Genomic DNA, 72,089 nt, shown 5'->3' on the forward strand with positions numbered 1-72,089 from the left:
AGTTAAATATATCTATAGATCCCAAAGTCTTTATTACTAGTCAAAATAAGAAATTTAGAGTTCACCTAACAGCTAAGAAAATCTCTTGCTTTTTCCATTTATATTTCTGTTCAGGAAATACCACACTTACTTTTATAACCCACTTGCATTCAATTTCTGTAGAAATTACAAGGCAATAAAAGAAGAAGGTGTGATATCCTTCTACTGTAGTATTTGTAGGCAGTTGCTTAAAATAAATAATTATTCTATTTTACCTGTGGTTTACCTGTGCATCCTTTTTTTCATAAAGCAGCACAGAAGAGGTCTTCACAGTTTCCAAAGAAAGTTAGAAAGCTTTTGTGAAAATGCAGTGGACTTTTTTTCCTAAGAGTCTGTCTGCTGAGTGAAACTCCTGGAATGCTAGCACATTATTAAAAGGCAGCAAGAGAAGCATACCAGCTAATTGTTGCAGTAGGACTTGTTGAAGTTCAGGAACACCAGGGAAAAATGAATATTGTTCCTGCTGTGCTTGATCGTAATTGTTCAGATTTACCACCAATATACCAGGTCAATTGATCAAGTCAAAATATGTAAATATAAGGGAGTAAAAAAAACACCAAAACTTTGAGCACTTTGTAAATGAGAGATAAAAATCAGATGTAGAAGGGAATGATTAGAGAAGATGTTACAGATATAGTGGCAGAATATGCAAGATATAAACTGCTCTAAGATTTGGGATACATAGCCTAAGATGAATAATATAACTTCAGTAACATAAAAAAATCAAATAGCTGTATTTGTACTATGACAGAAGAGACATATATTTCATTCTTATAAAAAAGGATGTGGTAGATTATGTGGAAAGTTGTAAATGTCTGCAACTCAGCAGACCTTGCCCATGGTAACAGCTTCATAGTATACAGCCATAGGTAGGCTTAAAAACTGGCACAGCCAGTGCTAGCATATGCAGTCAATGTTACCAAAACTTTGAGTGTCTGCGAAGTCCAAAATATAAAACCAAATTAGAAGAGGCTTTTCTTACAGTGATGTTGTCAACTGAGCATCTAGGTGCTGTAACCTTGCAAGCCCACAAAAAACCAGAGATGATAGAAGCAAATCAGAGCTTGGAATCAACCTGAGCCTTTCAGGAGGCAGTCTCATTCTAAACTCTAAATTATTAAGAAAGAATGAGACCCTAAGGTTGTAATTAGACATTGTTCAAATGGATTTGGAGTTGCCCCTGCTTATAGCTGAGAACTCACAGGCTTGGGACTCACAGACCATAATATCAATTTAACAATGTGCTTTTGTGTAAACCACAGGAAAAAAAATAACACAGAGTAGTAGAGACATATTATAGGATAAGATTTTTTACAGGTAAAAATAATTCCACCCGCCACAGTCACACACAGAAGCTACAAATCTGTTATAAGGAAGTCTATTTTCTTTGAACAAGCACTGTTGAAGTCTCTTTAATTTCAAATGGAGACTTGGGTGAGCAAACTTTGCATATTGGTAGAAGTCTGAGTTCTTTAAATGGAACTATAGTTTTAATATGAAACTTTAATAAACATCAGAAGAACCATACTGGTCTATGAATGTTGGCCAAGGTAAAACAGACTGATCTTCTCATTAATTAATCTTGTTATTAAATGAATAGCACTGGTGGTGGAGTTAGAGAGTTCACCCTAAAGAAATCATAACATGGAAACAGCAAGTGAATGATGATCCTTCTCTCTTTCGCATCAGTATACTGCCTATGAAAGGCAAATATAATTTCAGTACAGAATTTATCAGTATTATTCAGTACAGAATCACAAGAGTGTTGGGAGTATACATAACTCAGAAAAGAAAGATTGGAAGAGAACAGGGATTTTCCCCTAAATTCAAAGCTATTTCTCCTGAGTACAGTCATCTGAATATGATATGACTTCTCAAAAAGAATTCTCTGTATATTGTTTTTACCTGTTTCATTTCCTGTGAGGCGATATACAGTAGAAATATGGGAAAAGGTAGTGCTGGCTAACAAAATTAATATTCTACCAGTATTTGAAATGTTACTAGGATTGCTCATAGTCAGTAAAAGTCCGTAAATAACTCATTTAGAGGGTAGGAAATAATGGCGTGCCTCTAAGAAATGTTTTTATTAAAGAGAATGTAAAAGCCCTGGAAAATTTTGCTGACATATGCTTTCAGGAATTAACTTTATTTTATTTAACAGCTATCTTGGCAGAAGGAAGAAAATGTTTAAGTCTGTCAAGCCAAATGACCTATGTGCCTACTTGATGCTCCTCTCTTACCAACCTCCCTGAAGCTGTTCCACTTTTCTCTAAAAGCAAGCCCTAATTATTATAAATTGTTCTATTAGGTATTGGAATTTATGGCTAATTGTATTCAAAGTTGAGATGCAGCAGACTGACACACTATGTGGACAGACAGGTTTTTCTGGGGCTCCTTGGCAGGATGTTACCAGGAGTAAGGAGCAAGGGGTACAGTCACACAGAGAGAAATGTTCCTGGGCAAATAACAGAAGTTCATTTTGCCTGGGGAAAGAGGAGGGGAAAGCCACGCCTTTACTACATGAGGTTGTGTGAAGCAGACATCTGCAGAAGCTCTCCTCATTTTTGCATTGAGTAGCAGAGCTCACACAGACTTCAATAGTTCAATTGTTGGATTTGGGTGGAATTCCCAATGTCAGCCTTGCTACTTTACTTTCAGATTTTAGGGTGAATGATGTGGCATTTCAAATGTCATCAAGTTTTTAAACATGAGGAAAAAACTCCACAAAATTAGAAAGAATGAAAAAAAAATCCCTTTATTTGCACATGGAAAAGTTTTTAATTAAGCAGTCCAGTAGAAGAAATTACAATTGGCCTTTGTACTTCAACAGGCCTTTGTACTTCAGTATTCAATAATGTGAAATAAATTAAAAGGGATTTTGAAAAGGACTAATGGGTAAGTGACTGATTAGGTGGAATTTTATTAATACTATAGGGAAGATAAAATATACTCTATATACCTCGGGTGATTATAAGTTTGTTGCTTTTTCCTTGATTTTTTAAAAATTTTTATTCTTTTTTGTTTTATAAAAGTCCAGGAGGCAAGCATACACTGAAAAGAGGGGGTAATTTTCTGAAGTCTCTGCAAGAATTAGAAAGGTCATGGTTTTCTTTATTTTTGCCCTGGAATTATTGAAAGGTTCACAGAAAATTAGGCATATTTTCAAGGGCTTTGTGACCTTTCTTGAAACAATGCCAAATAAGTAGCAATACAATATTTCCATAGAACTACCTTCCTTACTATTTTAAGATTCTGTTTTTCTCCAAGTCCCTTTTTGTTTCCACTGGTGGTGACAGCAAGAGATCCATAGCATTGGAATAAATATTACATAAGATCCTTGCAAAACAGATGCCTCTAGAAATTCTCTTCCATCCTCTCATTATCATGGAAAACAGTCTTTCAACCATCTTTGAAATGCCTCCCAAAAATGCGCTCTAAGCTCATCTACTCGTGTCTGTGAGCCACCTGCATACACATCTGTACAGGAAATGCTGGTCATATTGGCCATAATTACCAATTGTTCTTCTGTTTTTCATTTCCAAGGACTTAATATAGAACTATTTATTTTTCTGTTTACATGGCATGCAAATATTTTGCTTGGTAATGCTAAAGTGAGCAGTGAATACCATTCCATATGATTAGTGTTGTTCCACATGGTAGCTGGAATCTATTCAATTTAATGACCTTAACTGGTTTTTCAAGTGGGATTTTTTATTTTTTTATTTTTTTTAGTCAGGCTGCCTAATTAGATTTCTGGATTAACATTAGAAATGCCCTTCAGGATGATAGCTGAGGGATTTTTAGTACTGCATTTTGTCTCTGACCTTGGCCACTCTCAATGTGTTTGCATTTTAAATTACCATGCCTGAATATGGGTGGGTTAACAGAAGATCCTGAGCAGCTTTAAGCAGTATTGCACTATATTGAGTAACCCTATATAATATGTACACTGTGTAATATAGTATTACACTATATCACACTATACACTGTTTTGCCTCATATTGTTCTCTACCATGGCTAGATTTGACATTGCCTGTAAATGTTTAGGTAGCTGGTGGATCTAATTTTCATAGCTATTAAGGTTCTCAGGATAGAAAGAAATGAAATGGGCTTTACTGCCTCTAAATGAAAGAGAAGGAAGTGATGACATGGCTGTGAAAACACCGTTATAAATCTGTTATCAGCAAGACTTTTGATTTTTCTGCAGCCTTTCAGGTTTTGAATGTCTTTTGTGGTTTCCTAGCACTTTTTTTTTTTTTTTTCTGTTCTGTTTAAGGAATAGGTACTTGGGAGGAAAAATTCCTATTGTTACCTCAAGTATTTTACCTCTTACAGTGGATTCAGATCTTTCTTCATTTTGTCTCACAGTCCTTTGTGTATAGAGCACATGGAGAGGGAAACCAAAATCAAACAATGTGCTAAAGGTCGAAATATCCTTGATAGGATTATAGAATGTGTTGCACACTGTGTCTGAACAAAACAGGATCACAGAAAAGAAGACAGGTCAACTTGTTGCTTGCTGCAGAAAATTTAGAGGCAATGGAAAAATGTCTATGCATGTAAGAGAAAGCAAGGGACTCAGATTAAGAAGCTGGCAGAATCAGCAGTGAAAGAAGCCAAGAAAAACAGATGCCAGATCTAAATACCAATTCTGTAAGGACTGAATCACTTATTCAGCAGCCATACATTGACTGCCTACAATAATTGACACGGGTACAATGCTGTTGTCTGCTTGGGGAAGAGTTTTTGCATAGTCAGATTGAAATTATTCAGAGAGGTCAAAAATGGCTGTGAAATCATCTCTCTATTTTTTGTTCATACAGATACTATAATGATCCAGATGTCTGCCCTTCTACAAATCATTGAGCAACTCTCAGGGCTGTAAACATAGTGTTCAAAACATATTTCACAATTTAGATTACACTTTGCTGTCTGATACTTTTAATGTATGCGTGTGTCGAAATACTTTCAAATGTATTTGCAATATCTATTAAATTCATGCATTTGTCAACTTATGGTCTAATAATAAAAGATATTACAGACAGTAAAAACATGGATTAAAAGATCAATGTTGTGTTGCTTAATCCTGCATTATTTAGAGCTTAATGAAAAAGCTGTTGTTGATATGACAAGGCAATTGCTCATGCTCAAAAATGTGAAAGTCTTCTTTCACTTTTGAGTTTGTGGCTAAATTTTGTAAAAACCTAGCACTTAAGATGTAGGGACCTTGAGGGCCACCAATTTCATTTCACTGCTCCCATACAGGACAAATTGTACAACAAAATTTCTCATCACTGTTTGTCTAAACTGTTTCTTAAAGCCTCTAATGAAAGAGACTTTCTAGCCACATTCAATAAATCAGTGATAAAAAAAAGAACACTGTGGAAAATATGCTTTGAACTATCCAAGTTCTGCAGGTAAATAATTACTTAGAGAAGAATTCACTGTACACTGCACACTCTTTTCACTGAACCATGTCTAGTCTTGCTTTACATAGACACAGTATAGAAAAAATACATTTAAAGGACTCAATGGAAACATGCTATTAAACCATAGTATTTCACAAATTAGGAAGTAGAAATAAACTATAATTGTAATATTTCTGGATTATGGTTTTTGAAATAAAGTTTTTTTTCCTCTTAGAGTTTGACATATTGAATAATTTTAATAAATACTCCAATGTTTAAGTTTATTTTATGCAAAAGCTTGTCTTTTTTTAGGATGGAAGAGCAAATTGTTATAGCTGGTTTTCCATGTGATAAACTTCATTGATTTTTATTAACTGTATGCTGGTATAACAACTTAATTTGGATACTTCAGCATTTAGAAGTAAGCAAGGAAGCAGGCAGCTCTGATTTTCCACAATATATATGGTTGGTTCCTGTCAGTGAAGAGGATGTTGTTTCATACTGTAAAAAGCAAGTGCTGTATAAAGCAAGGCTATAGTTTATTTACTAATTTAATATTAAAGAAATATCCCGCCATTTTGATCTTAGAATTTGGGAGACACAAATAGAAACAAGTCTTGCCTGCCACTTCAATGCTTAATGTTGAAAGCTGGGTTTGTTTTGAAACTGGCGGTGCAGTAGCAGTGTTAGCAGAATGAGTAAGTATTTTCAGTTACCATAAGGCAGCATCTTAATACCATCATAATTCTCCAACATGGAAGAAGGAAATAAGTATGATGTCTTATAAATGAGTGGTAAATATTTGCTCTTAAAAAATGACTTGTTTACTGAATGTTAAGTGATAAAAGTAAAATGCCAAATAATATTAAGGCTTCTGCTTATTATAGATTATTAATTTTTTCTTGGTGCTCTCCTTAAGTGTAAAGATAGTATACTGATCATTACACTAATTTAATTACTTAGTTTGTGTATATTTGAAAACTTATCCTTGCATTTTCATCTTTATTTGTTGATCTCTTTTGCTGTAAAGGTGTTGCAGAATGTTTCTAGACAGTTATGCTTCAGCTGAGATGTGAATAAAATTCAGTGTCGGATAAAGTGCTTCTGATGTAGAATTTATAAAGTACATTAGGACTACATAAGAGAAAGAACTGGCAAGACAGCTTGATGTGTACGCCCAGCAAGAGATAAATTCTTAACTATCATTGTCTAAACAAGCCAGGTACAGTAGAGTGCTTCCTGTTGGGAGATAAAACTATGGAAATAAATTTTTTGTTATAAAAGTTAGAATTTTATTTACAAAATTTTACTGTCAGAACTTTTCAGGGGCCATCAAATCTTTAAAATATTTCTCTAATATTTGTAGAGATGGACAAGATTCTCCTTTTAGTTACCTATCTAAAATTTATTTTACATAATGCAGGGGACAGGATTAAAAAGAGAATTTGAATCCAAGAATAACTGTTCACAAATTAAAGCTGATACCTGACAGGAAAAGTGCTGCCAACTTTCAGATTACAGGTAGTAGGAAAAAAAAAAAAAAAACAAAAACAAAAACAGAGTGTTATTTCAGCTCAGTTGTAAAACTCAATGCATGTAGATCAGGAACTCTTAGAAAATGGAAGTTTAGGAAAAATAGAAAGGGAAAACTTTGTCAGAAGAAACAGTGGGAGGAAATACGGTCACAAAAGAGTTTGTGGATAGTACACACAAAATGCAATAAATAAACAAATATCGAGTAGGAATATAAGTAAAGCTTGCAGGTTATTAAAAGGGTTTTAAGAATTCATAGATTAGTTATTTAGACTACAGTACATTCGTGGAGTCAAATAAATTTGAAGACACATTTACAGTTTCACTTGAAGACATCAGTGAGTGACAGCAGTTATAGAACCGAACACACTTTTAACAGCTGTAGTGGCTCAAAGCAAAGGCTGAGTTGTGTTCTGTATCCCTCAACATCCACAAGTGAATGGCTTGAAAAAGGAAGAGCCAGACAAGGTTATAAAATTACACTTCTGTGTAATGCTAATTTCATGCTCCAGCTATTTTCACATTGAAAATCTCCTGAGTCTATGTGGCCCTATTAATTTGCAACCCACCACAAATTTCTCTTCCATAAACCTTTCCAGTCTCCCAATCAACCAACCTACATGAACTTCTTGGATCCACATTATTTTTTACAAGGTCTTTTGCACCTACTTTTTTCTGTCCTGAAATGTATTCCTACTGGCTCACTTTGACACTTCCTCTTTCCTGCACTGGAAAAGAAAATGAACAATTTCTGCCCATCTTACTTTATGCCACTTGTAGTTTTATTATCCTCTATAATTTCTCCTTTCATTTTTTTCTTTTCCACTAGGAAAAGTGACCAGTCACTTCATAGGTCAGTACACAGAAATCACTGAGACATTTTCTAATGAAATAAAAACGTATCTATAAAGTGCAGAAGTTTTCCAATGTGTGGGAAAACTTAAAATATAATTAATTTTATGGTGTGATTACCAATTTAGCATTCATCAAATAGAATAATAGAGAGATGTGATATATTCACAGAGATTTAGCTGGATCAATATACTTCTATTGATTTTATTAGTTGTGTGTAGAGTTTTATGTGATAATTTCTGTTCCTTTACCATGCAGAATTGAGCAAGTGATGAAGAGTGCTTTCTCTATCTCTCTTTTCCTTTGTTGTTACAAAGCTTAACCAGTGCCACAGAACACAGGCAGTTGATTGTTGAGCTATTCAAATTTCTCATTAGATAAACTGGAATATTTTGTGTTCATTATTTGTGCTCTTCTAAATCATTTGTAATAGGTTTGTTGTTATCAGAACTTTCTCTATTTTCTTCTTTTTGTCTCTTCACTGCAGACCAGTCTTTTTTTTTTCCCTGTTTCACAGAGTCTCAACTCCTTCATTTCATGTATTTTCACCCTTGTTGGTCTGAGGCTGTTTCAGTGATTTCCCTCTATGCTATTTAAGACCATCATTATCACTGCTCAGAATGACTCTGAAGAAAAGTTGAACCTCCTGTTAAAGCATTATGGGAGGCAATTTACAAAACCTCTCATTTATCACTACAAAATCAGCTTTAGAACAAATTCTAAAGGAAGAATTTGACACTGAAAAACCTCCTACCATCTAAAAACTTTTATCACTACTGAAGTCCCTTAGCTACCTGAGGAAAAACTGTACCACAAGTAGTCATTCAAAGACATGAGAATATGTGTTTCAAGACCAAATTCTAAATATATTCAGTTTCCTGTTTCTTCTGAAAGCCCTTTCTTGACTAGTGATATTTTTGGGCTTCAGTAACTATTATTTTTAAGAATAGAAACATAATTCTTCTTTCTCATATCTTTCCTCTTCTCATGAAATCTAATTCAGGTCTTGATTTTTATTGACAACATGCCCTCGTTAATAAAAAGCTCCAGCCTCTATCTGGCTTTGGAGCTCTCTGCTCGCCAAATCTTAGTCCTTGAGAGGTTTCTTTGATCCTACTACACTCTCATTTTTGAAAGACAGTGTTCTAAAGAAAAACAGCCTTAATTTTTCCCTCTGGCCTGGCACTGAATGTTTTCTAACCCCAGCTACCCATGCAAAGAGCCTTACTCATTTCCATCTGGGTACAAATATTTCTAGTCAAGAGGTCTAGAAATCAAAACTTCTTCTTCCTTTTCCTTGTCTTCCTTCCTACAAGAGACATAAAGAACTGCAATGAAAAATAAATGCATTAATAAATAAGCATTCAGAGGATCCAGTAACAAATCACCCAGAAGGAAAGCAATGCAGAGAAGGAAGCTGAAAGAACCATCAGGTTTACTAGCAGGCAGTGATCATGGAAAAAAAAAAATAATTACTTATTTGAGGTAGTCACCCTGGCAAGTACATGGCAAGGACATCTGGAGAAACATTGTTAGTTTACTTTTGTGATGATTCCTTATAAAGTCTGAGTTTCACAGATGACCTGTTTGTTAACTGTCATTCTACACCTTCTGATATTTAACCTTGCACATTTTGACACCAGTAATTTAAATTTGAGAAATTATAGAGATTTTGTAGGAGGATGAAAATAACTATCTTTTCCCCCTCCACCAACCTCAAGCTGTTGTAACAGAATGTAAGGAAACAAGAACCCAGAACATGAGACATCTTCACTTTCTGTGGTCTAGAGCCGAGTGCTCTAAACCTCTGACACTGATGGAGAAGGTTGCTCTTTTTGTTGCCGACAGAATGAGAATTAGCTTAGTCTGAGATTGCATCTGAATGTAAATTCCAGAATTGCTTAAACAATTCCTACATTTTCCTGGAATGAATCAGGCAGGGAGACATAGCTTATGAAGTGTCTTATACATGCCTTTGAGTCACTTGCCTCCAATGACCAACAATCCACTCCAGAAGATTAGAAACAACCAGCAAGGAGTTGTTGAAATTAAAGAAAAATCAGGTACATTATCCTATGCAGTCTGCAACTAATAATATGTGAGAAGACTTTAATTTTTTTCTTTTCTATTTCCATTCTTCTTTTCCGGAAAAAGGAAAGGTAGGTCCCAGCTGGTAGGCAATCTCACACTCAGCTACTCCCTCACTCACCATCCTCAGTACGACAGGGGAAGACATGAAAAAAATAGGAATGAGAAACTTTTTGGATCAATATGGAGTCAGAAAGATCACTTAATAATCATCATTGTCAGCAAAACAGACTTTATTTGAGATGAATAAATTTATTGTCAAGGAAAATAAATATGGAATTACTTATTTGGGCATCGGAAGGAAAAGGAAAATAAACCAAACATTTACATACTTAGAAAAAACACCTTTCCTGCCCTTTTTTCCACACTCAGCTTCACTCCAAATTCCTGTTTCCCTCTTATTGTTGCCATAGATTACACTCATCCCTACAGAGAAGCAATGCACCATGAAAGGCTGAGGAAGTGTGTGTGTGTCTATGTGAGAGTTACAGTCAGTACATAGCAGTTTCCTCCAGCTACTCCTTACTTTTCATTTTCTCTGCTCCTATTAGATTCTTTGTACCACTGCAGCAAAGTACCTGAGTTTGGATTGAGTTAGCTTGACTTATTCAATTTTATTTTTTTTTAAGTGAATATGTCTTACAGTATGAGAACACTTATAATTCCAGCGTGGTACTTCTGTGATAAAAATCAACAGGATGTGGTTCACATAGGAACCAGCTATTTTTAGGTAAAATTCCTGAAGTGGGATATAATTTTAAATCTTCTCTGCATTTTTATTTCTGAAACTGCTTGCCAGACTTGAATGATACATGATTAATAATTGAGCACATCTTATTTATACATTCTTTTACAATAGATGCATGAGAAGAAACCAGAAAATTAAGGGGGTAAGGGAGGAAAAGGCAAAAATATGTTTCTATGGTAGATCCTGCCAGAAAGACATGAGCCAGTAGTGATGGTAAATTTTATGCCAATCTACATGTGTTTAACTTTCTGCATTACTTTCTACACTCCTTCGTTTTCATACATGTCCCATTCACTCTTGCTCAAATGAATCAGTAGAAAGATTGTTGTAACTGCATTAGGATTGAGGCTAGACTCTCCCAAAATACATGCTGGTTAATGGGGATACAAGTCAGTTTAAAAATCAATACAAGGTACGTTTCTCCTAAATAGGATTCTATGTAGTCAGCAGAATTACCCAATAACTTCGGCTAAGTTGATACTTTTTCTTGACATGTAACAATTATCTGCCTGTACTTCCAACTGGAGCAAAATAATATTGTCAATTAACTTCATTACAAAATCTCATGAATATTGAAATTAGAGTGTCAGTTAGTCTGCCTTAAAGAGATAGTACTAATGCTCTACTTGTAATACATTGAAGTAACTACCATATCTACCTTCCTTCCCACTAAGAATTGCTGGCAGTAAATGGATCATAAGCCACCAGTGTCTTCCTTTTGAAGATTAAAAACTTCTACAGAGAAGACAATGAAAAAGCATATTGTTTTCCCCATTCCATTCAAAGGAAATAGGAAATACAGTGAAAAAAAAAAAAAAAAAAAAAAAAAAAAAAAAGAAGAAAATTTTGAAACAGGACTTTGTTGGAAGAGTAGTTTAAAAAGGCATAGTACAGCATTACAGACTTAGCAATTGCCATGGTCCTTCCCATGTTCCCAGTCAGAAAAATCTCTGAAATCTTTGCACTGTCCAGTTTTGCAGAATGTAATGAGGTCTACCTTATTCAGTATCAGTGGTAGCTGTATCTATGTGTTTCACAGAGATAAGCAGAACTATTCTCCTGGAATAATTTGTACATGAAATTATATGTCTAAGGGTTATTTCATTTCCCACCAGCAGTAGATGTTTGTTAATTTCAGTTTTTAAACATGAAGATTTATATACACAGAGTCACAGAATATTTAGTTTGGAAAGTCCAACCATTAACCTAACAAGTCAAATCTCCTACTAAATCATATCCTTACAAGATAAATCTAAATGTCTTTTAAATACCTCTAGGGATGGTTACTCAACCATTTCTAAGTGCAGCCTGTTCCAGTGTTTGACAACCCTTTTGGTGAGATAATTTTTCCCAATATCCAAACTAAACCTCCTCCAGCATAAATTGAGGTAATTTCCTCTTATCTTGTTGCTTGTTACTTATTAGAAGAGCCTGGCCCCCATCTTACTGCAGCCTTATTTCAGGTTCTTGTAGAGAGCAATCAGGTCCTCCCTAAGCCTCCTTTCCTCCAGGCTAAACAACCACCACTCCTTCAGCAGTTCCTCATCAGACTTATGCCCCAGACCCTTGACTGGCTTTGTTGCCCTTCCCTGGACATGTTCCAGCCCGTCAGTATCTTTCTTGTAGTGAAGTGTCCAAAACTGAACAGAGAGATTTGAGGTGTGGCTTCACCAGTGCCAAGTATAGGGGGATGAAATGTTCCTTGGTCCTGCTTGCTACAAAAGCTTTTTTAAAAACTCTTCTACTAGATTTGTAGGTTTTATTATTATCTTAAGTGTCCAGTTTCACTTAGAATTTTACTATTTACTTGTATAGTTAGTTCTTGGTATACAGTGGTTTCAGCCATCACAGCTTCATTTTGAATTAAATCTTTATCTCACTGCCACATTCTGGTATCAGTGTTGTCAGGCATAATGAGTTTAAACCTGCAGGTAGTTTTCTTCAGCAGCATACAACACAAACATATGTCATGTCATTTTATTACTTTCAGAGTTTATTACGTGGCTTGTTTCATACATGTCATAATATATTTTCTGCTTATTTTCCCATTAACCACTACAATGGTGTTTTCATTGATTCTGACATATTGAGCACATTTATCTTTTTCTGGAATATCTACAGTTAGCAGAGAAACAAATTATTCCAATGTTAGGAACTTTGTATGCTGGTTCATTAGCAGATCTTGTGTCACCTTCCTGAATGGTGCTCTTTTGAAATTCCCCCCTGACAGCTACGACTGTTTTAAAACATTTCTGCCATGCCACTTGCTTGTTACCATTTTACAGCTGGGCAGTCAGAGCCTTCAAAGATGATCTGGTGAAACAAATTTTACAAGTGTTTCTCATCTACTTCAGCAAGGTTGTACAACTTAATATCCTAAACTGCTGAAACAGAACACGGACTACAATAGAGCTATCCACAAGAAAATGGGGACAAATAGAATATTTTAGAATTTTGCAACAGGATGTTTTCAAGTAGATCCTTCTTTTTGACATATGTAAGGGCGAATCTTTCTGAACAGTGTCTCAAATATTAATTTTATATTAAAAAATCATCTTACAGTACAATACTTTTTCTTTCTTTTCCTAAGGAAAACCTGACTGTATTTGTCTGGTGAATATACTCAAAGGCCCACATACTTCTATACAACTGCCGCAGTTATATTCTGTGTTACATATTTCCAAAAACTACCAAAAGCCTAGTCTGATGAAAAAAAAATGAGGCTAATAGGAAAAAAAAATCACTGCATACATATTTCCAGAACAGAATTGACATTATTGCTGACAACTACAGATCAGTAGGAAAAGTGTGAAGAAAACACAGGTCTTCCATCTGCTTCATCCATCTGCTGAGAAAAGGAGCTGTGTTACCATTAGCAGGTCGGTCTCTGCAATACTGTGTCTTCTATGTACATTTTCATGACAAAAGGCTTAAACATCTACATTGTTTACCTCTATAGGTAAATGTACTAAATAGCATTAAATTTTGCAAACAGCTCTAAGTTTGATATTTTTTGAAACAAAATGCATAATAGAGCATAATTCCCAAATTTCTCCTTAAATTTCCTGACTTCAAATCAGTGATTCTTTAAAGTGTCTAATAAAAGAGTTTAGTTCAATATTAGATATACTGGATAAATCACATTTAATATTTTTTGACTGAGGATTTTGGCAGTGTGTCATTTGGCTATTTTCTATTTGCCTATATCCTATTTCAATGTTGATATCCTTTTCAAAATTGAAAGAAATGAAGTGGGAATGTAAACTTCAGGTCAAATAGTATTCTCCAAGTCCATCTGTGGAGGTTATTGTTGAGGAGATCAGTTTTGTTGGACTTCTACATTAGAAGTGTCAATCACAAACACAGAGAGTAAGGCAGATTCCTGAGGAATTCTGTTCAATATTCATTATTTTTCAATATTCTATATTCTTTTGTCCTATGGGTTGGGAGCTTTAGAAAGGAAACCAATTTTCCAGTTACACAAATCCTGTCCAGAGGTGGCAGTAGCTTGTATCTAGCAGCTCCAGGCATTAAGATTTCCACAATCCAGACAAGGCCAGGTATTCTGCCCTTGAGAACAGCATTCATGTGTAAACTCAGTAGGCCCTGTGGTTCACAAAATAATGACAGCAGCATTGCATTCATTATTTCTGCTGCTGCACGGGCATCCTAAGTTCTTTCAAAATTTACTCCCTTGCTAAGTTGAGAAAGTATACTGGAATGGTTAAAGTTCAGATCACTATCTCCGGAATCACTCCAAGAGCTTTTCTGGTCTCCTCCTTTCCTCAGCATTTTCATTCCTAATTAAAATGAACTCCAGATGAGGAAGTTTTTTGTTTGTGATTTTTTGGGTTTTTTAATGGTTTGGGTTTGTTTGTTTTTTTTCATTAATGCAAGTAGCTCTGACAGATAAACAGCTTTAGAATACTCCTGGGAGACTTTTTAAACCTGTTCTGTTATCTTGAATGCTGGGAACTATTTAGAAATAAAACTCCAACAAACTATGTACAATGCTTATGAATTACATAAACACGGCCTTGATTTTTAAAATAAAGTTAACTGAGACAAAAAGATTTTTCTGTTAAAAATAGAAAAAAAAAGTGTAAGTATAAAAAAGTTTAAAAAAAAAGTGTAAGTATAGAAGGTTATTATTCTGTAATATATATTCATCTTCTGAGTGCCCTCATGATTAATAATCATACGTAGGACAGAACTGGTGAAAGGGAGACAGCTGAGTCTCTTTGGGGCTGCCACTGGGCAGCTGCAAGAGGCAGACAAATACTTTGCCTGTTCAAAGCCCTGATTGCAAGACCTTCTTTCATATTGGTGGGGAGAGTAATAGTTTTGGAAGAAAAAGCTTTGCATTTTGCTAAAGAAATTGCACTCAATTCTGTTGTTTTTCACCTTGTTGCAAAGTTGAACTACTACTGTTATTTGTTAGAGCAGTGATTTGTTTTGTTAGTCCCTGTGAAGGTCCTTTGGTTTTGGCTGTTGTAGGGAAACACAAAGAGTCGCACCTCTGTTTTCTCTCTTACACAGCATTTCAACTAGTAGTTGGAACAACTAGGAACCATCTTCCTCTGTGTTTTTTTCAGCGCTTATCCCCATTGAGCAGATTAAATATATGAACAAAACATATATTGTGCATGAATCACCAAAGAAAAAGACATTGAGGTGGTTTTGTAAACATGTTGGTATTTATTTTTAATAAAGTATGGATTACTTCTTTTCTATTATGATGAAAAAACAACATTTTTAAAACCTGAACCAGTGCTGGTTAATATGCAGAAACTAAAGTGTATTGTACATGATCAGAGAAATTGGAATTTTTTTTTGTTTTTTTCAAAGTATGGTTGCCAGTAATTTAAAGGGTCTTTTAAATCATTTGGTATTGAAGACAATCAGCAGCAATGAACATAATCTTCTACCAGAAGCAGCAAAAGAAGTTATTAACTCCTTCCTTCCAAATTTTATGTACAAAGATATATTATATGTAACTTTTCTTAAAAATCTAAGCCCCATACAGTTTAAAAGGTTATAGTTATACAAGGCATTTTAATAAGGAATTTGTTTCTTCAAAGATTTGAATGAAATGGTTTATTTTAAGCAGCTAGTTGTCAGATGCAATCTCCTCTCTTGTTTTTCAAGTTCATGGCATATAAAAACAAGAAAGGAATTAATAGTCTATTATGTATGTTTTGGCTTCCTTATGAGCTGTCACTCATTAAATAATCTCATATCCACATAAGAACTCTGTCTGTGCTGTAATATCAGTGTAAAGGAGCATTTCAATAAGTGAAAAATTCATTTGCTCTCATCTGAAGACCATCTCTATTATCAGCATGATAGAGTTGGAAATCAAATTATATATATCTGTATCTATATATATCTACCTCTCTTTCTCTCTCTCCCTCTCTCTATATATATTAATATATCTCAAGATATTTTGAGATGATAGGATACTGTAACAGTGAGAGTTTAAAATGTTGTTAAATGAAAAAAAATTGTTCTTCCCTCCTAGATTTTTCATAACAAAGGTGACATTATTTTGTCCTGTCACCATTTAAGGAGTAATGAGATATATAGTATTGTTTTAGAAGTTGATTCAAATGTTGGAAAAAAAAGAATGGCACAAAAAGGAGAATTTAAGTAATGAATTGCAATTAAACTTGACTCTCAAGAAAGCACACATTTGTTTCTTTGCAAGTAATTTCACCAATTGATTGTAATTCATTGTTACAGACAAATTTACCTTCTTACATTTCTTTGGATGAATATCAGTAGAAAAAATATAATCTTTCAGCTATGTCAATGTATGTGCAAACTTTATGACTGTGAAATGAAATAAATCAATATTTAGGAAGCTCAGAACAGAAGACTGAAGGCATTTATAGTGAGTTGCATTAATCAATTTACTGTGTGCTTAGCATTGTTTAGCTGAGCTAATCATGGAAGATTAACCTTTAAAAATTTATATTAGAAAGTATGATGATCCCAATCTTGGTTCCTAATGCTTTTAGCTCTATAAACAACGTTTGACATTTACCAACAGTAATGTCATGGAAAAATGTTCCCATACCCTGTAAATGACAAAGGTTTGAATTTTTTTTTAATATATATATATATATATTTTTAAGGAGGGAATTTAAGATTTTCAGTTGTGCCAGTTTTAGTTTTTTGGGGGGAGGGGGATCTTGTTTTTTTTTTTAATGATGACTTAAATGATGACATCACTTAGGATTGTTAGAAGATAAGATCATTAGAAATCAAAGATCATTGGAAGTTAACTGTTTAACACTGAAAAGTATCAGGCAAGCATTCAGATTTTTTGTGCTGGTCACTGTTTCCTCACTTTATTTGAACAAAGTGATAGCACTTTAAAGACTGAATGTGAAAAAGACTGGTTTTAGCACATGTTATGGTCTTCAATCACAGTAGCACTGAATTAGATGAAAATGTATGAACTTCCAAAGAGTCCTATCGTTTTTGCCATGGTGTCTCATGTTTATACCTACTTCTGATCTTTGCCTTCGGGTTGTGCTGTAATATAAATATTCAATATTGAGAATGAAAAAGAAATAACAATTACTTCTGATAGATTCTGTGTTTACCATTCAAATTTTCTAGTAGCTTTCTTAATAGGAGCTCTGAGGAACCATCGATCTTAAGTTAGTCTGCCAAGATTTTTTAAACCCATGGTCTGAGCCCTCCTCATGCTCCACAAATTTCTTTGCTAAGTTTACCAAATACAATTAAGAAAGAGACATTCAAATATTTTATGAAGCAATTTCTATGTACACGGTTCCAGAGCTTAAAATAATATTTAATAATCATTGAAAAGGAGAAATTTTAAGACAGGCTCTGTTGCAGTACAAATCCTTGGTAGCAGTACCAAAATGCCATGGATCTTTTTTCCATGTAATACAAAGGCTGTCATTGACACCTCACTGGACTGGAACATGTTTCTTTTAGTATCTGATGATACATCAGATCTCAAAGTGTGTGAGTGTAGATAGCATATACCTTAAATACAAAAGTGTTTCATACTCACCCATGTTTATTCTTCTATGAAAAGCAAAACCTGTTGGAAAGACCTGAAGAACATCACCATATGCAGTGAGGCTTTGGGGACACAAATTGAGAAGCATGAGTCATGTAAAAGTCCCTCTCAAAACTGGACTCATTTTGTAAAAGGGATAAGGACATTGAGTTGAAAGATGTTACAACTGCTAGATGCAAACTTCCCTTCTAAATACCCTACTCAATAGGGAGATTTTCAGGATTTAATTAAGCCACTTTTTAAAAAACTATTTGTGTTAAATCCAAACGAGAACTGCACCTGGCAGAAAATTGTAGTAGCTTCATTCCTGCGCCAAATATTATTCATAACAGAATTCCTAGAAACAAGGGTGTCTACTGTATCTTAACTTCCATTTTGAGAAATTCTTAATTTGAAGAATAGCTGTTATGACACAGTTTAAAATTTAGAAATGTAATACCTGCTCCTGTTGCTGCTGCATCCACACAGATTGGCAGGAAGTAAAGCTGTTCTCTAGATCTGCAACCAGAAGGGCTCAATCAGCCTCATCTGAAGAATTTGGGTATGTTGTTTCAAGAGGGAAAGGAGGACAATTTCTGTGTCCTCTTAGCATCTAATGGAAAATTTAAAGGCTTTTCAAACTCCTACAGATTTGTCTTTTTTTTTTTTTTTTTTTTTTTTTTTTTTTTTTTTTTTTTTTTTTTTTTGCTGGCACAGTTGTACAATAGCAGATCCCAACATGGCAATATCTTCAGGCTTGCATCACACTAATCCAAGTGGTCTAGAATTCTGCTTTTAATTTCAGCTTGTTCTTTAATCTGAATTCCTAGTACATGGTGGTTCATATCCAAGCAGCTAACAGCATAAAGCAAAACACAGTACCAGTTTAACACAGTAACAACTTAAGCAATGTGAGGCTAAACTGTGCTGTCAAATTCCATATGCCATGATGGGTAGTCTCTATGTGCATACATGGAATATTCATACAAGATATATGGATACAGTAAACAATACAGTAATGTGACATTAAGCATTTGGTTCCAGTTAAGACCAATGGAAACTGAAGTTTTTGAGCTCCAAGCAGGAGATTCTCACATCATCCAGTCACAGATATCTGTTTCAGAAAGAAAATGGAGATTTTTCTCCAGAACTCTCAAAGTCTGGTTCCACAGGTGTGTACAGAAAGTGAGACTTCATAAAAGCTCTGACCCTTGACTTTTTCTTTCCTCTTCCTGTCCTCTCTGATCCACAATATTGGCTTGGATTCAGAACATTTTAATAGGGACAGTTTTTGTCAGTAGCCTGATAAACTGTTATAACTATGAAGAAAAACTTTCTCAATATACAACACTCTAAGTGGGTCATAAATTTTATGTTGAAATAAAAGAAATTTTATTTCTCCTGATGGTTACACCTGATTTGTTTGTATTATGCCGAACTTCCGCTCACTTTATTACTGCTAAGACTTGTCTAAAACTGAAGAAAGACTGGCTATTCCCAGTCAAGCTTATACTACAGAATTTATGGAAAATTAGATCTGCGCAAATATGTTATCATGTTCCAAAGCATTAGGTTAACAAAATATTGATTCTATGCCTTTATTTGTTCTTTATCCTTTGAAAGTAATGGGGGAAGGCATCGGACTTATGAGCATTTTGAAACAAAATGTTAGGCCTGTACACCACAGACTGGGGAGATAATAAACATACTTTTAAAATTTCTTCTGCAGTACTTACGAAGTGAGGAGAAATCACACAGCTGACCACACTGCAGCTACTTAATGCTGCTATAAATAGATCATAATAAGCATGTGGTGTATGTGATTGTCTGTGCTGACAAATGAAAGGGTGTGAATTTTTCAGCATCAGTGGAAAGATGGGAAAAAGCAAAAAACCTTCCTGATTGCAGCTGCAAATGGTAGCAATTTTTGCTTCCTGCATTAATGAGTGTAATTCATGTAACACATATTACATCATTCAACAGCAAAATTCTCACATTCAGTTCACAGACAAAAAGTATTTTAATTAAGAATATCAATGAGTAATGACAATCCACTTTCAGAAAAAGCAAAAAAAGACATTTCTTTGGCCATGTAGAAGGAGCTGTGATGCAAATATATTTTATCAGTGTAATAAATTCACTCTCCTAAAACTCTTTACTAAAAGAACATCCTTAAAGACATGTTCTGGTTTATTTGTCTGTTTTCTGTTTCTAACCTTCCTTTATGTGCAGTATTTGACTGCAAACCTGCATTTTACAGTCTCTAGTGATTGAATCACTTCATCTTCTATAAACATCACAAGTTCAAAGAGCTTTCAGCATCTGAACTCCAACACAACATACAAACTAAAATAATTCATTGTCTAGAGACCATAACAAATTTTAATGTGCATTTACAGAGTAAACAGAGGGCTGAAGGGGATCAAACCATTCAAAGTGAAGGTATGCATTACAAAATCCACACATTACGGAATTAAAAACTAAAAAGTGGTGTTTTTGTTCAAAAAAGGAAATAAAGATGTTTCTTGGTGGCACGACATATAGATAATATTAAAAACTGGCTTGCATGAGGACCAAAGTATGTCTACTCTGAAGTTATATCACACAGACTGTAAGCAATTTACAGAATTGAAGTTGGTTTTGCATATACAGGAGTTGCAAAATTAGAGAAAACACACTGAAATATAGAACGCACACACACAAAAAAAAGGATGTATATATATAAACCTCCACATAGTCATCAGGGGTTGGCCTAAGTTGGTACTTGCCATCACTGAACAAGAAACAAATAGAAAGACAGGGGGAAAAAGCCAAAGAGGGAAAAGAATAGTATATAGAAAAGCAAAAAAAAAACCAAAAAAAAAAAAACCCAAAAAACTCAAAAGAAAAATATCCTCATATGTTTTTCAGAAGCAACATCCCCTAGTTTGCTGAGCTGCTTAGTAGAATATTCCTATTCCTCATGGGGAAAAAAAAAAAAAAAAACAAAAAAAAAAAACACCAAAAAGAAAAGAAAAGCAAGACTTTTTTGTAAAGTTTGTGTGTATTCTATTTATGTTACATCACTATAGTTTGTTTCATTATTTGGCCTCTTTTTGCTTCCAGGCTGGAACAATTCTTTCAGTGTAGGAAACCAAATGTCATCCATGGTTAATTCTGTAATACTGAGGACTCGCAGGCCAACCCCTGAGAAGTCAAGGATGAGGCTTCTCCTTGCCGAAAGAAAAGGAAACTAGGTCTTGCTGTTACAAAACGTTTGATTACATCACACCAGTTCTCTTCAAATAAAATATCAGTGATACGCCAAAGAAAATAAGATATATCAAGAAAACATCTGGTATCCTCTTCTTTTTATAATATTTATTTTATTTTATTTTATTTATTTAGTAATTTTGTTTGTACTTCCTGAAGAAGGTGCTCCTTGTGTAGAGATTTAGAGTACATTGGGTGCAGAGTGGTGGTTGGAGGTTAGGGTCAACTTTGCTGTCCGCTCCGTGGATTTTACAGGCGATTTGCTCTTTGCTTTAAGAAGAGAAAGTGATATTGGAAAAAGTCAGCACTTTTAGATTAAAGCAAAGCACCCTTCACAAAGCCACAAACAAGAAGCAGGACAGAAAGTCCATGGCTTGTAGCTATCCTCGCACCTGCGGAAGAAGTTATAAGATATTCGCTCATCTTGCAGATTTCCAATGCTCCTTATAAGGCTGTTTTAAACATATACATTTATTTATTTAATTAGCTCGCCAGGTTGGCTCTGGTGCCCATGAATGTCTTGGCATGCACTGCAAACAACAACACATACAAAGTATTTCAGTCCCAGGGAGGGTTTTTTTTGGTTTTGATTTGCTTCTTTTTTTTTTCTTGTCTGTCTTTTTAAACAATATTACCCAATGAAACCATAAACCAAGAGGAACAAAACCAAACACCTTCCACGTCAGAGTGTTCTTTACAAAATAATTTCCAGCATCACATCATTGGCTACTAACAAAAAAGTCATCTAGTGGCTAAAGTGTGTTTTCTTGTAAACCAGAGTAGGTAGACACAGGCAAATAACTGCTATTTACAAGGGGGAAACAGACTGCCAAAAGGTTTGGACTATTTATTTTTTGAGAAGTTATACTATCTCAGACTTTGTTTTCTTTTAAAAAAGCTATGAAAACAATGGTCTGTATAATTATTTCTAAACCCACAATTTCAGTATGGTAGCAGAATAAAACCATTCAGGGCTAGACTGATTAAACTGAAATGTTCACACACCAAGGGCATGAGTATTTAGTTGTCTTACATGCCAAGTCTCAGTGCTTGATAACTCCCTGTATCATTTGGAATTACATTCAGAATTTGAAACTAATTACTTGAAGTCAAAACTATAAATGTAATTTGGTAGCACTGTAAGTAGAAGTTCAGCTTATAACAGGTTGATGCTCGATTAATAGATTTTATATCTGTGTCATGTATTTGAAAAGAATAATTATTATTGATGGTTAGAGGCATCAGTCCTATACAGGGTAGCAATGGTGTTATAAGAAATCCATAATGATGGACTTGTAATACATTGTTAGGGCTTTTAAATCTATTAATCATGTATAAGATATTTTTGTAAAGAACTTAATATTAAACTAAATTATGGATTTCATTGCAGCCCCCAAAAGCACATTTATCTTATCATAAAGAATATACAGAATGAAAGCAAAAAGAAATCCAGGCAAGTGCTCATTTTTTTAAAGTTTTCAGATGTAACACTGTTTTTTGTATCTGCAAACTATAAGTGAAGCAAGAAGTATTTCTGCTCCTGTCTTTAGGAATTTTTTCCTTTTTGAAATGGGGTTTAAACTAAATCACAGATTTTAGATAAACACTGCTTGCTTTGCTAAATATATGTTGTGAGATGTTACATATATAGCAGTTTCTATAAAACACTCCTAGTTCTCTGTCACATACACAAGAACTTGTAAGCAATAGTGATATTTCAATTATACATGTGCGAACTGAATTGCTAAATAAATATTAACTTTTAAATGAAAACTTGTCTCAAAGACATTAATAACACTTTTCCAAGAGAAGTCCAAGGGAACTTTGAGCTTAGTTTCTACTGAAAGAACACATGAGTGGGAAGCCCTGCTGTTCTCTTGCCCATCTGATAATGATGGGCCGTAGTTTGCTGCACTGCCGTAGTTTGCTGCACTTCCCAGGACACTTGTTCTGCATTACAAACAAGCAGATGCACAAGCAAATTTAATGCAACTTTTTCCTGTGTGTTGTTCTCACACTGATAATATTTATGATCTTGAACCCAAGAGCTCAATTTCTGGTTTTGGTTTTACTGCAGCATGACTTTGTTCTTTCTCTCTGCAAAAGCTAGCAGTTGACAGATTTTTATGAAAGCATTTCTTTCCCTAACAAGGTTAGCAAAACTGAGTTAGAATCTTTGCTAGTATTAGGTCATTTCTTGATGTATTGAATTATTTTTACTTGTTTTATTTTATTCAATATTTTTTCTTTTTGATTGAACTAAGGAAATATGTCTCAATACAACTCTAAAGAGGTCTTTAGAGATACATTTTGTCTGCACAAAATACATATAATGGAACTTGGAACAACCTCATTAATGTATTTTAAAAGAGTTTTTTATAGCAAGTAATGATGTTAGTATTTAAGAATTTTAAAGCTATGCAGAAGAGAAAAAGTATAAGTTTAACTTACAATATGTCACAGTAGGAAAAGCAGCACCATATGTGCAGACCAAATAGTCTCTGATTTTTGTTTTCATTTTGCTTTTTTCAATAAGACAATGTGTAGATCCCCAAATTAGGGGGTAATATACAATGCATACACACAACCTTTTTATTTAAAATGGTCAGTTTCTGACTAAATCATGACATCCCTCCAATTAATTTCACATGTTCTACATCCATTTTCTTCTCTAAACAGCAAGTTTGTTTATTTTGCAGGGAATTTAGACTAGAGTACATGTAGTCAGTGCAAGCTAAAGCAGTTCTAAACTTATTGGAAAAAAAATAGGGGAAATAACAACTAAAACAATTTCAGTTTCTATGTGAAAAGGGGACTATTAGGATTATTAGGAAAAAAAAAACTGTAATAGACTGTATCCTCTGCAAGGTTTTAGGAACTGGTTATTATATCACAATCTGATTTAATAGTTTCCAAAATGCTGTTTAATCCAAACAGAGAAATTTTTGGTCATATATCAGCCCACACAAAATTGACTTGAAATATACAATGACATATATGGCTATTAGGTGTGCTCTCACCTTTTTAGTGATGCTTTATGAAATAAAACTGAAGTTTAAGTATACTCAGATTTCATTTTTCTTTTCCAGAGAAGAATTGTGTTTTTTCTTTCATGAACCTAAATATTTGTTTATATTTTGCAAGAGTCAAAGCTGCAAAGGCAGAACAAGAACATAGCAAAACTGAAAGCAGCTTTTTTTTTTTTTCCTTTTCCTGTTCTATCATTTTTGCTCATATTTTATTACTTTGTTTTTCATCTTGAAAAAAAAAGTAACACAAATTATTCATAAATTTCTGTTTTGACTTAGAATTTGGAAGTCATATTGTGCTTAAATCCAAGGCTCAATTCCACAGTATCCAAATTCAGGCTTCCATGCAGGTGTGTATTTAGTCTGCTATTCTAACTAGGAATTGAACAGTATCACCTGAACTGTGAGCATGTTGATGTAAGTTAAAGCTGTCTATCTGACTGTGGATTTGATAAACAGATTACTCATTATCCCACCATTTCAAGCATTATTTTCTAATTAACAAAATGACAGCTAAAAGAAATTTTATTGCGGGTCAACAACATTGGGTAAAGCTGAACTGCAATTATGTAATCCTCAAAGACATTCACTCGGAAGAACTGTCAAGTAATGTATATGTGTATTATTTCTGCATTATTAGTTAAACTACACCTGATGTGTGGGTCAGACATTCTCACTGCTCTCACAATTTCACCCGTCAGCCATGGGGACCCAGTTAAATTCTTCTTGTGATACGTAAATCCCCATTAGTTGTCTTTTATTTCCTGCTCCTAATATATATCTAAAAGGGCAAATGTCCCTGAAATAGCTTTCTCCTGTAAACAAATGCTATATTGCCAAAGGCATGTGATAATGAGTTTTTGTGCAACAGCATGAGATTAGTTCATGACATTAAAGTGTTTGAAACTGTGTTTTACTCGAATTTATTATTTACTTAAATGTTAAGAACACAAAGAAAAAAAAAATAGTGATAAATAATTGTGACCCTAGTGTTCAAAATGAAAAAAGTTTCTGTCACAAATGCTTGCATTTTAAGGCTCATGGTGTATGAACCCCACAGCTAAACATCAGTTTTGCTGTGTTAATTAAATGAATTTTAGAGCACCTAATTATAAAATAAAGCCACCAGAAGTTATAAATTCTTAGTAAAATGCAACTGGTAAAAATGTTAGTTACTCATTCCATGCCTGAATGCAAACAGGCAGGACCCCTTGCCTTCACTAAGATATTGATCATACAAAATTTGTGTATGATACTTGGGATTTGGGGATGCAAGCAGGGATGGTTGAATAACTTTGCCCATTTATTTTCACAACTGGGTGAAACACTGACTTGAGAACAAAGCAACTGCCTCAGGAACTAAAATTTCAGCATCCTCTATTTCTAAGAATACCTTACGTGGTAAACCACCCTGGGTCTCAAAGAGTTTGCATCTGCCAAAATTGAAGTTTAGTAAGTTTGACATTCCTTGTGCTTTGTAAGGTTTAGGATTTCTCAGGGATGTAGTAGCATCCAGCATTCTGAGTCTCAACAGCTGTCAGAGCCTCTGAAAATTGTCTCCTTACACTTGTCCGTACAATGCACAGTGTATTCTCATACAAATAACAGAAGGAATCTGAAAATTCAACAGTATTTCTTTAGTATTTTACTAAACAGATACTTTAGGTAGGGTATCATTGAGTTTCCTTTAAGTAGTAACCAACTGATCACAGGAAAGAGTAATGCCTTAGTAGAGTCCTGGCTTCGTGCTGACCAGTGCAGGAGAAATACAGCCAGTCACAAAAAGTTCATCCCAGATTCTCTGTACAGATTACATTAGGCCAAAATATCAACACATATATTTCAGAGACATAGATTTGGGCTCTGCTGGGTATGAGTTAATTTTGTTGTTCTGCTGATTTCTGAAATCACAGAGCTGTTGAAACCTTGGAAGTTTCATTTTTCAGGAATTTGCGCTGAGGTTTTCCATCTTCAAATGCCTGGTTTTGTAACATTTATCTTTGCTTTACACTGTTAGATTTGAAATACTCTCCTTGTCAGCCCCAGTTGAACCCAGACAAAATAATAATTTTGTATTATTTCCAGGTAAAGTAAGTAAAAGTTCATGCGATACCTGCCTTAATTTTACTGGGGACATAAATTAATCATAAGATTACTTGGAGGATATTTGCAGTTTTATTTCCATAACTACAGGTAAAACCAAGTATGACTGATTTTATTTGAAGTTTTGTTTGAACATGTCTCACACAGGTTTTCAATAAATAGATTCCTCCCCTCTGGCCTTTGCTATCATTCTTATTCCTCTGAATTGCATAAATCGCAATAGTGTATATCTCTTCTATAGTGATGGGATAAATATGCCCACATTCAGGAAGAAATTTTCTTATCCACAAACCTAAAATCCCCTTTCCTTCTTTGGGGGAATGACTTCTGAACTGTGTTTTAGGGTTCAGTCATCTGTGTTTAATTCTGGGAAACTGAATGACTGAATGAAGATGAGCAGTAAGTATCACTCATATTCAATGGAGACCCCTTTTTTTAGGCTTTTACTCCATCTTTCTCCATTGGCCACAAAGTAATCAGCTTAAAATAATGTGATTTGTTCATCACACACTGCAGAGGACAAATGACTTTGTCTCACACACCAGAAGAAACTTAGAATAGGTTATGTATTGAATTTCCCTGAAGTCTACTTAAGACTTTGCATTCAGCATGTAACTCTGTTTATCTGATGTCTATTCCTTTTCTGTTAGTGATACCCAGAAGAGAAGATGGGAAAGAAAAACGGGATTCTAGATGGATGCTTAATCCTTAGCTTTTACTAGATAAGGCAGCCAGAGGTGTTCAGTCTTGTAATGAGGCAAAAAATATTTACAACTTTCCAACCCTAGAGGAGAGAGTTCTTCCAGAAATCTGAGCCACAATAACTTCTGGAGCCCTTGGTGAGCAAAGGGAGGTCACAGCCTTTACCTTGCTGCCAGCTACACCTCAGGTCATGTTCTATGCAAACTTGAGATGGAAATACTTGGAAGAGAAAAACTAGAGGAGACTTAAAATATTGGTAGCTTGCAGGAAATACTATACTTGGCTTCCAACAGCAGTCCAGAAGAAGCCATAGCAAAACTAAAAAAGGACAACAGATAGCAGTATGAAAGGAGAACGAAAAGGAGTGGGACTTTGAATGACTTCTTCATTTTCACAATGCCAAGATGGACAGAAGTAGAATTAAGGGTATACTGGTGTAAAATAAACTGGAATTTTACATTCAGATCACTTTCTACATCATTCCTGACATTAACTCCTACCTAGAGAAATATTTAATTCTTGTCATTTTTGTCTTTCTACTAGAACATATCTGAGAGTCATCATTCCCTGTTTAATTCTTAAATAAGTTCTCTTGTTCACATCTCATTTTTAAGCCTCATGAGTAGACCCAGGCTTCCTAATTGGGCCATCATGCATATGAAGAAGCTAAGAGAATCTCTAATGCCTTTCTCAAAGATGAAAATGAGATCACCAAAATGATTCAACCCTGTTATCCTTTTGCCTTGAACAGAACAGCGGGAGGTGTAAGATCCTTAAACATATAATTAAAATGGGCTGTTCATCAACATTTATAGATGTTTGTACTTTTCTGATGAAAAGAGCCAAAAGTGACTGTCGAGTTTGAACACAGTTTCTCAGAAAGATTAAATGGATAGTGTACTTGACTTAGCCAATTTCTCCATCTTCCTTGACTTTCTCAGTACAATGGCATTCTGCCTGCAGTCACAAAAGTCCAAATATCAGCCATTTGTAGCAGACATCATACTTCTCTTCTATGCTTTAGCTGGTGTTTGGACTTGCAAAATTTTAAAATCTTTTCACATGTGTAAGTAAAGCATTGACTTCAGCTCTTTCTATTTCAGTGAGGGAGTACTTTTTGAGAAAACGGTTGCTGAAAGAGGTGTTTGCATACAGTCTGTGAAATATCAGTGTTAGCTATTTAAATAAAACTTGCGTGAGAAGCAGTCCAGGCAACAATGCCTGTTGCACTCCTTCAAAGCTTAGGGGGAGGGTTGCAAGCCTAACCAAATGCAATTGATAATCATTATTGTTTCAGAAAAACTGGCAGTAGGTTTTTTGACTGCTCTTATGAGCACCGGGCACTTTTCCCTCTCATTCTTTCCTTCCATCCTATCTCTCAAAACCATGGAAAAAATACCTTAGACCTTTTTTTATGTGTGACAGAAAAAATATATACTGGTGCATTTGTATTTATCTGTATGAAATGGCCTTTTCTAAAGCAAATGCAATTTTTTTTCTTTCTGTTCTGTGGTAACTCATCCTCATACTTTTATATCATTACTTTACTCTCATATTGTTATGCCCTCTACTGAATAAAGGTGGAATTTAGCCTGTTAACAAAAATGCTTGAATTGACTCATTTTTTTAGTAGCCAGCTTGTGCTGTTGCAACTGAACATGCCTCCAACACAAACTGCTCAGCATTTTTGTAACGTGTATATAAATTTGTGCCTATTTGATATACACCACATTTAATTAAACAGTAAATTGAGCCATTCTTGAAAGATAAATTTACAACAGGACTTTTATTTGAAGAAAAAGTAAACTTGTCCTTTTTCCCCTTTGCTTTTTGTATCTTGTTAATTTTTTCATCTACTGGAAAGAAAATTTAGGTGGGTATTACTAAATATTACACTATAATCCTCAACATCACTGTTATGAAAAACACATGCAAAGAAGGTATTATAACAGAGACAGAATAAAAAATCTGATTTTTTGTCAATATTTCAATATGCGACATGCAGTTCCCCTTTTATCATTTTTCACACTTGGCACTTAGGCTTATGTTTGACATACAGTCAACCCAGCTTTCTTCTGTTTATATCATTTATATAAGAACTATTTTCATTAAATTCAGCTATGTTTCCACTGGATGAGTGTGTTTTTTCTTCTGTCTGATTCCTAGATAGCAAGTGTTTTGAGGCAGGGACCATTCCTCTGATCCTTTGTTTGCCTGGTGAATAATGCAGTTGTTACAGAGATTAGAACAATGTCTCTGACTAACAGAAGGCGCCTCTGTCTAAGAGCTATGACTCACAAGTTTTTAATGGCTTTAGCTGGAGCAGTTTAAGATGATAGTGCCTCCATCTCTCTGCCTCCCCCTCTTATGGAAATTAAATCTCCAATAGTAAAAATCCCCATGCCACCTATTTACTTATCTCAGTTTAAGAGCCCTGCTTTAGTTTATCAGCTGTCATTGATGCCTTTATGACAATATAGAGGCTGGACACTGTCAACTAGGAAAGCTGAGCAGTAGACACTTATTTCCTCTTACCATCCAGCTTTGGGGCAATAACTTTGGATTGGAGCAAGACAAATACTTTGTCGGGCATAATTTTGAACTGCTAGAGATAAATGAGTGTTCATAATCTAAAGCCCTCACCCTTGGTATTTCTGTTTTGCAAGTTAAAAAAAAAAAAAAAAAAAAAAAAAAATGCAAATAATAATTGTAATTAAAAAAAAAAAAATCACCCCTATAGCCACAGTACACCAGTTTGAAAATTGTGGACTGTGAGAATGAAGCTCAAAGTCTTTGGCCAAATACGTCTGAGATGTGGGATCAATTATAACCATGAAATGTCATTAATCAATGTTCAAAGGCTCTTCAGGTAAAAGATGGCCATTGAATAGTAAATATTTAATGTGTGGCAATAATTCAGAAAAGTACAAAATAAGTAATTGACCTGTTATTTTGTCAGCATTTCAGACAGGCACAAACCTATGTAGTTATATTATCTAACATTAGAATTCTCCCCAAGGGCCATGTACCCTCTGAATGTATAGCTCCCTGTGAGACCTACTCCTAGTTCTTGCCTTCATGATTGATTTGTTGTTGTTCCTTGACAAAATATTTTGTCTTTTCAAGTTTTTCTTTCAGTAGCACAGAATGAACTGGAGATGGATACACCATCTTCTGTTGCCTTGTTGAAGTCATTTTTATAATCCTTATTGCCCTGTGGCTGTGATTTGTGGCCAAAATCCTCAGTCAGCGTCACAGGAAACAAAAGCAGCTGTTTTACAGCAGTAAAACTAGCAATAGCAGCAGAAGTAGCATCCAGATTTTTTTCTTTGTATTTTTGTTGGTTGATGAACACACAGATTGACTGTTTGAAGCACTATAAACAGGGCTGTGCAACTAACTTTCACATTTTTATTCACAGAAAATTAGGCAGCTTTTTTCCAAGATAGTAGCATTCGTGAGTAGGTGGGGGATCAAACTTCAGTGAGATGGATCTGACTAGAACACCCACACACAGACAGGATAACAATTTGCACTGCCAAAAAGTACAGTGGCAACTTCCTTATGATACAGTAAAATGGAGTTTGGAGTAGTTTTCTCAAGGAAGGCAGCAAGATCATTAGCTTCTCTTCAAATACTGTCCAGTTTTGTCATCAACAAAGAACTGATTAGTGCTCTAGCATAAATATAGAAACAATCTCTGGAATATCTTTAAACCTTTTAAATTATTTAATAAAATATAAAATTCCTCTCTAGGGAATAAGAAGCTACTGATAATGTTGAGCTTTCTAGCTAGTCTAGGATAAGGTTTGAAAGAGAAACACTAGAAAAAAGTTGACCAAAGTTGAAGAAAAAGCACACAGAAAAAAACTGAAGCAACAAAACCCACCATCAATAATGCTCTCTCCCCCTGAATGTGCAAGCTGAAAAGAGCAGTTTTCAGGTGTTTTCCTTCCCTTCATTCAGTTCCCAGAAACCTTCACTGTCCTAAACTTTATCAGATGGTACCAGCAGAGCAAAGCTTCAATTCTTCTTGTAATTCACTCTCACATTATGAGTAGAGGAGAATTCATCTTCATCCTCATCCTTTAGTCAAATTTTTTGCTATTTTAGATGAATGACATCCTTTAGACTTCAGCAGAGTTGTATCCGTTCCAGCCAGCAGATAATTACACCCATTCTTTTCCATTTTATGTGATGCAAAGGACTTTCATAATGAAGTAGGACACCATAGAAGGGAAACTTCCTGCTTCTCATCTGAAAAAAGCGAAAATATCCTCTGCTTTGCTGTATATCTGTCATGTAACAAATGGGTTGTGTTCTGAAGCAAGGAAATCCCACCAGTTATTTCAAGATCAGGCCCTGTCACATATGCTGCAATCTCTGATGACCCAGTGCAATCTGTCTGATTGTGAAGTAATGAAAACCAATTTGAGTGAGTTGACAAAGAAATCATACACAGCTTCCCCCCCCCCCCTTTTTCCCCTCTTCTTCTTTTATTTTCTTCTCTTTGTTTACTGAATGTGTGCCCACCTGTAATCTTTCTAGTAGTATGTACCAAATAAAGTTGTATCAGGCATGTAGAACAGAACTACTCTGATTCTGCTACCTTGGGAGCTCTTGAGTGGTCTCTTACCAGATCTCTGCATGTGAATTTTGTTTTAAACATGAGATTACTCTGAAAAGCTTATTTTTAAGCAGCTAAAAGAAAGGAAGAGATATGATTAAGTGCATATGTAGCAATCACAGACAGTGATCACACACTGGTAATGTTACTAAAAGAATAGGAAAGATCTCAGTACATGTCCATTATATAAATTACAATGTAGATGGGTGAAGGGCAAAATTATTTTGTTAGACTTTGTACATTTAGTTTCAACTGTGTCTGTTCTCACTGTTTCATGAACAGCTTCATAAGAAAAAAATAATTAATGCAGCATCCAAATACCATCATTTTTACAGAAATACGAGTTACAGTGATGCTGTCATATATTTAACAACAAATCCCAAATATTGTCTCAAGAAATTTCAGAAAACCATTATTTTCTCTTGTGATTCATTATTAGTGTTTAAACATGGGTATAACTAAGGTTGAAAATAACATCTCTGATTTCAGAAAGAATATGTTTGTAATGAAGCATACCCAAGTACTCAGTCTGGTATGGGCACATGGGATTGCACAACTGCGCAATCTTGTAGAACAAGAAAAAGGAACAAATATTAGCTGGTGATTACTTTCTCTTCTTAATTCCCAAACCTGTGTTTTTTATAAAAGGGATAGAAATTAGTAGAAATTTTCAGTAGTATAATATCAGTGACTGGCAAAGGCAATGAGGGATGCTTACAAAAAATAGATAATATGCTTGTATCAGGAGTTAGAACTGCAGATACATCAAGAAGAGTTTGTTTCCGGGTCTAGGTGAACTAAGCACTAGGAAAAGGATTTTAAGTATTTGTATGCATTTTGTTCTATCAATAATCACACATATAAGATATTAAGATGTGGGTTTTTAAAAGAAACTTAAGGCATTATTGAGTTGGTTTTGCACTGGAAAGCCTTAAAAAAACCCCAAAGGGTGGAGGGTTAGCTGCCTTAAAGGTGTTGCTTTGTCAATTAATTTATTCAGAGCACATTAGCACTTCTAAAAGACATTTACAGTTTCAAGGCCAAGAGCTAACTAGTTATTAGGGCTACATCAACTAACATGGCTTGAGTTGATTCTATTATTTTGAGAAGCTAAAAGTAGTAGAGCAGCATCTTTTCATGAAGAGGAAATCAAAGTGTATATTTCAGGTAAAAACAGAGGTTGCAGTGCATAGAGGTGTAAATTGGAATTGTGTTTTTGTAAGCATTTCTTAGAACTGCTGAATAAGGTTCAGAACAAGAAGAACAAAACTGTTATTGGGTTTTTGCTTTCATGAAGTCCAAAGGAAACAGAGACATGACTTTTTGCTATGCCACAATCACAGTAATGGTTGGTGCCTCCCAGACTTATGGGTACTCAGTTTCTAAAACAGTAACTATGAAAGCCAAAGATTCTTTAAGGGAAGAAAGCAATAATGGTGGCTGTCGCCTTGGTGAAGGCTAGAGCAGAAGTGTTGTTCCTTTTCTTTGAGAGGAGATGGAACATAAATTAAAAAGAATTAAAAAACCCCTACATGGAAACTGGTTTATATACTAAAAGATTCCAAACTGGACATAAAATTAGTGCTTAAAATAGGTTGATGACAAAAGTTTCCTAGATTCTCTAGATAAAAGTAGAGACAGGAAGTAATGTCCTCAGGTTATCAGTAAGAACAGACTGAAGAAAAAAAAAATCCTCCTTTTTTTTTGCATTCATCACTGATGATAAGCTTCTCAGGGTGATTTATGATGCCAAGAATCCAGGTCATTCTGCCTAGGTAAGTACCACCTTCTCCTTTGAGTTACTTTTCAAGTCATTTGTTGGAACACTGCCATCACCACAGGAAGTTTTGGTATGTAGATCGCTTAATAGATGAATTTGTTACTTCACGAAAGAACAAAAAGTTGCTAGAAATGTGCAGAGTCTGTATATAAGCAGGCAAAAAATTGACCTAATTGTCACTTCTTCATTTGTAATTCTCTGAGACTGATCCTCTTGAGTTTGAAAAGCAACTAATGGCTTTGAGTTCTTTAACAGAGTATTGGCAGAACAGGAAGAGCTTGGGGGATATACTCATTCTCAGCACAACAAATTCTTCATCTGGTTTTGCTGCTATAAATTTTGAGTGATTTGAATGCAGACAGCAGTTAGTTTCATCCATGAAACAATGACATTTGCTGCAGTTTAGATATTATTTAGCTTCCTTTCACCTGAATTCATTTTAGCTCTTGGACCCCACCTAATTCCTTAGAATTGCAAAGCTTTGTCATACCTCTGTGCTTTTACCTTTGGACTATGATAGATTGTTATGAATAATTCAGGAAAAAATATGTCTGTCACTCCACCTGCATAGGACATTTTTTGGATGTATGCAGATTACTCTGTCAAATTACTCAGATTCCTATTAAGCTGTGATGGGATACTTCATTTGCTGCAGCCCATAATTATGAAATGAAAGGGTCAATCTGTGTTAGCTTTGACTTCTGCTTGCCTAACTTTTTTGACTTTGAGATAGTTATTTAGTGCTTCTTAGTATATTATATGAAGAGTCTGTGGGAGATGTTCTCATTATCTATTTCTTCCTGTATTGAATCTCCATTAAGCTTACTGTAATAAATATTTTTTTTACACTCACATAATATTTTTCACAGCAGTGCAAAATACCAAATGGGCCTCGTAGCACATTAATTTGTCAGCTGTGGCTATATAGTTCTCTGACAGTTATCACTGATATTCTTACTCTTAAACAGAGTAAGAGAATAGCAGAAGTATCTGTTCAGTTGGGAAGTGCTGATGTTTTAAAATGGTAGTGACTGTAAAATGTTTTTACAGAGCTACATAGTAAATATCTATTGTTAAGAAACAAATAAATTCTGCAATGTACTTCAGGATAGAAGAAGTCGAGTAGAGTGTTATCTACCTTTTAAGAATAATTTTTAGGGACAAAATAATCATATAATCAGAGTCAATTTTTTATATATTAGTAGCCAAGTTCTTCAGCAGTAGCTGAATACAGAATTCCCAATGATTTGACAGTGTCATGTTTCCCATTGTAATTGTATTTCACAATAATCTGTGAGCATGGCAGTAAAATTTATTGTTTGTCAATAACTACATACCCGCTCTTTATACTGGAGAATATTTTATAAAATTACCTAGGGTTAGTAGTACTTTTCTCTTCAAGCATTAGTGCTGAAGTCAATGCTTTACTCAACATGAACAAATATCACAACCTGTACATCTTCCAAGTACAAATATGTACTTAATTATGATACATTTGTATTCAAACGTGTTTCAAAGTTCTAGGCTGGAGGAATACATTGCTTACATATAATGTAATCACACAGCAATCTTGTGCACGCATAAATATGGTTAGCATGATGTAAAAGAAGAAGACTCTGATAAAGTGAGGAAGTTGTGTTGATTCTGTATCATAAAAAGATAGACTATCAACACCTATGAAACCTCGTTTTTGCTTTATTTGAGGTCTCATAACTGACATATCCCTTCCCTCAGCTGAAGTTGCTCCTCTAAGTTAGATAAAGCTCAAAACTCCCCACTTCCCTGTGCTCCTGTGGGTATTTCTATTTCTGTAGAACAAAGATAAAATGGAATGAAAATCCAAATCTCACCCCACCTGGAAGATATTCCAGGCCAGGCCAAGATATTATCAAGTAAAGGAAACCAAATCTTGGTTCTCAGCAGTTTAACTGATGTTTAAAATCTGATGTCAAAAATACCACAAATCATTTGTGTAGCAAGTGACCATTAAATTGAAATTAAGCATATGAGTGATTCCTGGTACACTTTTATTTCTTCAGTATATAAGCTATACTTCTGATGAATGTAGCACTTCTCTGTGCTGTGTCATAAAAAAATGAACTAATAAACTAAATTATATTTTATCTGTTCATTTTTAAGTTATTTTTGATTAGGATCGTCTGTACTTGATCTGCATTAATCTTTGCTCAAGTAAAAATTAAAGATTCTTTTTTTCTTTTTTTTTTTCTCTAACAAGGGCCTTTCCATGTAATAACCTACAAGATCTCAAATAAGAAATGTCCAGTAATCAGCCAAGACATTGCTTGGACTAAGGACATACACAATAGTATAGAGAAAATTATATATCCAAAATGATTTAGTGGATTAGCTGTTTTGTGCACACATCAGCCGCAATGCAGTATAGTCCGTTACTACATATTTCATAAATCTCTGACTATTTTAATTCATTTCACATAGGATGAATAGAAAGCAGAATTTTTCCTTTATGGAAAAGTCTGCTGCTTTGAAGTGTAAGAGTCCAATGGAAAATAAGAAGTGTGTACGTTTATCTGAAAGGAAAGCTATGGTAGATTGTGGTTTTAAATCAAGTGAAATATTTATTTTCTTTTTAGAGTTCAGATATTTTTGGAAGAGCTTAAAAATGAAAGTGGCTCCATTTCAGGGAAATAAAACTGAGTGTAAATTAACTTAATTTTTAAAAGTGTATACAGAGGTAAAATATTGATAGTACATGCATCACCTTTTTTAACAGCAGTAAGAATTTTTAAGAATTTATATGAATTATCATACTGTTCCAATCTGTAAGGAAATGCATTTTCCTCACTAAAAGAGTCTTTAACTTTTATTGCCTGTAACTTTTAAGTGATTTCACAAGAGGTGTGCTGTGAAATTTGTTGTAATCACAGTTTTTGACTCAACAACACACTAGCAGAAAAATGATGCATCAGAGTTAGCTTCCATTACATATTCTAAGGTAAGCTGTAATTTTGTGCTTTACATTGGCCCTCAGTTTAAACAGAAGCAACTCAGAAACCCTTAAACTTGAAAAGTTTGTTTTCCAGAGGATATTTAATAATTTACAACATCTCAGTTTTTTTATCTTGTCCATTTCTCTGTTGCCATCATAGAGAACTGCACCTCCTGTATATTCATGTACTTTTGAATAACTGTGAATTTTATGGTATCAATGTAGAAAATTAAGGCTGATATTGATTACAGGTTATTTTTGCAGTGGTGACCAAAATCCCCCCAACAAAATGTATAAAATGTTAATTTCTACATGACAGAAAATGAAAGCACTGCCATTTTAATCCTTGATTCAAAGCCAATGATCAAGCACTTGAAGATGACAAACACACACTCTGTGATACACCCATGGTCTTTCTAAAACCTACACAACAGAGAAACTATCTGATGTCTTTAAGGTCCACTTAGATTTAGAAGTCAAGTTCCTTATGAAAATAGGATTGTCAGTGAAAGTAGATTAATTTTAACACATGTTGAAGATATAAGTTAGGTGACTGGTGTAAAATAACTTAGGAAGAAACACATCTGGATGAGTGTTTTATTTAATTTATCACGCAGAGACATCTTAAAATGAGATGAGTCATTCACTGGCATGCCCCTGTCTCTCCACACACACTACAGGGAAAACTAAGCTTTGATTTGAGAGCTAGCCTTAGGTGGGTAAAACTGGTAGAGATAAAATCCACGTATAGAAGTTTAAGGTTTTTTGCTTCTTCTGCTCAGAAACTTATTTTTTCAGATTTCAGGAAGTAAAGAGATAGCAGGAAGAATAGAACCAGAGAGAAGGAGGAACAAATGAGCACCACACTCTTCCTAGTCACAATTCCTGGTTACCTTGTTGATTTAACCTCCTTTTTACATGCTGGTAAGCAATCAAATGAAAGCTCAAAATGCTTTACCATACCTGATTGTGGACTTTGTTTGGGGATTTTGGCTGCTGCTTCGGGGCTGGAGGTGGCACGTACACGCTGATTGGCAGAATTGTGGATGCTACTTGGGACAGCTGCTGAGATGTTTTTACGAGGTTTCATGTCTTGCAGCCACATTGGGGATGCTTCAAAGGCTTGCATTCGCCGAGAGTGGCTGTTAGCATTGACTTTGAGAAATGCCTGGGCCTTGTATTCCTGAAGGTCTCCATAGTTGGCATCGGTCACCCTGCACTCATACAAGCCTTCATCCTTTTTCCTCACTTTTGATATCTGCAGCTTGTGGGAGATGTCATTCCCTTGTACTTTCACTGTCTGCAAATTTTCCAGGAAAAAAAAAAATAGAGAAACAAACATTGTCATAAATTCTTCTTTCTTAGGAAAAATTCTATGGGCATAGCACCAATTTACTCAATGGTGTGATTGTGCTTACTGCAGGGAAGTTACATCAAAGATGAGTATGGCTAATTGTATCTATAAGGATGCCTTCTTTCCAAATCTGCTTAGATAGTTTGCTCTGAAATTTAATTAGCCTCAGAAAAAAACTCCAAACTACCATGTTCATTCCAATTAATTGCTTAAGATCATGAACATTCTTAATGAGCTTTCTGATGTAAACCTAGTATCTGTGTACTTTATTGGTTAAACCTTTCCAGTTAGTTGGCTTTATTGAATAATTCAGTTTCTGAACTAGTGCATTAACAATTTTGTTGGAGATGAAGATTTAAACTATGTAAAAATAACTATTTATTAGATTAGCTTGTACTCTTCACTATATTGAAACTATATTTTACATTCATTTTGTCTCCTTCAAGTGTGTCAAAATTTTTGATATTTTTTTTTCTGTTAATGATAACAAGAAATATTGTCAGGTTGTTTCTTTTGTCTTGTTTATCTGTGTACTTATTAGAAGAACATGTTCAGAACTTTTTTAAAAGTTGTCAGCTAAAAAAAGACTCCTGATTTATTTTTAATTCATTCTAATATCTGAGGGCAACATAACATATTTTTATTTCTGATAATTAAAACACACATGAGTAAATTATACATCCAGAAATGTGTGATCAGTATTAAGATGCATTGGGAAAAGTTAACACAGTTTCCTTTCTGTATGTTCATCACTTCAGAGAACTTACATTTAATTAATTTTCTATTACTCTCTATCTGAATTAATATCTGTTGCCCCACAGGAAGCCAGTTAAAAGGCATTCCACAGGACATAAGTCTTCAGCTTTGAAGAATTTCTGAACCTGGTTTACTTCCACCATTGCATAAACATGGATGCAAAGGTTGCTTTGTGTTTTATCAGTGACAGCCAATAAGGAGACATCAAGATGATGAATAAATACATGGTAGATCACAAAAATAGAGAACCACTAGACTGAAGCTAGACACATGTTATTGGGGATTGTACAATATATTGTTTCTGACAGTTTGGCCTACTGTAGTAACCAGTGTTGGCAAGGCACCTATTATGCCTTCTTGATAAATTGAAGAGCAATACCCATGAATATGTCATTGCTTTAAGGTACTGGATGGACTTTATTTCCTGATGTGTTGTACCCAGCTCTGAATTTATACTTGGCAAACCGAGCTGAAAGTATAGATTATATACTTACAGGCATAATGTATGCAATATTAATTGCACAGAAAGTGCTGGATAGTTATTTAAATCATATTCAATAACAATATATATCTCTACTGAACAATTCATGTTCAGCAAAAGGATTAAAGAAGATCCGTATGAATGGAAAGAGGATTGGTAGGTCATATTGTTACTTCATTTGTCCCTGTGCAAGAGCCAGAAAATTAACAGTATTGCATAGCCCTGGTGAAAAACAGAATTGTTTTTGACTTTTGCATTTGAAATTTAGAAAATCTTGCAGGCAACACATATGCATGTTTTCAGTTTGTGCTACTTTATAATTTAGAACAGATAGAAATGGTGTATTTCTACCCACATCCAGCATTTTAAAAAATATTTATTAAATGTACTTTAGTTTTCTCTTCATTATGATAATTTACATTAGTACTAATGGAGCTGTGTATGCCTTAAAAAGAAAGGCTACATTTCTAAAAAGTAGATAAAAAGTAGATTTAGACATCTAGATAATGTTGACTATTTTTATTAAAAATATAAAATAAATGTTTTATGCAAGCTTATAGGAGCATTGTACATGCCTTCTTATGAATTACTATTATACATAATGAAAGAGATTTGCAACTTCAAAGATGAGACAAGCTTTACAGTCTATATTGTGTCTCAGTTCTTATGGATTACTTCAGGGGTTTCAAATGACCCAGTATTGATAAGGAATGAATTATCTGCTAGCCATATGTCTAGGAGAATAGTATCCAAGGACCACATGTGAGCCTCATTTGCAAGATAGTCTACAAATGCAACTGAAGATATGGTCCATGACACAAATCCTCTCTAGTCGATGGTGAAAGTATCACAGAAAATGTAAGTATGGCTAGAATATGTACTGTAGGGAACACAAGATACCTGAGTCCTCATTTATAAATGCTCTTCAGCTACACTTAGGTGTACTTTGACCTGATGTATTATCTGGTTTGTTATTTGTAGGCATCAAAAAACAGCAGAGTAAAGGATTTGTCAGAAATTATTCCCCTTTATTTGTTGCTGTTTTAAGCTTTGCTGGTACTTAAAGCCTTGTCTGCAGCTAAAAAACACTTCCAAAGCGATTATGCCAGGGAAAGGGAAAACCCCTCTAGGCTCAAAGGGAATATTCATGCTGCACTATCTGCTAAGTATCTGTGTCTTTCCTCTGCAGTGAGCACCACACCATTATCCACCACCCTACATTTCTTGGGATGCTGAGGGAGGATGATGTGACCTATTCTGAGGTCAGAAGCAGCCTTCTGGCTGTGCCTGACTCAGGACATGAGTCGGCTGTGGAAGGCATTATCTCCCTGCAGAGAACAGCTGCAGGGAGAATAGAGCACCGCTGCTTTTTAATTCTGTTGAGATAAGATTCTGGTATAATCTCCAAGCAGCAGATTGGTAACGGGCGCCAGAATCTCACTTTTGTAAAACTGAGTCTCTGTGGTCAGAAGTTGAGACTGCTCCCAATGGGGAGGTTTTGTGCAAAGCTTTTCTGAATTTTCTTTCTGCCAGCGTGTATGGACCTGAGAAAACACTCGTTCAAGCAGCTGCACACCTCGCTAACGGAAAGTGCAGCATCATGGACACATTTCAGCCTCAAAACCAACTTTGGAGTGCTAAGGCAGACTCAGCAGTTGCCCAAGGTAAATTAAAACAAGAAATGCAACGATGGGTGCAGGCTGAATTTTTCACAGGGTATAAGCAGGGTCTGCCAATAGACTTTGCCTCGGCCATACTGGTCGATGACTCCATGTCCAAGGGTGTGGGGGGCTGCATGGGAAAAGTCTGTCCTGACACCCTCTGCCAGGGCCGTCAAGGAAGTAGGAAGTGGTCACAGAATGACAGAATCAACAATTTAGGTTGGAGAAGACCTCTAGGATCATCGAGTCCAAGCGTTGAGCTGCAGGCTGCCAGCTACCCACAGTCTGCGGCGCGGATGGGGAGGAGATGCGGGGCAGGAACTGGCTCGGCGCTCGGAGGCGGGGTGGACCCTCCCTGGGAAGGGACCCGCCGGCCGGCGGGGACTGCCGCGCCCTGCGGCGACACTTACGCTGATCTTCGTGCCGTCGCTGTCCAGGTCCCGCTCGGGCAGGAGCTCCACCTGCAGGGAAAGGAGCGTCGCCGTGGGTCTCCGGCCCTCGCCCCGCTTCGCGCCCGCTCCCGCTCCCGCCCGGCCGCGGAGCCCTTGGAGCGGCGCGCCGCGCCTGCCACCTGCGGGACGCGCTGGAGACAGCCGGGAACAGCCGGGGAACAGCCCGGGGAACAGCCGGGAACAGCGGGGAATAGCCGGGGACAGCCTGCACGGGCGGCCGAGGAAGGCGGACCCGCGGACCCTCCGCCCTCCCGCCTCGCATGGGCGTCTTTTCCCGCGCCCCGTGAGGAGGTAGGAGTTGGCATAGGGAACAGCGTCCCCGAATGGCAGTGTGAATGGGCATGGCTCTTCCTGCCCCAGTCAGAAGGGTGAAATCACGCTGTTGACTGATTTTGGGTTTTTACTTCTTCAGGGGCATTGGTTCCCCCTGCGTCCCCCGCCCCCTCCTGCGTGTGCCCTCCTGTGGCAGCTGCTTACGAAGTTAGGGCTGCCAGCTCGACTGCGCTAGCTGGAAATTGGAAGGCAGGTGAAGGATCTTGCCACATGGGAAAGAAAAAGATTCTCACGAGGAGCAATCTTTGAACAGCTGCTTTCCAAGGGAAAACGAAATAAGGAAAAGCAATAATAATATTAATAATAATAATACACATAAATAAAAAGGGGGAGAGGGGGGTGTAGGGAAATAGACTTTGGAAAACCTGTATGGTTATGTGAACAGCCCTAGCTGCATAGTGGAAGTGGAAGACACCAAAGGCACCAACGCCTGAGGTGGGCATTTTTCTCTGCAGGTTCCTGCTCTGCCATTTCGTAGTTCAAATTAAGTCCCTTAGGGAGGGAGATACAGAACCTCTCTCTGCTCCTTCCCTCTGCTTTTCCCATCTTTCCTTCTCCCTTTTCCTCCCCATCCTTTCTGTAGCATTCTTCAGATGGTTTTAAGACTCCATGGAAGAGGATCAGTACCTGAGTGCCTGTCACCTCAGCACCAGCCTCTTGGTCCTCAGCTGCCCGCAGAAACCACCACTGGATTTCAAGGTACACCGAAGTAGAGCCACTTTGGAAAGCACAAGACATCTCCACATTCTGCCCTTCAGTGGCCGTGACATTTCGGGGAAACTCTGTGAATTTTGCTGTAAAACAAATGCATAACATATTGGTACCTTCTAATCATTTATGCTCTGCTTCTTGTGTTGTTTTTGTTTGTTTGTTTGTTTGTTTGTTTGTTTCCTCCCCTCCCCCCTTAAATTCTCTGTTTTCTTTTCTTATTCCCACTCTTTTCTTTTTTTTTCTCTCAAGTGTCCCACACATTATCTCCCCCAGTTTTTCTCACATCCAGGTATGTTTTTCCTCCCCTATGCACAAATCCACCCTCTTTACACTCTCAATTCTGCTCATGGGAAATGCTATAGATTCCCCTGCTTCCTCCCATGAGCTGGTGAAGTTTCACATAATTAGATCCAAATACCCTTGGGCAGAATGCAGTATTTCATCAGACACACTGAGGGATTTTGTACAAGACCATTTTAGGAGAGGAAAAAAATCAGACTGATTTCTTGTATTTTGTAGGGCTGGGCTGTAGACCTGTAAATTGTTAAACTTCCACTGCCAGCAGAAGCAGCTGTTGGCACAAGCACCTCTGGGTACTGTTCTGAGTGAGTGTTACAATCACTCCTCAAATTTCCTTTTCAAAGGCTTCACCTGACTTAGTTACTCAGATTCCGAGAACCTCTACTTGCATAACCAGACCAAAAATCAATTCACCTTCTGTTTCTCAGTCCCAGCAGACACTTTCTAGAGCTAACCTTCATATTTGTATCTCAGTCCTTCAACAAGATCTGCCTATTTCAGTTCACCACTACAAGGTATAAAAGCTAATGCTGATAGACATTGTGCAAGATATCAGTAATTCTTTAAGTCTCAGTCTTTACTTCCTTCTCATCCTTCCTATCACTCACTTTAAAATTGTGCAACATAATGAATCATGATAGTCAAGTGAGGAGGACTGCAGAAAAACAATCTAATAAATAAATGTGTTTCAAGAAGAGGAAAAATTGGAAAGACTCTGCAATGTCGCTTTCTGTTATGAATTGCTACAGATTGACTAGAGCACATTATGATCTGAAGGAAATGTGATGCGAAAGAAATATTGCTCATTGTCTCCTCCCCTCTTCCCCTCTCTTTATACAGTGTTCCTAGCCAACCTGGAATTGGTGGGATAATTTGGTAACCAGTGTTATTTCTCTTTACCCTTGCATCTGTGCCTGGCAGCAAATACTTTCAAAGCTGATAGCTTCATATTCCACGGTGCCCCTTTTTCAGACCCCCACCCCCCACCAGCCAGCCATTGCTAGTCACCGACTTAAACTGCCAAAAGGACCGTGCATTTTGTACGTTCGGTGCTAGTAAGTTTGTTTTGGGGTTTCTTTTCGCTTTGCTCCTTCTCTCCCCTCCTGGTCAGTACGTGCGAGCGGCGTGGGGACAGGGAGGGGAACACTGCCGGCATCCCCCCAGTGGCACCTCGGAGCGCGAAGCCGCGGGGAGCGGCGGGCAGGGGCGGGCGAGCAGGGGCAGGGGGCGGCGGGCAGGGGGCGGAGGGAGGGGGCAGCGGGCTCAGGAGCGGGCGGGGGCAGCGGGCGCGATCTGTCCGTGGTGCTGACGGCGGCGCCGCAGCCCCGGGGTCCCGAACAGCCGGCTCCTGCAGCGCCGGGGCTGCTTGGAATGCAAGGCGCGCCGTTCGGCGGAGAGGGAGGGAGGAAGGCGACGCGGGTGGGGGAGGTATTCAAAGGAGTCGATTTTCTCTTTTTCTCCCTTTTTTTTTTTTTTTTTTTTGGTGGGGGGTGATTGGTAGAAATGCACATAGTCACGGAATAGGAATGAAGGTCTGACTGAGGATTGCAGGAAAATAAGTGAGGAAAGGGAAGGCAGCACAGACTGCAATATTTTAAAAGAAGCAGTAGGTTTAGCCAGCCGCCGGTACTCGGTCTGAAAGCAGAAATTATGCATGCACGGGTAGGTGTTTATTGTATGCAAACATGCCCCTGTAACAACATGCACAACTCAAACACATGCATGTCCATTCCCCAGCACCCCTTTACTCTTCTGCAAGGTGCCTGCTGTTTCCCTCTTTGCATTTGGGTAAAGGAAGCCTTTTATATTTCTACTTTGGGGAAACTTCTCACTTCTTTTCCTATTTACAGACAGTTTTGTCTGTACAAACTAAATGTAAACCTGATGCTTGGTGTCCTAATCTCCTACACATTTTCATTGTTTTCCTTCTTTTCCCCTTTCTTCCTTTCCCCCCCTCCCCCAAATCCCATTCTCAGTCAGTTCTAACATAGAAAACCAGACAGACAGACATATATTTGACAATAAGTGATCTTACCTTGGGTAGAAAGTCCTTGTTGAATATACATAACTGAAAAGAAAATGAATCCAATATAAGCTAGAAAGATCCCCATCATTCCAAGATGAAAAAGTCACATCAGGGAAAAAAAAAAAAAAAATCCAGAGATGTCCTCAGGAAACAAAGAACTGATATATAAGTGTATGTGTGTGTTTCAAATATCTGAACAGAAAGAAATTTGCAATGTTACAAAAAGGCTCTGTATTGTAGACCTGGCTGCGACACTGGCAGCATTCTGCTGCTCAGTGGAGTCTTTTTCTTTGAGAAGAGTGAGTATTGCAATACAGCGTGGTTCAGATGAGCTGTCTCAGGCGCTGTGTTGCTTGAAGTCCAGATACAGACTATAAAAAACACAAACCGTTGAAAAGTGGGTATCAGCTGCCTTCTGTGCCTTTTTTCAGCTACCTGGCAGCTTCGTCCAACGTCAGCTCTTGCTGCTCAGGATGGCGTGATGACTGCCCTCCCTATACACTGATCCAGCTTGGGAAGAGAGGAGTAGGGGAAAGAAAGGGAGGGGGGCAGGGGGGGAAAGAGAAGTCTACTGTGCTTGTATTGCTACAACTTTTCCTTCTAATGGCTGCGATAATGCCTTTAACCCTTCACTCTCCCTCCTCATATTCTACCCCTCTACCTGTTCTAACTTCTGCTGCCTGATGCTGGGCTAAATCTGCAGGTGTTTTGGTGGGTTTGGTTTTTAGTTTGTTTCTTTGGGGTTTTGGTTTGGTTTTTTCTTGGTTTTTTTTTTTTTTTTTTTTTTTTTTTTTTTTTTTGGTGGGGGAAGGTGGGATGACAGAGGGAGCTTTTATTGTACTGATGTAATCTTCAGTCTTTCATCCCAAAACACTCAGTGGCTAAGAGGGCAATGCAGTGGTTTGATTTTTGGTGAGTTAAGCTGTTTCTGTTTTCTCCTTTTTCTTTCCCTCTTACAGATCTGAAAGGAAAATAGTTACTCAGTAATCCTGTCGCACTTGCTATTGCCTGCTCCAAATAACTATGCTTCTAGCATCTTACATTAAAATTACTTCATTTTGTCTTCAAAGGCAGATAAAGAGCATGATATTTAGAGTGGTTGCTTTATACACATTTCTACAGAAAAATATTTAACTAGATAAAAATGGATTGTCATATCTTACAGATTAATATGTATATTTATGCACACCAGAGAAGGCGTTTACAGTATATTAAAGAATGCTTCCTCCTGCAGTGAATCTTTTCTTCCTTGCTCCCTGTTTTCTGCCTGTGTATATTAATCATGTTCAGATAAGAGACTAACCTTGACTGTGTTAGGTATTCAAAACACTCTGAAACACATCTGCACTGAGAGAAGTTCTCTGGCTGAAATCACCCTGCTGCTTGCAGTAAGGAGCCATCTAGAAAGTGCTTGTTGCACTAAGCAATCACCAAATATCTTCTGAAGGCTGAGGCAAAGATTAAATAGAAACTGAAAAGAGCACCTGATAATCACTCAGACAGCCAAATAGCTGAACTTAACTGCTAATCACAAACTAAAAAAAGCTACAAGATGGTACCAAATTAAGACAATTTTATCTGCACAGGCAGTATGTTTTTCTGGAACAGGACAGGTTCTGTCATTCCTGGCAATGGGAGTGCAGCAGTTGCACAATGGCACAAAATGCAACTTTCACCTTACTCACTGCACTAGCCAAATTATTGCATGCATACAAAACATCTGACATAGCTGCAGAGATCTCTTTCACAGGACTAATGATATCTGATTGGAGAACAATCTTTTTGACTAAATTTTAGTTTTTCTTTTTTTCTTTTTCATAATTGTGTGAGTTGCCATTTTTATTCATAAAAATAAAGGAGCCATTTCTCCAAGGCAGTAGCCTATTCCATTCATGTCATAATTTAAGCTTAGCAATAATTCTGAGTTAAAAAAAATACAATAAATCAAATATAATTTAAATTATTAAAATGATCCACCAAATGGGAAAACAATTGTGTTACTTGAAAGATTTCCTATTAGCACAGAGATTTAATTACTTTAAAGGAGGTCATGATGGATATATTCAAAACCAAAGAAAACCTGTTAAACAAAAGAGAAGCACCAGTCTTTAAAGGTGGTAGACCTAAATTATCTGAAATAGCCAAGGTTTGTCAGGTATTCAATGATTAAATGCACACTATAGAGATCTTTACCAGTTTAGATAGTGAATGTTTCAATAATGTCTATAAAAGAACTCAGTTCCTTTTCAGATGGGCAGCCAAAATCCAAGTCACTCCTGAAAAGGAAGGCTGATTATAGGATTCACTTCAAACCCATGTACGTCATCAGTAATCAGTTGAAAGTACAAATTAGAGACATATTATCAGCAGCCAAGTTAAATGCAAATTAGACAGGGGAAAAAGAATCTAAGCAGTATCACCTGGTTTAGAAGAAAAGCAGAAAACAAAAACAGATCACTTTTTTCTCTTTTATTTGCTTCTTCCAATTCAAGACACTTGATAGGTAAATTTAATTTTATCCATTTTTAATTTAAAAGGAAGAATAATTCTCCCAAATAACTTCTAGTCAATGGAAGTAATGAAATCTTAATGTCCCAGGGACATACAAAATAATATATATGGTTATTAAAATATCAGAACAGAGGATTTAGTAGGCAATGGATTTAATGGAAAGAATCCTTTAACTTGGTTACATGTTTATTAATTTTATTTTATTCATGTGCTGCAACAAGCCATATGATTCCATAAAATACTTTAAACAGAAAGCAGAAATTATCAGTGTTAAAATTCATCCTGATGGGTGTGACTTCTCCACATTCAACTATGCTGTATGAATCTGGGCAATGAATTTGTCTAGTTACCTTGTGTGAAAGGTCTGCCTTTTGTACTGTAGAAAAACTTTTAATGTGGTCTAACTTAAGTGAGAAGTACCAGTTGTGCTTTATAACTTGAATGATGTGGTTCATGTGAACTTCCTAATGCCTTTTTTCCTCCCTCTCACTGATCAGCTGATGTTTGAGACCATGACTGTGTTGATATCCAACAAGCTAAATTAAATTATTTTTTGTATTATTTTTGTGTTGACTGTTTGATATTTTCAGCTCTTCCATCATTATTTCAATGATTTCTTTACAGTTTCAAGGCAAATTTTTTGTTTTCTGATTAAATTTGTGACTTATAAAAGTTGAAATGGAGGCTGATTCTCCTCACTGGGGATTGCCCTTTGGTTTTGTTAACCAAGTGCTCATATAAGGCTGTCCCAGCATGTCATTGCTGTCTCTTTTCAACAGTGTGTGATTATATATCAGAAGTAGCACCATAACTCAGTAGTAATTATTTTGGTAATAATTTGGAAAAGAGCTTGTGCAGGGTTGACTATCAAACCTGATAGTATCGGGGCCTCTTACACAATTGCATACTTATTCAGTTAAAGGAGATAAGACACACATAGAATCCTTAGTACCCAAACCAACGAGAACCTTGTCTATGCTCAGGGAATTTGTGATCATTAAAGAGAGAAAATCTAAACAAATTTGTCTTAATTTCTTTGGGGACTAGAATTTCTCACATTTGTATATGATGTCACTGCGGACTTCCTGAAATTTAATACAGTTGACTGCTATTTCATGATGAAAGCAACGTCATAACCTTACTCATGACCTAGAATAAATGTATAATCCTTCAAAACTAGTAGCATTTGAGACAATTGCCTGTTTGAAGAGCACTTGCCAAGTGATGCTTTTTGTTACTTCCATGAGACTGCTTGTTCTGAGTACTGTTCTGCATAAACACAAGCCATACTCACAGTTTATAGGGCTGTGCTTTGTGAAACTATACATTTGGGTTGTAATGTTTCTGTACTAGCTTTGCCTTTCAGGGTTTCAAGTGGTGGTTGTTACCTTTGGGTTTTCTTCACTTATTCAAATGTATATCAACTATCTGTGAAACCAGCAGTAGAAGAGGAGAGGATTAGAAAAATGTTAGAAATTAGTTCTATTTTACTTTAAAATTTCATTTTAAATACTCTTGCTCTCTTCCTCCTCAGATAAGAAATTTTTACAGAGGTATCATTTGTATTTGGACATTTCACTCTTGTGAAAATTCCTGCACATTTGGCCATTATCAAAAATGTGAATAAAAATGGATTGCATATGCTCAATAGTAGCTCACATCCCTTAGAAGTCTGTATTCATTCATGGCGCCTAAATTCCTCAGAGCCCTGCATGCTGACTGAGCGAATATATGACATTTTCACAGAATCAACAGACATGCAAAGGGACTAGCTGCACAACCCCCCCTGCAATTAGTATCTGGAGAAACAGGAGAAAAGTAAGAAAAAAGAAAGATTCTACAACAAAATGAGGCATCAATGAAAGGGTTGAAAGTTAGAAAATATCATAATGAAGCCTGTCCGTTATCTTAATCCATTCCTTTCATTCCAGGCAATTATGATCTACTGCAGGTGAACCCCTCCTATTTTTAACGAGGATTCATACTTCACTCATTAGACAAAGTTCTACTAGTCTAAGAATGGATTCTTGCTTAGGCCTGAAAAGTAGAGGATGCTGTCATACATGGTACTTATACTTTACATGCATTGGAAGAGAATGAATGCCTTCCTCTCAGGGCAGTTAAGTACTGCTTAGAAGCAGAGAGTCTGTCTCTGGCCGTCAGAGTTCCTGAGGGACTCTCCACAGTCCCTTACATCAGACATTTCCTATAGGGTCAATAACAGTGTGCTTCTCATTTCTGAATGCCCACCTCAGGACCCTCATGGCTCAGATGAAGAATCACTGAGCAGTCACAGTTGCAATTAAAGTGAATGGATGTTGTGATTGAAGATGCAGATTATTATAAAATGTGAAAAAATCCCACAACTTGGACCCTGGGTAGCTCAGCACTAGCTGTTGTCAATGTCTGTGCTGCCTGTCTGTAAAGTGGAATATATTACCTTGTCACTTCAGAGAAGTTTTTTTAAGACAAATTAACCTTCAGGAAGCTCTCAGAGCTTTGCATGATGAGCACCATAGGGAAGCCCAGAAGGGAATGAATAATTCTGTTTTCAGCTCAGTGTTTGAGTGGTGTGCATAGGTGAGGCCTAGGGACACACAGTGAAAAAATAAAAATAAGCGAAATGTTGAAGACCTGCTGATTACTTTAATTCCATTTTTCACATACCCATAATGGGGGGGGGGGGGGGGGGGGGGAGGATCTAGAAAAAATCCCTGTGTCATGGTATATTTAAAGACTACATTGCTTTTGGATATGAAGAGAGAGAGTTAATTCTTGCTTTGCTGTCTCTTGAGTACTTGATTTGAGACTTTAAAAATGGTCTTTCAGTACAGCTTTTACGTATAGCAGAACATTTTATAGCTCTCTCTCTACCATTGTCTCTCTACCATTAGGCAGCTGGAAGAAAAGCTCGCAGAACCTTAAAATGAGAGTTTAGGCATCAATCCAAATGCTTTTTCCTGGTTTTTCTTAGCTTTTATAAGAGAAAAGCAAAAAAAAATTGTTTTAAGCATAGTCTGTACACTGAGTTTATAGAAAACATGTGAAACTAAGCTTTTGATACAGAAAACCTTGATGCTGTATTACTCTTGTTACAAACTTCCTACTTTTTTCAATTTGTGGGGTGTTTTTTTTTGTTTTTTTTTTTTTTTTTTTTTTTTGGCCAGGCAGTTCATACCCAGAATAATGTAGAAGTATCTTTGAGGTATGATACAGCCATTTTGACTTAAGAAGATTTTTGAAACCTGGAGTTCCTAAGTTGTTTAGAATCATATGAACAGAACTTTTTAGCAAACCAAATTAAAAAAAAAAAAATACATACAGAAATGTTAGGATAGGATTTTATATTGCCTGAATTATTTTATATTGCCTGAATTATTTTATATTGCCTGAATTAACTGCAATTTTTCTGAATTCAACCTTCACTGATATTTCAGTTTGATTTCCTTCTTTTTTAGCTCTTGGTGTCCCTGAGGGCGTATCCCAAACAGAATAGAAGCTGGGGATGTTTCTTGGAAGAAAGGTACATTGGAGAGCAAGACAGTAACTAGGCTGTTTTGTCCATGCTATTTGGAGCACTGTTGGTGAGGGATGTGCCCACCATGTCCAAAAAAATGGGAAGGGCAGGAGGCAACTATATGCTGGCCAGATAGAAAAATTCATTCCCTTCTTTGAACAGTACTAAAGCAAACAACATTCTGTCCATGAAAGAATTCTATTTTCTTTTTTGTATAGAGTTGGCTCCAAAATTTGCTTGATTCTTTAAGACCTTGTTTAGAGCAAATTTGAGAAGAAATTTACAAATTTACAAATTTTTAAATTTTTTAAAAAAATAATAATTTACAACCATCATAAAGTCACCCTAGAAAAACCTGTCAGTTTGATGAAGCAAAAAGTATTGTCATAGGGCTCAAATAGCATATTTAGTTTCCTTAAAGGAGTAACAACTGGATGAATTTATATTTTTCACATTGCTAATTTCCCTGGTGAATTTATATTTTTCACATTGTTAATTTCCCTTTCTTTCCCTGCCTTCAATGGCACGGGCATGTTGGTTATAAGTGCACACTGAAAAAGCAGCAAAGAAAGCAGAATAGATGTTACATTGGGTTTACTGATTTTGTTTTAGTGGCTTTGTATTTTCGGTTGGTTGCTTGAGGTTTTTTGGTTGTGTTGGTTTTTTTTTTTTTTTTGTTTGTTTGGTTTTTTTTTTCTGTGGTTTTGGTTTGATTTGGTTTTTTGGGTTTTTTGGGTTTTTTGTTTGTTTGTTTGTTTGTTGTTGTTGTTTTCTTCCAATTGTGAAGGTTTACAATAAATCATGAAGGTAGAGAGTAGCCTTAGGGAAAAACTGTTTTCTTGCAAGACAAGTTCCTTATTTAGCACTTGAAAATTCTTCTGTTGTTTCATAGGATCTGTTATCTGATTGTTTGGTTTTGGAACAAAATCTTTGTCAAATAAGTCTTTATGAACAATGCTGCTCTGTGGTCATTTTTGCTATGTTGTAATTTTCAATTGTCAGTTAAACTTTAGGATCATCCAGAAGTTATACAAATTTAACCATATTGCAGTCTTATGAATTTCTATCTACTATAACTGTTGCATTTCAGAAAAATCCCAGTCCATATGAAGATTAAATTATGACATTGCTGTCTTCATTAAATTTTTAAGGAATTTTGTTTTGTGTTTTTAGTCTATGCTATGCCTAGCCCTCTTGTGGACAGTACTTTAAAGAAGGAGAAAGCTGAAGACAAGAACAGATTACTGCAACTTTTCTCAGCAAACTGGGAAACTGGAAACTGAGACAGTCAGTGCAACTCTTAAACAAGACTGTCTGTGAAAAGTACCATTTGAACATTATCTGCCTGTGATCAGCTAGGACAAGATTGCTATTCCTGATTATTTATCCAGGAAAACATGAGGCATGTACAAACCTTTTCAGCTAAAGAATTCAATTCCTTTTAGCTATTCCCCAAAGACCTTTATGCACTTTTTTTAAATTCTAAAAACAACAAACAAAAAAAGACATGCTTCATAAACCAATGTAGTCAAGTACCTTTAGCTTGAAAAGGGAGAGAGCTCTGATTTAATAAAACTGTAATCTTTCATTATGCTGCTGATGAGAGCAAATATAAGAATTTCAAAATAAAATAGGTTGTTTAGTCAACAATGGATATTGCATATCCCTTTGAGGCAAGCCAATGACAATGCAAAATGCCTACTATAATGCCTTTTCAACACATTGGAAAACTTCAGAGAGGAGAGGATGAAAAACACTGGCAAAGCTTCAGATATTTACATACCAAATTATTCCATTTTTATCAGTAAGTATATTCGCTTTCATCATTTTAACTACAGGTATTTCTTTTGCTTTAATTTTTATATAGATCAATGAAACTGCTACCATAGCAGTTTCAGCCTGTGAAAGGAATTTTCTGGAGAGGAAAAAAGCAAGCGTCAACATTTGTCTTCGGGCATTATTTTACTGCATTTGTCTGCCTATGAGACAATAGTTTTCAAGTAAATTTGATAACTGGGAGGTCCTTCACAATGCAGGACCGAGAAGCCAAGAGGGAATTGGAAGTTCCGGAGATCATTGCAAAATGGGAAAGCTTTTCTTTCAAAGGTAGCTGGTAAGCAGAAACCCATCCAAGACTAATTTTCATCTGAGCTTTAGCAGAAAGGAACTGTCCAGTATTAGACATAGTCACTGTAGAAACAATCTCTTTTTTATCTCTTTCTCTCTCTCTCCTCATTATCCAGTGAATCAGTTTTGTGAAAAAGAGAAGAGGACTTTTTTTGTGAAAAGAACTTGTTCCACTGTTTTTTTATGCATCTACACTCTGTAGAGAAAATGACATCCTTGATATGTAGGATCAGTATGGGTGACATAATTTGCCCCATGGTATCCAGCCTGGTACAATAAATTCATTGTACTAAGTAAGATCCATGGAACAGTAGTCCACAGCCTAGAGAGAAGTGCCTTTTTCAATAATCATTAATTAGATATTCACTTTCTTTAACATTCAAAATTATATTTAAAATGGCAAAAAAGGCATGAATGTTTTAAATGTTTGAACCTACTTGGGGGTATGGTTTAGTAGACTTGGCAGGACTGGATTAACAGTTGGACTCGATGATCTTAAAGGCTTTTTCCAATCATAATAATTTTATAATTAAATGATTCTACTTTAAAGACAAATATTCTTTAACAACTAAATGAACTTTTGATTGGCTAAGTACAAGTATTCATCATCTTCTGTACAGGAAAAGCCTTAAGGACTATTCATGATTCTGCATTTTGACAACACAATTATTAATTAGAAGCTTAAAGACAGAAGTGGATCCATGTTGAAGTCTGAATATGCTTGTGATTAAATGTTAGGATTTGTTGATTGGAAATGATTGACAGGTTACTTTGTTTTTCAGGATGATTTTTCAATAAGATTCAATTTGAGATTTTGTTTTTTGGTTGGTCAGTTTTCTTTTATGTTTGTTTTTTTTGAGAGGTTATGTTTTAGAATTATGACTTGGAATATTGTGAAAGAAAATAAGCCACAAACTAAAGCAAAATTAACTTTATTTGGGCTAATCTATTAAAATAGCTTTCTGTCTTTGTGATGTTCCTAATATCTCCTCATTTTCAGTTTGACAAGCTGATTTAACTAATGGGAGACTTTTTTTTTACTTCAGTGGCCTAGGGTTCACAGGTTCTCTGGATGATATAGAAGAGTGTTGACTATATAAAAATTCCATTTGTCTCACTTACTTGGACAATGACAATGTGTTTCTTAAAATCAAACTCTTTAAAATTATTTTCAGGAAAAAATACACTTATTTTAAAATAGCATTTCTGAGTTGGTTAGTCAAACAGTTAATATTTAGCACTTGTGTGGCAAAAGGTTCTGTGTTTTTGGATTATAATTTAAAAACTTTGTGGATGTAAAAGTCTTGATTAGAACTCTCATTCAACATTGTAAGGACTGGAGGTGTTTAAAGAAAGACTGGATATCTCACTTACTACCATGGTTTAGTTGACTTGAAGGGGTTAGGTCTTAGATTAGACTCAATGATCATAGAGTTATTTTCCAATCTAATTGATTCTGTGATTCTATCAATTTAACTGGATCAAGAATTTTGGTATCTTTTTAATCACTCTATGGGGTGGTTTTTTTTTTGTTTTTTTTTTTTTTTTTTTTTTGGTTTTTTTTTTTATTTTTTCTAAAGCATTTCTAGTCTTTAAGGTAAACACACTGTTATGTATCTAAGAAATACCATTTGTGGATAAGTAGCTTTTCGAATGCTTTATTTTTCACCTTGATTGCTAGCTTGTCATTTTGAGAGCGTAAGAAAAAAATGGTCTGAAATAAAACTTCGGAATTGCTGTAGATTCTTTCTTTATTTTTTTCATTCTTCTTTATTTGTTTTTTTTTTTTTTTTTAAATTTCTAAATTTGCTTCTGAAAAACTGGGTAATATCTGAGATACAGGAAATGCAAAAAACCACACACAAACCCTAACATTTTAGAGCAAGTATGACTTGAAGTGCCCTTCTTTGAAGCCTTGTAAAAGATATAATTCAGAACATGGGAGGAGGGCATCTATAAGAGGAGACTGAAGTCAGACACAGCATGCTGTGTAACCAAACAAAAGTGTGTTGCCTTTCATTGTTTAATATTCCTAGCAGTAAGGTGGTACCACTTAGGATGTTTAAAAGTAACACATGGTGGAGCATATAATTAAGTGAAGCCTGAAGAATAACTATGTTAGCAAAGCTCAGCCAAATGAGAAACCAGGGTTGGGACTTTTATTATCGTACTACGACATAATACTAAATAGTACAAAAATAGAAATATGTAGCTAATGCATCTGTTGAAAATTGAAGAAAACTGCAGACACAGGCATTTTAACAAAAAAGGACCACTTTTACCTTCTGTAGAATACTACCATTCCATATTCTATATAAAGAAAATAAAATTTTATTTATTAAGGGCTTGGTAAAATTTCAGAAGAATAACCTGAGACTATTAATTGATCTAAATGGAAACTGGCTCCTTCCCTCTGTTGAAATATTTCTATTTTTCTCTGTAGTCATACAAATAAAATGTCATAAATACTCTGAAAACTGCAATACCAGTTAAAGCCAAGTATCTAAGCTATTAGGAAAAGCTATTGTAAACTGAATTTTTCAGCATGAGCCTGTTCATGAGGGACAGCTCTAGGGTTGCCACAACAGCAGCTTTTTGCTGCCACTCCACAAGATTACAAGAGAATTTAATTAATACAGCATTTGGAAGAGTGAAAAGATGTCTGTCCAAGATAATTCTCTAATTCTGGAACGTAGCTTGTGTTGCAGTGGACTTTCCTCTGACTACATGAGAGGGATTTTAAAAGGACAAACAGAAGGTGTTTTGAGCGTCATCCTTGTTTCTCTCATTACACTCTAGGTACAAAGGTTATGAAAGTAACAACTCTTAAGTCATGTTTTACTGGCAGTTCTTGGGTTTTTTAACTTCTCTGAAACAGAAGAGCAATGCAGCTGCATATCCTAAAGGTGGCTACTGGCATTACTAGGTTTCCTAGGGTATTCCAGGTGTTGGCATAAGGTTGGCAGTTTCACAACAGAGTGGGTTATTTTAAATCTGTTTGAGAGTGCAGCTAGACACGAGTTAGGATATTTTAAGTTGCCATTTAGGCACAAGGCACATATGCTTAGGCAACCAATACACTCGTAAGATTTCTGTGGTTCTGTCCATTCTTCCATAAAATAAAGGTCCAAGAGAAAGACATTAACATTTATCTATGATAATATAATCACTTGAAGGGATGAAAAAAAGATAAGATGGAATACAGATACAGAAATCTATGAAAAATTAAAAAAATCCTTATGGAAATAATATTTTCTGAGAATGATGTTGGTACTCTCCACAAATGCGTGATATGAAGATTTGGTAACAGAGGAAATCTTTGGGAAAATGATTCTTCTGTTACTGAGATCAAGTGATACTACCTGACATCTCTCTTAGATTAAAAAATAATGATTCTTTTTCTCAGGAAGATTTTAGTAGAGTTTTGGATGAAAAAGTTATCTCTTTAAACTTTAAAAACTTTGCCTCCTGGTGCTGGGAGAGATGTCATATCATTGGTGTTTCACCGTGAATGCTAGGGGTATCTTGCACTCTTAATAGTCTGATCCCATAATTTCAGAAGAAACTGAAGAAAAAATTTCTAGTTGAAGGAAAAAAATGAACTTTGATTTCACACCTCTATAGAGGCTCCTCGGAAACTCCCATCCATTTAATGCTTTTAATTGTTTTAATTGTTTTCAATTACATACACAAGAAGTGAATATATTTGGTCGTGGCTTGTTTGTGTTATTACAAAGTAATGCTAAAAAAATACAAATTATTGGTATAGTACCTGAAGCAGAAAAAAATAAAATAAATAAAATAAAATAAAATATAATAAAATGTCTTTTGCATCTAGACACCCATCTGATTGAAGGTAATTTAAAATATAATTTAAAAGTTCATTTAAAATTTTGCTTGGTAAAGAAAAACAGGGAAAAGGTGGCCAGAGCACAAAATTGCTTAGATCTCTACAAGTAAAAATATGTGTCACTTATTGTAGGAAAGAAGTTGGCTGACCCTGCTGTTCATGTCTGACAACCTGACCCATAAACATTAGGAAGAAGCTACCTGCCAAGAATGCTCAATTTACATTGCCTGCCACATCTTTACAGCTGGAACAGGAGATGCCTAAAAGCCTTTTTTTTTTTCTCTTTCCTTAATAACAAGGCAAAAGTCTGCTTTCTCTTGAATCTGAAGTAGGACAGTGAGTCATTCTAGCTCTTTGTACTGTAAAGTTGGAGGCATTGCAGAGGGCACTGCTCTGTACTATAAAACCAAAGGGATCGTTTCAGGTGTAATTCTCTCCAGTGCTGGTGTAAGTACTGCCACGGCAGTTACCACATAATGCACAGCACTGCTACACAAGTTGACCCCCGGGGAGCATTTAGTAAATTGTAAAGGACTGTGAAAGCACAAAATAAAGAAAGATGGACTTTTCTTCTGAACACACTGGTCTCATTTCTGCAGGTACTGTGAAGAGCAATAAGGAAGTTAAAATTTGCCCAGCAACAGCAACTACCTTTGCTTTACGAAAAGATGGCTCCATCCTTGTCCTGGAAAACCACAAAGTGGTGCTTGCAGAGAAGTGCCTTCCACCAGCACCTCACAGGAAGGATCGAGAGCAGAGAGCAGGGTGACTTTAACACTGTGACTAGTGAAGGCTTTTATGAAATCATACAGATTTCTTGATCTATCACTAAACAACAAAGAAAATAAAGGGCCAGCCTCCATCCCAGTGTTACGCTTTCCTAAATTTATCTGAAATGCCCAGCAAGTATGAGGAAACACCAACCAAGAACGTGAATGTCTTCCCCCCTAATGAACCATCTACATATCAAAATTAAGTATTATAGTGTTTTGACAAAACCTTATAGTCCAGCCAGCTGGTTAAATCCAATCAGGCATAAATTCAGAGGAGCTCAGCTCTGATCCTTGTTCTGGCATTGACTTTCCCTGCATTGGGAATGCTGCATAGAATTAGAAGTCCTTTATCCAGATTTGAGTTAAAGATGTTAACTCTGTCCAAAGGACTCTGGAATTCACAAATGAAAGCTAATGTATTGGTCCTAAGTGTAACTTGTCAGTGGTCACTCATTAAAATGGCCTGCTTGCTGTAGCGCTGTGTCATTACTTTTTGTGCCCAGTTCCTCTGAGAGTGATGTTGTAATGTCAGCGTCTAACTGAGGTTTTCTGGCATGGTACTGCCCTTTCTGGGAATGCCATATATCATAGGAACAACATAAAAAAACCTTAAGTGATGTCCTCAGGCCTGTCAGCTTCAGTGAGTTGCTTTCGTTTGTGTCTTGTAGAGTCTTACTATTAAAAATGCACTGGGACAGACAATTACCTGCAGGATTTCAAATAATATTTTACCAGGGACTTTTTTCTTCAAAACTTTGGAAGGAAAATGAACAGGAAAATGAATGCCCAAAAAAAAGCAAAACTGACCTTTTCAGCTATTAACTATAATTTGGTTTGGATTCTCTTTGAATCTGGGGTGCAGGTGTGTTTTTTTTCCTGCTGCTTTTCCATAGTAGCTTTAAAAATCTGTTGAGGTCTTTCACAAAACAAATTCTTTGAAAATGTGGCCTTTTAAAACTTATTTTTATTTATTTATTCTTAGAGCAACAGCCATGTAAGAACACTTTAAAGGCAAACAGCAGGGGCAAGTCCAGACAGCAAATGTAGCACATCAAGCCTTTTCTTATAAATTCTTTCCACCCACCTCTCTCTGCCCCCCTCCCCACTGCAAATAAAAGACTGAAGAAAGGTAGAAAAAGCTTACACAGCATCATTTGCATCCCTGCCTTTAGCTAGTCACATTTTCCTAGCTTGAAGTGATATGCATTATTGAAGAATGTCCAGCACTCTCAAGTAAATATGTGCCACTCAAATAAGTAAGTACTCACTGAGCTCCTCTTTACTCTTGGGCAGTGTTTATAATAACCCATATACAGCCCAGTTTTCATTTTTCATCCTTTCTTTCATTTTTCAGGGACCAAATTTTTTAGCAAGTATGTCAGATATACAAAGGCCAATCAGAATGAAGTAACAGATTGTAGTAATTGTTGAATCAGTACAGCAGTGTTGTGACAAAGCAATATTCAAATGTGTCTGTCTGCTTTCAGCCATTTAAGTCAATGCATAAGCTAAAGATCTGTACAACAGCTGGAACTATGAGACTTTGGATGTCTAATCTCAGGTGTCTGGCTTAAAATATTGGATTTACATTGCATAAAAGTATAGTTAGTTATTTTGTATGAGTTAATAAACCAATATAAATTAATTTAGTAACATCTTCCTTTTATTGCAGCTTGACAAGGAATCTAGAACAATATTTAGTAAGTAATAATTTGAGCAATTCTCCATTAACTGCATAATTTCTCTCATAGATTCTGCTTCCCTAAGTTGTCCCACTAATCATTTTGCTGCTTATAAGTTAGGATAATTATAGTGGACTGAACAGTGTCTGAAATTTTAAAACAAAGCTTTTGGGGGTGATGTATAATTGCTCTTTCTTTTTATGGCTACCTGATAAAGGTCAGTCATTTATTATTTCCTTGATTTGTGGTTCATTTAACTGATACCTGTATGGTTTTGGTGTGTGGCTACTACTGTGGTCTACCAGCAAGTTATAATTGTTTCAAGGTTACATTGCTGAACCTTTCTAATCATATGAGTTGAATATTTCTAAGCTGTTTGGAGTTTGGTGTTTTAGCAACCTCCATGGACTCCATAAAAGAAATTTAAGGTGAAGTTCTCAACATTTCATCATATGGTGAAATGGTGGTATCTAGTGTATCTGCAGAGGAGACTGAAAAAATGCACATTATTTTAAAATAATTTTTAGCATCTTCCAGTTTTGTTTCAGATACAAAATCACTAATTCTTTAGCATTAAAATGACCATGAAATTTCTGTGTATATTTATAAAAGGGGAGAAAGTAAGTAGGACTATCTGTACTGGGCATTCAGGTGTATTAAACAATATCAGCAAAGCTTTCTTGATATCATCTGCTTTCAAGTCTATAATTCCCCTTGAATATTTGTGAACACCTTGTGTTTGTATTAGCTGGGAACTATAAAAGACAATAATCAAGACTTATTCCTGTATTCAGTGTATATCAGAGAAACTCTCCCCTTTAACAGCAGTTGGGGTGCCAGAACAGTCTATACATTCAAACAGCTTGCCTGACACATTCACTGTCTTAGGTTACACATGGCAATCACTATCTTGATTTGTACCTTTGGGTTAAAGCACTCATCCTTTAATGTGCAGGATTCAGGATAATTTCTCTTCTGAACCCAAGGGTTTCAAATGTTCGGTTCTGATCCACAAGGACAATGTGCTAAACAGGCCTGCAGGTTATTTTGGATAAATCTATTTTATAGTTATGAAGGTTTTTGTTGTGAGATATTGTGCAGGAAACAAAACTGTATAGAAGTTAATTAGGCAGCTCTGTTTAGTGAGTGTTCATTGGTGGCTGTTAAATACATTGGCATGGATGCAATTTCTGCCTTGAATAAAAAAAAGAGAAGAGTGTATGAGTGAAAGAAGCCTTAAACTTCTTATTTTTGCAAGGTAGAAAGTTGTGTCAGTCCATATTTCAACGTTTTCTTACAGTTTTCCCCTAAGTAACCTCTATTAACCATTGTTAGACGTGACACTGAGTGACCTTTGGTCTGTTCCAGCATAGGTCCCATTATGCACTTAATGACACATCTCTGTGCTCTTTGATACCACAGGACCCAACTTCAATCTCAGAGAGGGCAGACTGGAAATTGGGAATGAAATGCCTTGGAGCATGAGGGAGGCTACTTCCTCAGGGCCCCCTGCCTCTGTCTTACAGAAGCTGGAACTTGTACCATGCATGAGGCAAGGCTACAAAGGTTACCTCCTGATGAGGTCATTGAAAAGCTGATTTCTATTTCTGTCCCTGACACTGCTGCAGAATTTTTGCCTGATGTTAGGCAAGCTGCTTAAAATACATTTTTTACAGTGCTGACTAATAACCTTTCCCATTTCTCTAAGACCTGCTTTTGATACTTGGTGGTAGGAGCTCCTCAAATGGCAAAGCAGCTGGTATTGATGGACTGATGTGGAGGCTGCAGCTTTTGGGAGTTGAGATCCAAGAAGGCAGAACAACCAAGTCAGAGACATCCAAGACGTGAGTTCCCCAAATCAGTGGTTCTCAACCTTGGTGCTCTAGCTACCCAGTGTAAAGTGAGGATAATATTGCAGTCATACTTTATGGGCAGTTGTAAAACTAAAGGCATTGCCGTTCATGAAATATAGTCACAGGCACCACAGAGAAGTCTAAACAAATGGCCTCAAAGGAGAGTTTGAATAATGCAGTGCAAACAAGACCTAAGGGCATACTTTACAGAAAAAGAAGAGAAAAAAAAATTGAGCACCTCATTACTTTACTGAATGTAATCCATCCTTTTACAGAGGAAAAACTGGGGTCATGTGTAAGGACTGGCCAAGTAATAAAAACACAACACTGAATTAACACTGCAGAGGTGACTTTTTCTGCATGCCTGTCATTTACTTTTATTTTCTGGCACTGGGGGTGTTTTTAACATGGCATAGGTGGGGAATATGCATACAAGCTAGTATGAAAATGAAGTTGACTGTGCTGTCAATTATTATTATCCTCAAAAACTTAAGAAAAATTATGACCTTACCTTTTTTTATTGGTAATTCTGTCCAAAGACAAGATAATTTTTTTAAAAATTAAGGGTCAAGCTCCTAACACTCGATTTTACCAATGACAAATTATATGGTGGCTTCAGGAGTTGGTAAAATCCCAGCGTCATCTGGTATCACCAGCCATCTGTCAAAAATATTTGATGGGTGCACTCCATTAGTTTCAGAGCCACTAACAAAGGAGAATCTTCTCCTTAAATTTTCTGTAGATTGCCTTACATTTTCTAGATAAGCCCTTCTGTAGCCTCAGAATGTACTTTGAAAGAGAAATTAGGACACCCAGAGCAAAACAATCATGCCTTTTCATCTAAGGGATGGTGCCATACAAAAATGGATGCTTTGGGGCAAGTGAATCAAAAACAGGGAAACAGACCTCAGAAAGAAAAAGGTGTGATGTAGTTTGTACATGGGATTTAGTATCAACTTCTCAGTTATGTCATCTTGCCGGAAACATTTTTGATCTTTTTTTCCAAATTGAATTGTGTGAACACTATTTCTGATTTTTTTCGTGTGTCTAGCACATATTCAGACCCACAAGATTCTCTATTGTCCTGAAATAGCATATTAGGAGAGTAAGAAATAGGCTTTGCATTTTTGAAATTTGTGGTTTTTTTTTTTTTTTTTTTTTTATTTTTTTTTTTTTTTATTTTTTTTTTTTTATTTTACTGGTCTTTAGGTCAAGTGTGAGCTAACAGGTTTCCAGAGATAAACCACTGAATTTCCCTCGTGTATCACATTGTGCATTGTTTATCTATAAAATGGATGTAGAAAAGTCAGATGCTTACAAAAAAAAATTAAAAGGAAGAAATAAAAATCATTGAATAATCATCAACCACTTTTTTTTTTTCTGTTTTTCATTGTGAAAACATATATTTCCATCTAAATTTTGTGGATGATTCTAGCCTTTGCTTCGGTGTCTTTTTTTTCTTTTAATCTTCATGCTTTTTGAGTCCTGATCCCTGTAAAACCTTCCTAATATTTTAAAACAGAAATGAACAATCCTTTTTATTTTATATCCTTTGGGAAAGAAAGATTGATTCTTTTTGGAGCTAAGGGGTAGGGGTTATTAGATTTACATGTGTGAAGAATTGATGGAAGAAAGCTCAGCTGAAAGAAATGAATTTTGCATTTAGTGTCAGCTGAAAGAAATGAATTTTGTATTTAGTGCTGAAAGCAATAAAAGGTCATTTCTCAGCCAAGCACCTGTGCAAATTCTGTGATCCATATTCACAAACCTCTTCCTGCAGCACAGCAAATTTATTGGTTCTAGTGTGAAAACATTATTGCCGGGATCTTGCGGTCACTGTGAGAACTGATGTCTGGGAAATAGATTTGATCTCACAAAGCCCTCCAAAGACCAGCAGATTTCAGACTGAATTCCAGATGCTGGAATTACATCTTCATGGAAGGAGTATGAGATAAAGCAATTGATGCTGATTAAGGATGCACCGTGGTTTCTTCCTAACGTTTGTTGTCCACAGCCTTTTTTGTGCACTTTATTTCTTCTGAGGTTGAAATTTGACGTGTAAGTTCTTAAGAGAGAAGTTTATACTGAGGAATTGCATCTCTTTTTTGACTGTAAAGAGAAAAGGAAGAGTCATTGCCTTATGTAGCTTTCTTATCTAAACTCATTCATATCACAATTAGTGGTACTGGTTAGAAATCAAGTAGCTGGAAGAAAAAAAGTCCTTGGGTCTCAGCTGTGGATTGCATCAGTCCAAGAAAAAACTTGCTGCACTTTATCACATTAGGGAGGGTTGCAAAGCAGACTGTATACATATAACTTAAAGTTTTTTTGGCTACAGTGAGCTACTGATTTGCCATGGTTCTTGACAATGAAATATATCAAAGTTCTTTTAAAGTACAGAGGTATAGTTCAAAATGTAAAAAAGCTAGTGTACAGTGCACTGAGGTCCCATATTTGAAGAACCTACACAAACATGTATTGAGACTTGCATTGCACATTGTTGCCCAGAGTTTCAGAAATAGCTGCATATGGACATGCACAGCATCCATATCCTTTATATCTCTTTAGCTGGCCATGGTGTTAAACATGCAGGAACAAACAGGCAAGAGTAATAAACAGTCTTAACTCCAGTAAAACTATTATGGCAGAGTGCTTTTGCCTGATACAAGTTCTAAGAAGGAATTGCAAATTACAGGTAGGTAGGTGGGTAAGTAGATGGTTAGTTATTGAAATAATATGTGCTACTGCATGAAAAAAATACTTCAGAAACTAATGTCATTTAGTGCACAGAAAAAGTGTCAGTTCTCTTGGTAAGGAAGGTTATACTTAAGAAATTTCCCCTGGGTATATTCATAACAGTGTTGGTACTTCACAAAAAGACTGTTGAAGTGGTGGAGAGTAGTGTTGGTATAAATTCACATCCCACATTTTAGGTTCTTATAAACATCTAACTGGAAATTCACATTTACAATACACACACATTCCATATTTTTCAGAGACAGACAACTACCTTTCCTCCAGTTCTGGGCCCTCAGTTTGGGAAGGACGTTGAGACACTTGAGCACGTCCAGAGGAGGCTGGTGAGGGGCTGGGAACACAAGCCCTGTGAGGAACAACTGAGGGAGCTGAGGGTGTTTAGTCTGGAGAAAAGGAGACTCAGAGGTGACCTTATCACTCTACAACTTCCTGAAAGGTGGCTGTAGTCAGGTGGGGGTTGGTCTCTTTCTCCAAACAGCAACTGACAGAATGAGAGGACACAGTCTTAAGCTGCTTCAAGGAAAATATAGGTTAGATATTAGGAAAAAGTTTTGTACAGAAAGAGTGATAAAGTTCTGGAATGGTCTGCCTAGGGAGGTGGTGGAGTCACCATCCCTGGATGTGTTTAAAAAAAGACTGGATGTGGTACTTAGTGCCATGGTTTATTTGAGGTGTTAGGGGATGGGTTGTACTCGATGATCTTGAAGGTCTCTTCCAGCCTAGTGATTCTGTGTGACTCTGTGAATCTGTCATTGACTGAGAGAGAGCTTGAGCTCCCCGCTTTATTCTTCTGAATAAATCTGACATGCAAGAGCAAAATTAGTGGGATAAATATTCTCCATTTTCTCATAATGATTCCCTGATCGCTTTATTTGGTTTTGGGGGGTTTTGTTTACTTTGATTTGTTTAAGGTTTCTGCATGTGTGTGAGAGTCGAAAGATTAATTTTTATAACTGTCTATAGAATCCTAATTAAACTAGGATTCTGCTCTTCCTCTCTTCTGCACCTTCATCAGTAATAAATATTCTTCAGCTGGAATTCATCTGTCAAGTCTGGTGGCAATATATGAGCCAGAGTTAAATCCCATGTGATCTTTGAGTACTGTCTTGGTTTCGCAGTACTATTACAAAACCTTTGTTTTATTCAGTAAAATAAGCAGATATACATCATCTACATATGGGGATTAAATCTACTGGGTATGAATATGGGGGTTTTATAATCATTTTTCAAGCTGTAACTGTGCTTTAAAGCTTTGAAAGTGGTGACACAGCTACTTTGACAGCATCACCACTTTAAACCTTTTAACATCACTGCAGGGTATATTAACACACCTAGCTTTGCCGTAAAAGAGAGGATCACACTCAAACCCTGAAGTAATATAGTAAGTGCTTCAACAAACATCGTCAGCAGCTAACCACTGACCCACCCTCTGCCTGGGGTAAGCATTTCTTGCCAGTGAACTTCTCTTTTCTTCTTCTTAAGAAAGCAATTGATTATGGAAGAAAGAGGAATTTATATACTAATGGTGCACTTGAAATTGTATTTAGAGTACAAATTTGATTTTTTAATGGTGTAACATACATAACCCCCCAATTACTCTTACAGTTCAGAAGTATACTATGATTCAGCATATTTTCTCATAACACTAATATGTAGCATGACATGCTGTAGCTTAATATTTTTAGCCTTAGATTTTCCAGATTGATTCTTCAGAGTGAAGAGCTGACATTTTCTTCTTCCTAGCATAAACAGATGTTCATGTGTGTACTCATGTATGGTACATACATAAGTATGTATTTCAATTTAGTTTGAAAAAAATGAACCTTGCATGCATTTATGACTTAATTATGTTTTGAATGTAATAGTTCTCTGGAAAATATAGTTCCACTCAACATATTTTCAAGAATTCATCTAAAGACACAAGCCATTTAAATTTCTGTCCAGTAAATGTCTGCTTCATATTTGTATATGGATGAGAATCTAGGATTCACCTTAATAAGTTTTGCAAAAATGTGTTTTCACAATAATAAAATTTAAAAAATTCCTGTCAAAGTAGTATGAATTTTATTTCACTGAATCTCTATGTATGCTTAAAATCACATTATCTGCTTGCAGGGTGCCAAGAATATATACTTTGGAATCAATAATATTACTAGAACTAAAGCACTGCTGGTGAAATGAGAACTGGGCATATGGTGATTATGCAGAGCTGTAGTGAACAAACACAATGAGTAAAACATTTTTGTGCTGTTACTACTTAATCTCTTCACAACTCTAAAAACAGCAAGAGCCGTCACCACTTTAGGTCAATATATTATAGGAAATAAACAATACTAACCAAAGTCTTTGTCGTTTCTTACAGTGGAACATTGAATGTTGGTAGGCACCAACAATATAATTATTTTCTTTACTGAATCTGAGAGAAAAACTAGAAGGATTCCTAAATACTGCTAGCTCCAGCAATTATGTCCAAGGAGTATAGTGATATGTTGTATCTAATTATTTTTCCAGCTTATTCTGGACTGCTTCTCTATTCAGAAATGGCATTGTACAACATTCTCAGGCAATTTATTTGTTTCCCATTCTTTATTGTGAAAATTTTATGTGATTACATATATAAATATATTAACATAAACATAAATATAAATATAAATATATATATATATATAAATATTTAATTTAACTTCCTTCCTTTGAAATAGCTCTGCTCTGTTTTGTTCTGTGCCTGGTGGCATGAAGGAGGAGTTTGCCCCATCCTCTTCATCAACAGAAAGTACCAGTGTTCTGTGTCTACAACTTCATGCTTTTCCACCCTGTCTCATACAAGCCCAAAGTTTTTATCAATGAGGCTTTGCTTAGAATATTGATCTTTACTTTTTCATGAATGGGTCTTCTTTCTGTTACTGGAAATCTGTGCTTTATAATTCTATAAATGGTCTTTCTTTCTAACATGACCTCAATACTGCCCAAGAAAATTCCTTGAAATTATATGTCTATAAGTAATCTTTAGTTTTGTTTTAGAAGACTTTATAACCTTGAAGTAAGTATGATGTTGCCATTGAAAATAGCAGACCACATTAAGCACACAGCACAGGCTTCACAGTTTGTTGGACAATATTTGGACTTTTCTAGGCCTTTCTGGAGCCATGTTTTAGTTTGTGTATCTAAAAACAGTTCTCTAATGACTGGGAGACTCTTACATCTTAAACTCTTGTGCAACTCTATGGTGTATATATGTTACTAAGATACAAAAATATATGTATATTGAATACACAGTTATGGACATATAGCATAGAGGTTGTAATAATAAGCACTTATTCTGTGCAAAGGATCTACCTATGATCCTAGGTAAAAATGTTGTGTAGTGAAGTACGGGCATGACTTGGTAAGAGGGGCAGAGAAGGGTAAGTGGGTAGGACAATAATAATAATAATTCCGTGGTTATTGTGTTAAGATTTAATCACACTAACAATATAATTCTTACGTATGTTCCTTTTGCCCATAGAAGATTTTGAGTCTAATTAACCATGAAAAATAAAACACCCCCTGTAACTTGATGCAATAAATTGATAATAAAATACATGTAAGGCTAGGTATTTCTAGCTTGTAAAGCGTTTCAAAATATACTTCTCAGCAATGTTTTTATATTCATCTTTCATTTGTTGATGAAAAGCAAGGAACACTTATTAGTTACTTAAAGCAAGCTAGTGAAATAAGCAAAAAGTCTTTTGCCTGTGGAAAGATTTACAGTCAAAGATCTGAACCACTTTTTCAGAAGCACAAAATTGAAATTTAAAGATCAAATCACTGCAAGAATGCAAAGTGTTTTGTGTTCATGTATATAAAGTATTTTATTTCATGGTTTGTTATAAATCAAGGCTGTGCCCACACTTATTAATTGCAGTGTTCTCTTGTTGGTCCTGTTTGGAAAGGATGCTGATTGCTTTAGCACATACAGAATCCAGATTAATTATTTCTTGAAGGGAAAGCTGACTAGAATTACCAATTATCTTTTTGTAAATATTTGGTATATTACACCTTTACTTTTAACTTCGAAATTGCTGTTTGTTATTTATCTTTGAGGTTTGGAAGCCTCCATTACTGAAGAAAAATATGACAGATGAGCAATGTCACACTCAACTGAATGATAATTTTTTGTGTGTTTCGTGAATGGGGAAACTATAAGACTGTTTCTTAGCTCTGCTGCTAAGGAGGCTGGAAAAGGAGAAATATAATGTCAGATTGGGTGACTGTTTTTCTTTGTTGTTGCATTATGTTGTACATAAGAGCAGATCTTTTTCTAGTAAATATTCCCATAGTATTACAGTAAACAATCATACTCTGATTACAACATCTGATGATTTAACTTTTTGAGACATGCTCTTGGTAAGAATTAAATGATTGCAGGAAAGTTTGAGAGAAAAGGGCATCAGGAACACAGAAAAGAGCAACCTTCCCAGGTTTACTTATATGGGTACACAGTCTCCAAAGACTGTGGTGGTGTATATGACAGATAAAGGCTCACTGTGGTTATTTTTTGTTGCTACTGATCAAAATACTGAAGCAGTGTGATTACTTCAAACCCTGCGATGTGGTATTAGCTACTTCAAAGCTATACTCTTTTTATTATGCTGAATGTGTGTTGAAGTAAAAACATCTGACACAATACAAAAACAAAAGCTGTGCTAACTTTCATGTACTAAACACAATGAAACTCATCTCTAACTTCAGAAGACCTTAGTGTAAATGTTCTGTCAAAGCTACAAACTGAAAATCCCTTTATAATCACTAGAAACAGAATATAATTTAAATATTTGCTTTAAGATGAATTACATCTTTGACTCCATTGATCATAGACTGATTGTTATTGCTTCCAAAGGAAGCTTAAGGTGGGTAGTTCAGATATAGATTTCTGGTTGAATATTTCTACATTAATCAGATAGCTCATTACACTCAAAATATTGTATTGGCAAAGCAGAAACATAACTTACATGCAAAGCTACGAATTTATCTCTAGTGTCAATGAAATCTTAAAAGCCTAATGACATAAATGTTAGTACAGATCTGATTAGTTTATGAAAAAAAGAGAAAGACATAAACTATTACAGAAAAAGGCATAACAAAAATAAATAAGTACAATACAATTCAAAAATTTATATGCACTTTTTCTAGTACCTGTTTCATTTCGCTGCTCTTACACTTATCCATCCAAAACTCACTGAATCCTAAGGTAAGCAACTTCAGTCTGACTGGAGATGAAAGGGGGATTTATTTAAAAGGATCTGAGAGTGTCCCAAACTGTTCACCAGGAAGACAGTGATGATGTAATTATTTTTTTTTCCTCAGGAAAAAAAGTGAAATCAATGACAATGGTGTCCCTTTCCTCACTATAGGGTCTACATGGGGCTAGTTGGTAACGTGTTTTATACTCTTGCCTTCCTTGGTCTGCAAGTCCATGTCACACTGAAATTTCCTTATACAGTGTAGGTTAGATATGTTCAGTACTTTTTTGCTGTTCTTTTTGCTACCCTTAGATTTGTTTTACTCAGCTCCCATGGTTGCATTTCTTTGCCTGCCCTTTGATGAGCTGTTTCTAACTCTGGAGTCATCAATGCCAACCTCTCCTTTACCATTCCATGCCTGCTCTCTCTGGCATTCTATCCCTTGTCCTCCACTTCAACAACTCTGCTGTCATACTACGACTGTGTTTCTCTACATTGCATTATTATGCTGCAGCTTTCAATAATCTAGTTTACCCAGAATAGCTGTTTGTTGCTACTATATATATTTAAAAATATGGTTATACCATAGAAAAGTAAGAACTAAAATTAGACATATCTACTTGGTCATTGTAGAAATTTCTGTTGCAGCTGAATATGTCAAAACAAAGCTCCAGGAAACAAAACGCAAGTTTGGACAAAGCATGCCTGAGGGATGTCAGGCCTGAGGACTTTGAACATCAGTGGCCAGCTCAAAGATACAGCAGAACTGCTTTCCTTGACTGTAGCATGCATCCATTCCCAGAAATGCTTGTGGAGGCAATAGCATGAGGACCTCAATCATTAGAAGAAGGACGACATTTCTCTACATAAGTCACTAGGATTTGTGACATTTAGAGTAATGAGGATGTCAAGATTCCATCTGGGATTTTCAGAAATGGATTTTCACACTGTATAAAGAGTATGAGTATTTTGCAATGAGATGTTACACTATGAGAAACCGATGGTGATTTCTATTTTCTTCTCTGGTTGCTGAGATTCTCATTGCACAGATTGAACAGTATTAGCTCCATTACGCCATGCTACCCTGCAAAAAAGACACCGTGACTATTGCCAATAGCTTGAATATGAAGGAACATAAAAGACGAACCTATAAAGGTGTGATGAAAAGATGTGGGAAATGTGGGGGCCAAATTGATAACATTCAATATAAACCCAGATGAAATCTTGGAAAGTTCTTTAGCTAGTTTAAACATGGATCTACCCCATGTATGAATGGGGGGAAAATTATTCTGAACTCTAAAGAGGAAAGCAATACCTTTTTGTGACAGGCAATTATAAAGTGAGCTTCAGAAAAGATTCATGTAAAAGGGGGAAAATGAGATTTTTTTCAAGAACCTATTCCAACTAGATTGATTCAATAAGATTGGTTCAAAGGAGATTTCTGTTGAGATCCATTTTTGGTTTTTTTCCCCAAAATCTGCCTGAGCAGGATTTTGTGGAAAAAGGAGTCCCAAATGACTGCAGAAGGGAAAGAGAGTGGACATTTATGGATGAAGAGAGGGTGTAGTAAGAGGATAGCGAAAACCATTGAACTGCTGCAGTGTGTGCTATGACTAAAAGGACACAAGACCCTTTTAGCACTGTTCCTGACCTGCTCAGCAAGGATATTGCACAGCAAGAGGTGGTGCATTACAGCCAGCAGGTAAAGAAGGCTGACACGCAGCAGCTGCTGCAGGATGCTGGCAGCCATGGGTGGGTCCACTGATCCATTGGAACAATGTAAATTTCACAGAATGTTTGTCAAAATTTCATTCATAACCAATTTAAAAAAAAAAATCCTCGTTGTGACACCCAATGGACGGCTTTAGAAAATCATTAAAAATATTAAAATTGAAAATATTGGTCTTTATGCCATGGTAAATCAGACACCAGGTAATATATTTTAATTTTACGGAAAGAAAGCAACATGGAGCTTGAACTACCATGTTACTCAACCGTCTCATGTCTTCAAGGAGGTTTTTATTGCTTTTCTAAAAATCTTGATGTATTTGTGGAGGAATAATTACTAGAAATATGTAGGGGTAAAAAAATGAAGAACAAAATTAGAGTGATGCTTCTACCAGCCACCTATGTAAGCAATTATAATGCAAAAAGCATCTGAAGCAATTTAAAGCCTTCAATTGAAGTTCTTATCTACTGTCTAGTTAGAACAACTGCAGTAACATAAATAACATAAATAACTTTGCCACGTTTGGTATGGTTTCTACCCCAAATGAAATCCAATTTGAGTCAGAAAGAGGAGATGATCTTTTTAAAACATGATGGATTTTTATTTGGTAACTTTTTAAATTTATCATCCCTGTAAATATTCATAAAATAAATAAATAAATTTCTAAACTGTACTTGTTAATAAAACAGAAGGTGTGGGATCTCAGCACATCACTGTGGATGTGCAGAGACACCAGGGGAGCCCCTGGGGGGCTCGGAAACCCTGGAATGCTGCCAAAAGGGTTTGGTGGTTGGATTTCGATCCATCAAAAGGAGAAGAACCTGTGAATGAGGAAATGAGAGCTTCTTGGGTGTGAATGGTACATTTATGGAAGGAAATATAAATTTTAGAAAAATAGGTACAGGGGGGTCATGAAGGCAAGATGGAGGATTCAGGGCGTGGTCCTGTGTTCTTCTTTCTTCTTCATGTCTTCCATTTTGTGTGGTGATGTTGGCACTTGGGGATTGGTTCATGGTGAAGGTACACTTGTCTATAAGGGTGAATAGTATTGGGAAACAAAGGTAAATATGTCACACGTAATTTTTACTATAAAAGACACAGCCGCCCTGTGGGCGGGGGAGAGTGCACTTGACTGTCCTGCTGAGTGGACCTCGGCTGGGCAGAGAGAAAAACTTTGTAGATAAGAGATAATAAACAGAACTGAAGACCGAAAATCTAAGAGTCAGGACTTGTCCTTCGCAATCGCGGCTGCCCAGAACCACCTCTCTCCGTGTCGGAGCAGAGACACATAACAGCGGACCCCAACAAGAAGGCAGCATAATTCTTGGCTATTCTCTCTACAGACTTGATACAGAAAATAAAGGTAATTTTACCAATCGTCTTCTTCATTTTGATTAGATTTTCATATGTTACAATGAAGAATGTGCAATACTGATGAATTCTCTGTAAAGACAATTTTTCTAAAAAAAGAAATTTATTCAATCCTTTTGAAAATGTTTACATAGGAAAACTGTCAAATTTGCAAGTAAATTAATGTCCTGCACATTTCTTACATTAAAATTTAAGTTAAGGGGTAATAAATGAACACGTACATGTTTAATGAATTTTGTTAAATCTCACAGCAATGGCAATACCTTGGCTCAGTTACAGTTAAATCTGTGAACAGACATTATGTTAATGAAATCATTAGAGCTCTGTTCTTTGAAATGTTACTTGAAAAGCTGTTCTACAAAGCTCTTTCCATTGTGAGAATGAGACAAAGGCTGAAAATATCCACCCTCAGACATAAAGGACTGTGAAGGAGATAATGCAAGAGGCAGATATCA

General features: G+C 36.0%; 1 protein-coding gene across 2 annotated transcripts; it reads right to left on the bottom strand.

The window, feature by feature from the left end:
• Nucleotides 1-19,708: 19,708 nt before the first annotated feature.
• Nucleotides 19,709-44,755, bottom strand: VSTM2A (V-set and transmembrane domain containing 2A). Of its 2 annotated transcripts, none has more exons than XM_041398400.1 (5): nt 44,252-44,755; nt 41,833-41,999; nt 40,831-40,881; nt 37,132-37,468; nt 19,709-21,229 (listed from the first exon to the last, which is right to left on the bottom strand). In XM_041398400.1, exons 1-5 carry the CDS (start codon nt 44,328-44,330, stop codon nt 21,141-21,143), a joined length of 723 nt encoding a protein of 240 aa, XP_041254334.1. In that variant the 5' UTR covers nt 44,331-44,755; the 3' UTR covers nt 19,709-21,140. The 2 variants fall into 2 exon arrangements, with proteins under 2 accessions (XP_041254334.1, XP_041254335.1); XM_041398401.1 differs by having other exon boundaries at nt 19,709-21,351.
• Nucleotides 44,756-72,089: the final 27,334 nt, after the last annotated feature.

This window comes from Onychostruthus taczanowskii, unplaced genomic scaffold (genome assembly GCF_017590055.1).
Source record: "Onychostruthus taczanowskii isolate IOZ18803 unplaced genomic scaffold, ASM1759005v1 scaffold146, whole genome shotgun sequence".
Lineage (NCBI taxonomy): Eukaryota > Metazoa > Chordata > Aves > Passeriformes > Passeridae > Onychostruthus > Onychostruthus taczanowskii.

What these genes read in the sequence shown, in the direction of transcription:
- VSTM2A (XM_041398400.1), bottom strand. Translation starts at nt 44,330, where the DNA reads ATGATGGGGATCTTTCTAGCTTATATTGGATTCATTTTCTTTTCAGTT. An exon ending in ACAAGGACTTTCTACCCAAG is followed by an intron (nt 42,000 to 44,251) that starts GTAAGATCACTT and finishes TTTGTTTTACAG; the next exon opens with CAAAATTCACAGAGTTTCCC. An exon ending in CTGAGGTGACAGGCACTCAG is followed by an intron (nt 40,882 to 41,832) that starts GTACTGATCCTC and finishes CTTTCCCTGCAG; the next exon opens with GTGGAGCTCCTGCCCGAGCG.